Source organism: Syzygium oleosum, unplaced genomic scaffold (genome assembly GCF_021117445.2).
Source record: "Syzygium oleosum isolate NSW1041296 unplaced genomic scaffold, Sole_v2.1 Sole_v2.03, whole genome shotgun sequence".
Taxonomy (NCBI): Eukaryota; Viridiplantae; Streptophyta; class Magnoliopsida; order Myrtales; family Myrtaceae; genus Syzygium; species Syzygium oleosum.
The window spans coordinates 5,351,443-5,404,862 of record NW_026607487.1 but is presented as its reverse complement, the minus strand read 5'-3'; the positions used below and the strand labels follow the sequence as shown (position 1 = coordinate 5,404,862).

Sequence of the window (53,420 nt, the reverse complement as noted above, 5' to 3'; positions counted from 1 at the left end):
AAACGATTACGGTATTAAATCCACAACTAACCTAGACTAATCATGGACCGACCGGGATATACAAAAATAAATAAATTGCAAAGTGCATGAATAGAAAACTTACTTTATCAGGAACCATGGCAATCACAGAGACATGCGCATGAAAAGTGAGGTTCGATTTCTATTTAGACTGGTTCAGCAAAATGAAATTAAAAGGGTGCTTGACCGTCGCAGCCTTGCGTTAGTGTCAAGTCCTTTTAACCTCGGCCAAATCGAAAGAAATATCTTATAGTCACGCGAATAGCGGCTAAAGATATTTCTTTACGATTTTTTTAGAAATAAATGTCGGGGAAAAGAAAGGCAACCTCTACATCGCGGACTTGCGTTCGAGGTCGTATCTTTCTTAACACCATCCTAAATGCCCTATCGCGGCCCAGGTCCGGCAGCGTGGTTGTGTGTGCAACAGTGTGGTGCTAAATCATTAAAGCATGCACAATAATTTATAAACAATCAATTTGAACCTGCAAGAACAAATAACACCTTAATGTCAGTGTCATACCTGGAATCCTCGCTGCCAAGCAAAAATTATTTTTGAACAGGATAAATTTTTTTGGTTTAAGTCCACTTTTTTAAAAATTGCAAGTCGCCAGTGGAGTCGCCAGTCTGTCGCGACCGACCTCCCGCTTTTTTTAACAAAAGAGGGGGGTCTCGCCTGGTACGTGCTAAGTCTAGGTTCGGGACTTAACTCGGGCTCTCTCAAGCCCATACCATATCGCGACTTAGGGTTTAAGTTTTTAACATGTATGTGGTTTATATCAAGGAGTCGCCACTAATCGATTTGGGGTGGGTCGATTAGAAACCCAAATAGGGTGATGGGAGAATCACCCTATTCATACGAACCAGAGATTAACTGAATTCGGGGACTTGGTTACACTAGTTGGATAACTAATGCCCTTTTGGTACCTTTTTACCCTGTTCATTTCATGAAAACATTTGTCAGACAATTTAGATTGATTTTAGGACCTTTCTCCTAACATGTGAGGTGATCAAGCGAGTGCATAATCAGAAACGATTAGCAGTCAAAAACACAATAATTCATGCAGCCTAAGGTTCCAACTTTAACTAAGTCAGATGACATTCAAAAACACAACAGTTCATGCAATTGTATTAAAAATATGCATAACAATACAACGGTAATAAAAATAACATGCAAAATACTACCGCGCAATCCCAGGCTTGTCTAATTTAAATATGGCAATTTATACAATTATAACAACATGCATAATAATACAACAATAAATTAAAACACTTAAATATATCACAATAATTTTAAAAAAAGATCTTTTCTTTTTTTATTTAAAAAAATTAATTTTTCGAAAAAATATATATAATAATAAAAAAAATTGATAATAATACAGAAAAAGAAAAAAAATTTGAAAATTTTTTTGAAAATTTTTTAATAATTTTTTTTAAAAATAAAATAATAATATAATATTAAACCGGGTCGGGTCGGATCCGACCCAGGCGTTGACCCGGGTCGGGTCGGCTGAATCGGGTCAGACCGAACCCATGGGAGCAGCCGCCGGCGAAGCCGAAAATCAGCCTCTCGCCGGCGGACCCAGACCGGCGCCGCCCCCAATTCGGCCCCTGGAACTAAAACCAAACCTCTCCACCCACCGGGGTCACCGTCCGACCGCCGTTCGCCGGCCGGCGATCAAAACGAAAACTGGTTTCATTGAGGACTTTTGTCGAGCAGGTGGTGTGCGCTACCAAAAACAGCAAATTCTGACCTGTTCCGGCGAACCGGAGGATTGAGGCGACCCAACCTACCTTCGGTGAGGATACACGGACGGCGGGGGACGACGGTATGGGCCGGGATTCGCGCGAAACGGCCGTCGCGAGTCCTGGCCAAACCGAGCAGAAAAACAGAGCAGAACAGACGCGGTTCGGGCTGGCGGAGAGCTCACCGTCGACGGCGTGTCTGGGGCTTTCCGGTTGATCGGGGGGTGACGGCGACGCGGCTGGGAACCTGCAAGAACCAACTCTCCTCTCTTTCTCTCTCTATTTTCTCTCTTTCTCTCTTTGTTTCTCTTTGAAATTGGCCGACCGACTCCTCTCCTCTCTTTCTCTGGTCTTTTATGGTCGCGGTACGAGCACGGCGGTCGCCGGAAGAGCTCTCAGTCTCTCTCAATCTGTCTCTTTCTCTCCCGGCTTCTCTCTGCTCTGTTTCTTTCGTAAAACGGCCGACCGGGCCTCTCTCTCTCTCCGGCTTTTATAGGCGGCGACGACGCGTCTCACCTGCTCTCGCGTCTGCATGACGACGGCCTGCACCGGCCTACGCCACCCCACGACTTTCGTGGCCATGGCAGGCCAGTGCAGAGCAGAGCAGGGGGCCGGTTCAAAACAAACGCAGAGAGGAAGGAGGAGCGGATAAGGGAGCCGGGGAAACGGGGAGGACGGGACTGGCAATTAATGCCAGTCCCGTCGGCGTGCTCCTTCGGCCTTCCTCTGGCCGGACAGCGACGGCGAGAAGCGGCGCCGCCGTGCGTCACGCTTCCGTCGCGAACAGAGGCGAACAGGGGCAGTGAGAGCGACCGTGGACGGGGGAAGAAGGAAGGAGAAGGGCTGGGCCGGGCCAGGCCCAGCTCGCGCGGGTAGAAAAAGAAAAAGAAAAGTGGGCCGAGCCCACGCCGGGGGAAAGGAAGAAAAAAGAAAAGGGCCAGGTCGGCCCAGCCCCGATCCAGCCCGACTCGGTTTTTTTTTTTTTTTAAGGATTAATTAAGAAAATATGCTCAAATAGGCCCTATTAATGCAAATATACCTAATGCCTATATGCAATGCATTGAAATAGAAATATTTTTTGTTTTAGGAATTAAAGAAAATTAATTTCTAAATTTTGTGTAATTAATTTTTGGGCTAATTAAAATAGGTGTCAACAAGGAGCCATGATTATCTACATACACACGATAATAAATGAGTTGTAAGTGTTCTTGGAAGCAGAATCCTAGTAGAACTGTGTAATACACCGAATGGAATCAAGCACTCTTATTAATATAAAATCTCTAAGAACTAACCTTGCCAACTCATTCCCACTCCACCTCACTCGAAAATATTTCATTGAAATTTCGAATTCACTTCGGTAAGACCAGTGGTCAATGATGGAGTTCAAGTTCACATTGTACAATCCTTCGATCGGCAAAAGAAGGGTTATTTACGTGCCGAGAAGAGCAAGAACTCCTACCCGCCGAGGAGAGCAAGAACTCCGCGTAAATCTTGCGGTGGAATCACGAGCCTCTCTAACTACATCAAGAGGAAAAATCTTAGCCCTCGACAGTTAGAGGAGAGAACAGCGGCACTCAAGTACTCCAAAGACGACTCGTTTCTATTTTACAAAGATGGCGATTGTCGGTCTTTATCGAATGGTCGGGTTTCTATAAAGAAATTTGTCGTTCACGCAGAAGAAAGAAAGAATCCGGCGAGAGCTTAGGATTACAAAGGCCTTCAGCGTTGGCACACGGAGGCAAAGAAAAATCTTTCTTCATGCAAAGGATATAGAAAGTGATCTTGCTTTTGAAATTATATCAAGATGTACATTTTTAAAGTTTGAACCACATGATCATCGTCATGTTGCTGATTGATGTAGTTTTTTTAATAAATTCTTTTGAAATTATATATAGATTTGACCTGACTCTCTCTTACTCTCTCCCTCGCACATATGTATTGTAAACACTAGCATTTTACGCGTAAAAATACATGCAAAATTACGGGCATTTGCAACCTAGGTGTTGAGGGTCTAATTTATACTTGATACTTTTATTGTGCAAATTTCCAAAGATTATAGTATATGGAGAAAATTGTCCAGAAAGTCCTAAACCTATTGTACATTTGTCAATTCAGTCATAAATCTTTTAATTATGCCAATTTTTTTTGGTCGGAATTATGCCAATTGAGTCCTAAACATTTTAACGTTTTGCCAATTGAGTTCATCCGACCAATTTGGCCAAAAATCATTGATGTGGACATTAGGCGTCCTACATAGCACGGCTATCGTTGGCATGGACACTTTTTAAAAATATTTTAATATTCTTTTCGATTTTTTTGATTTTTTTTTTTGAAATTTTCTTTTCTTCCTTTTTTTCTTTTTTTTTTTTACTATTAAGGCCGGCAAGGGACTGCTAGCCACTAGCTGAGGTCCAACGACGCCCACTGGCTATTGGGCGAGGGCTCGCTGCCCTCACATGTGGCCAGCGAGGGCTGCGAGCCCTTCCTGGACAATGGGGGAGGGCTCACGGCCCTCGCTCACAATTGGGCAAGGGCAGCAAGCCCACACCAGCTACGGAGCAAGGGCCGCGAGCCTCGCTAGCTATCGGCGGGGGTCGTCGGGCCTTGGCCGGTGGCCAGTGGCCCAGTAAAAACAAAGTAAAGAAGGAAAAAGAGAAGGAAAAAAATGAAAAAGAAAAGAAAAGAATAAAAATTAAAAAAAAATTAGAAAAAAAATAGTAAAGATTGCCCACGTCAACATCGGCCGTGCCACGTAGGACGGCCAATATCCACGTCAGTAATTTCTGGCCAAAATTAATCGGATATACTCAATTGGCAAAACATGAAAATATTTATGACTCAACTGGCACAATTAAAATGTTTAAAACTGAATTAACAAGAGTGTAATAGGATTAAGACTTTTTGGACAATTTTTACAAATAATGCTGAGATGTTGGTGTGGAGTTTATTGTTTATGGTGCTTTTGGGTTTTATACTTGGAAAACTAGATGTTTGATTACTGGTGAAGTGGTGCTTTCATATTATACAGGTTACCGAATTTAGCACTTTAAAAAGTGCTTTTGCTCAGGTTTACCGAGAGTGTCCGACAATCTTGCCGCTTAAATGGTGCTCTTTGGCCGCAATTATAATTCTCTCGCGGCGATTCATACGTGCTTATTGCTGTAAGGGTTTGAATTGGTTGGTTTGCTTAAAGTAGTTGTGCATAGATTTTTGACCCAAATCTCATGGCTTAAAGTAGGCCTCGCCCGAGGCCGGAGAGGGTTGCTGGGCTTCGGGAAGGCCCAAGCGACCTTCGTCGGCCGTTCCTAGCAGCCACCGGCGAGGGTTGGCCACAGGCACTGGTTGTGGATCTGATTTTTTTTTTTTGTATCTTTTTTCTAATTTAATTGATATATTTTATCTTTTTTTGACGTGACGCTTGTTGGACGCCGCATCATCGCCACGGGTCTAAAAAAAGAAATAAAATAAAACACATCAGCTCCATGTCATCATTTTCCGTTAGTAAATTAGACGGTGTTAACTTTATGACTCGATTTAACAAATTTGATAAGTTTTAGGACTCGATTGCACTTTTTGTAAGTTTTAGGATTCAATTGTATTTTTGTGACAAGTTTTAGGACTTCTTGTGAATATATCCCATTAACTTTCTATTACTTTCCAAACACAGTAGTGAGATTTGATGTAACATCCCATACCCGGCTCAATTAAGTAGTCGGCTATTTTACGATTGACGATAGTATTTCTCTAATAAACAAATTATCTCACATGAACAATACAACAAGCCACCTCAAATTTGTGAACACCAACATTTTGTCAAATTTGTAAAAACAACCTACGGAGTGGGCAAAATATAAATTCGACAATATTTATAAGAGTAAGTTGTTGTGTAAATTCCAACAACTGTTCGAAGCCCAAGCAGGATTTAATAATTATGCATATTTACTAAGGGCCTGTTTGTTTAGGATTAAGTGAAAAGCAAAAGGCCGTCAAGATTAAAGCATTATCCGAATTCTAAAAAATCAATAAAAAGTATCGTGATACGATCATATACAACATGATATAACTAAAAACTTAGATGGCATGATTCTTATAGCAATTTAGACATTTCAGCATTCGTTTCGGGGTTCTCCCCGACGATTTCATTATTTCCTTTGATATTTATAACAAGTTTGCACTTTTGACTTGAAAAAGAGGGAATTTCCAGGGTCGTGGCACCAAACTTTTCTCAAATATACTAATCTCAACACCGTGCATAAAACACCTAAAGATTTCACTAGTCCTTGAGCAAAATTCTGTTTACTTGAATATTTACATTACGTAAGGGCAGCTCTTCATTCTAGCAAGCAAATAGTATCAGCCTCCACCTTCAAAAACCACCAAGTAGAAATGGTCTATCTCCAAAATCCATATAGTATACTCTATTAATGTTATCCCACACGACAAGATCTACCCTCGCATTCTGAATCTCTGTTGGTGAAACGTAAGGCCCCAAGAGAAATTATAAGCAACAATTTCATATGACAAATAGGAAAACTACTAATAAGTTCAATTATGCAAAATGGAGACAACCAGAATACTACTTGAAGTACGACGATTATTCAAATTGTACCATATCCTAAATTTTGAACCATCTTCGATCCAAAATGATTGAGGTTGGCAAAAGAAAAAAGCCACCTAAAAGAATCCCTAATTCAATATTCATGAAATAAGATAAAACCTAAAATTTAGAATAACTAAGTTGCACTTTCAATGTCCGCCGGTGGGCTCGGTGGTGAGGCCGAAACCAAATGGGAAGAGTGGATCGTAGTGAGGGTCGCCCACGTTCATGGGAAGCTGATCCACGGTCTTGAACCACGTCATCGGCGACTTCCCAGTGAATCCGTAGTCCCCGAACAAGACGTCGGCCACCCCTTCCCCCTCGCTCCCCGGCAGCCACGCGGCCACCAGCGCGTCCATCTGCGCCACGAGCGGTTCCATCGTGACTGGCCTTCCCGAAACCACAATCACCACGCACTTCACCGACGAGCACACGTTAGAGATGATGTCCTCGCCCTGCTCCGCCAGCATCAGGTTTGTGCTGTCTCCCGCCGTCTCCGCATGGGGAAGCTCCCCAACCGCCACGATGGCGTACGAGAAGTTGTGCGACTTGACGAAGTCGGCATCGGGATTCTTGCTGAAGACAACCTCTGTGTTGAGGTCCACGGCCTTAGTTATCGCGCCTAGGATGGTGGTCCCTATTGTCAAGTGCACAAAATCATGAATCAACTTTATCATAAACTCCCTACTTTGATTAAACATGTAAGCGTGAAAACTTCATGTCTTTGTCGCGACATTGTACATTCATTATAACTCACGACGGCAATATTATGGTTGATGCGGACACTTGCGTTTGCAGTGTACTAAAGAAGAAAGGAAAGAGAATGTACCAGTGGTTAGGTTGTTGCCACTTCCACCCTGCCAAGTGATGGTCCAACCACCACATTGATAGCCCAGATTGTTGGCATGGGTCCCGGCGACGAGTATCTTAGGGGCGTTCTTGGCAAGCGGCAACACTGGGGGATCCGCATTGTGCCCGTTCTTCAACAGAACCAGTGATTTTCTGACCGCCTCCCTTGCTAAATCCCTATGTTCCTACAATGACATAGAATTGAAATAAGACAATGCTTGTGTACACTTCATATATAGTCCATTCTCATAAGTATTGTGATCTTCCATCGTCTAATCTGGCTTCCAAGCTGGGAAAGATAAGTCTGATCGCCCATAGGGTTCTCAAATAGGCCCATCACAAACTTCACCCGCAAGATCCTCTCGACGGCGTCATCAATCCGGCTCATGGGAATCACATTGGCATTGACCAATTGGGTCAGGGTATCGATGAACACCGTATGATTGAAGGGAACCATGACCTAGGAGCGGAAAACGAAAAGAATAAAGCGCTCGCCCATTAAGATTAATTTGGTGATCCAATACTTGTGCATGACACAAAAAGGAGATAGCCATAGCCACTGACCATGTTGATCCCGGCTCCAATTCCCATATGAACAGAGTATGTGTAATTTGTGCCGGCCGGGGTGGTAATCTTATCGATTCCTTTCCAATCGGAAATTACAAAGCCCTACAAGAATTTAGAATTGATTAATTCAATTCAATCCATAGCCAGTATCAATCTCAAATGGCAAGACTGAGGAGAGACTAATAAGTGTTCCTTGAACTTCAAGGTGTTCTTAAGGAAGTCCGTGACGAGAAAGCGATTAGCATGCATCTTCACTCCGTTCAAGCTCGAATACGAGACCATGATCGTCGAGACGCCCTCGATTATGGCTTTGTAATAACCGGGCATGTGAATGCTCAACAGTCGATGCCAATCAACCACTGTGTTGTTCTCATTGGTGCCCCTTGCGGTGCCACCGTCTCCCACAAAGTGCTTTGCACAGGCCAAAACCTTGTCTCTGTCCAAAGTATGAGATAATAACAACATTTAACTTAGTCAAATAGTACGAGAGTCGCTCAAGACACTACCCAGCATTTCAAATTAAACACTCAAGCATTTTACATTGTCGGAAGACTTTAGGGTATTCGCTAATCTGACACCTTCGACAAAATGTGATACTAAGAGGGTGATTAACAAGCCTTTTCTTGGTGGGACAAAGCCAACTTAGGAATTAATCACCAGTTCAAACTAGTCTAATCAAAACAAAAGCTTACTTTCCGCCGAGATAAGGCACTCCCTTTCGCCTGCCGGCAGGAATTTGTCCTTGCAATCCGGGAATGATCGACGTCATGGCTTGAACAACGGACGGATCCTCGCTGTAGCTCTCATAGCACCTGCCCCATCTCGGATCTCTGCATACCTGATTCACGGTTTCGAGATTGAAAAAGAGAATCGTAAATGTGTTAAGAACATTCGAAATCGAATGTTTGTTGAAATTATCAGATTTAAATTGATACACACGGCAATGCATGACGCAAACACATAATTAATCCCTGTTGCCCTGACTTCGAGTGCGGTGGCAGCCCCGATTCTCTTCACCAGATCCGGATCCCTGAAAAGATGAACAATGACTTTTCCTTAAGTTATATAACTTAAACACTAGAAATTGTTGTGATATCATATAGAATCTACTCGAGATACATGATCAAGCAAAGATAATTGCATTGATAGCATTGCAATGGACACCCCAATCACTTAGTAACATAATGTGATTTGTTGTGATTTTGGCAGTAATCCTTGATCTAGCTATACTAACTTCTCAAGTGACTGTCACTGCTCAATATAATGGGCCGTTACGTAGAACAAAAAAGACATGTTAACAGATGTTGATGAATGTATGAATAGAATGCTCAAATATGCTTACCTCGTAGCCCCGAGGCCGACATTATGCGGGAATATAGTGGCTTGATACACGTTGTTGTTCCCGTGGACCGGGTCAATGCCGTAGATAATTGGGATCCCGAGGCGACTAGAGAGAGAACCGTTCTGGTATCTATTCACCATGTCCATCCAGTCTCGAGCCTTGGCATTGGGGAAACACGCTCCCTCCGCCGCTGAGCACGCTGCCAATGGAGTAGTTTCTCAGGGTTTCGGGGGTGACCACAGAGTACTCGACCTGGGTCATCTGGCCAATCTTTTCTTGAAGGGCCATCCTTTGCATGAGGTCTCTTATCCGCACGTTGACGGGTTGAGTGGGGTCCTTGTACTTCAGGTAGCCTTGATCGGCTGCCGCCATTCCCGCGATGGCCGAGCAACAACACATGAAGAGGATCATCCCCATTGAAACGAATGAAAGCTTTGCCATCTTTGTTTCGCTAATGTCAACGATCCTGCAGGATGAAGATGATGATCATCAACATGAAAGAGTGAAAACCCACAAGTTTGCTCGGTCTAAGAAAGAAAGACTCAAGAGAGAGACAGAGAGCACATCAGTATAATAGATATTATCAGTTTTGGTTCCCGAGCCTCTCGGGAGAGTCAATTTGCTGATCTGTTAACATAATTGTCTCATAAAATCTAAACTTACATTAAATCGTCGTCGTCCTAAGCAAATTTGCCAATTTGAGAGATCTAAGTAGTAAGTACTTCAAAAAAGTCAAAGCTATCTAATCTAGCAAAAGAAGAAGTCAAATCATTGACATTATGCATTCGATTGCAAATTTTATGGATTGACTGAAAAGAATTCAACAATTACATTGGATTAGTGAAGTAACCAAGTTTATTAATGCAATCGAAAATTTTCCGATTTTGCCGATCTTAAGTACTCCAAAAAAGTCGAGCCTCAAATCCAGCACAAGGAACGAAAAACTCGTTAATCTACTTTCCCACTAAACCCTTGAACAACTAATAAATCTGCCTCGCAAAAACAAATCATATACATAGGCAAAGTCAACACAATGAACAAAAGCAGATCTTTTTGTAATTACCTTCAGTGCTTCTTCAGCTTCAAGCTCTCGCCACTAAGAGAAGTGACAACAGACGACAAACTTTCAGGGACGGACAGCGAAACTCGTCACCAAAAGTCTGAATTGCTTTGACCGTGGATTACTCTCCCCCCTGCTAAATATATAGCCACACGCACTTACACAGCGACTCGGAGATATGGATGGATGATTACGTGATAATGTCTTCCGGCAGCAATCCTAGTCTGGATATGGAGTTGTCTGATCTCGAGCGCTGTGATTTGAGATTATTATCTCGATGAGGAAACAGCTGTGCTATCTATCTATGCTCTTGGATGGATAAAGATGAGCACCTAGTTAAAACTTGAATATGTGCAAATTAAGATCTAATTTTCTTTTCTCTAGTTGTTCTGATTCAATACCTTTCCTAGTATAAGGCAACAAATTAAAGATGCTTGAATTGGGTTTATCAAGTAGCGAAGAGAACGGTTCACAGACTTAGCGAAAAGTGAAGAGATTAAGATCGGACAATTCAACCATCTTTGTCCAAAAAATGGATATTTTTTTGTTCGCGTTAATAGATTTATAAAAGAATTAATAAATTTCGGAAAACTGTCTATAAAGAAAATTACCCTGACACCTGATTTCCTACTACGATATTATACGTGGGCAAATTGAAGTGTTCCACATCAGGGCAATAACGGGAGAGGTTCAAGCTCGAGATTGTACGTACCAAATACGTTGCCGATGTACGCTTAGGTGAATCTTGTCACATGACCTAACAGAATTAGGAAGTCGTGAGAGTAGTTGCTCTATTTTTTGCGCAATTGACTGAAATCAACTGTAAAATGTAGTTGCAGAGATACAAGAATACTGTCATGATTGCAGCAAACAATTGAAGAAAGGGTTGATGTTGAACACCCATTTTGATCTCACCGTTGAATATTTGAGTGTGATCTTATATCAATCGAAAAATATTAAAGATACTATTTCAATCTCCTTCCTGATGAGAGGAAGATAAATTATACAAATACATCAATTTTCGAGAATATGTAGGATTGCTCTCCTTGGTGCCTTTGGTCGTCAGGCCAAACCCAAACGGAAAGAGCGGGCCGTAATGCGGGTCCTCTATGTTCATCGGAAGCTGATCGACGCTCCTGAACCATGTCCTTGCAAGCTTGCCAATGAAATCGTAGTCGCCAAACAGGAGATCGGTGACTCCCTGGCCTTCGGTCCCCGGAAGCCAAGCGGCCACCAGGGCATCTACCTTCGAGACATAGGGCTCGATGACGAAGGGGCGGCCTGAGATGATGAACACCACGCACTTGACTGACCCACACACGTTGCTGATAGTGCTTGGCCCTGGCGCATAGAATGTCTCCGCATAAGGCGGCTCGCCTACGACGATAGGCTTGTGCAAAGTTGTTGGACTTCTTGAAGTTCGAATCGTGGTTCCCATTGTAGACGGCTTGGGAATCCGGATGGACCGTGCTCTTCACCGCATTGAGGATCATGGTAGTTGCGACAAGTTAAATATAAGAATTGCTGAAGAGAGAAATGTGAGAAATTGTATATATTTCGATATATTGAAAATAGTACATAGACAGCCTATTTATAGGCTTATATAGAGAAAATCAAATGAAATCACATATGATATGCATAATCAAAAGAAATATAGAAAATCAGAGGAAATATCCTAAATATTCCTGGAAGATTTCTAAATATCTTCAACATCCCCCCTCAAACTCATAGTGACTAAAGTCACCATGAGTTTAAATCATTGTCGAACAATGTCACGAAAACTTGTTTTTCCAACGACGTTGCATGGCATCGGGCTTGGTGAATTTGGTAGGGGGCGGTGAGTGAGGCAGCATCTGGCTCATCTGAAGTTGAGCGAGTCTGGCGGTGGTTTCGGCTTCTCGAAACAATGCGTGAAAGGTCAAGAATCATAGGGGAAACAGCAAGCGGCCGATACGGCTAGCTTGCAAAATAGTAACTAAGCGATGCGGCCTATACGGCTGGCGTCATAACATCAAGCGGCCTATATGGCTGACTTGGAAAAGAGTTACTGGGATGCGGCCTATGCGGCTAGTATCGAAAGAAAGCCACCTCCATGAAAAAGGCTCGATGGATGACGCAATCAATACGATTAGCATCGAAACACTATGCGGACTCGATTAAGTGCTTCGTCATATGAGACTTGTGGGCACCAAGTGAACACTGTTGAACAGCAATGATGGGGATGGGTTTATTTCTGCGCTAAGAATGATAAAGCGCAAAAATAGGATTGGGGAAATTTCTGGGGTGCGTGAGGTGCACTGGGTGCGAAGTGCACCCGATGCACTAAGTTGCCTGAGGAAAGGAGGCTCTTATACCAAGTTAAATATAATAATTGCGGAAGAGAGAAATGTGAAAAATTGTATTTCAATATATTAAAAAAAGTACATAGAGAGCCTATTTATAGGCTTAGATAGAGAAAATCAAATGAAATCAAATATGATATGTATAATCAAAAGAGATATAGAAAATCAGAGGAAATATCCTAAATATTCCTGAAAGATTTCTAAATATCTTCAACACGACATGTCAACAATATGCATCAATTACAAAGAAATATATTTTTCATTCAAACTTAATCCAACGGGAAATGCTCGGACCATACCGGTTGTGAGATCATTGCCATTCAAGCCTTGCCATGTAATTGTCCAACGTTCACATTGATAGCCCAAGTTGTCGGCATGACTTCCCGCGACAAGTATCTGCTGTCTTTCTTAGGAAGCAGAATCGATGGCTTGCCCATAGATTTATTGTTCTTCAGAAGCACTTGTGATTTTCTCACAGCTTCCCTTGCCAATTCTCTATGTTCCTGTTCAACATTGGGATTTTAATTTTAGCCAGAGAGACTTTGTTGAGGAATTAAGAAGATCGATTCTGTTTCTCGTTTAAGCCAATTGATCCGCAACAACATACCGGGCTTCCCACTTCGTTGATCCAACTCATTGGGATTACATTGTTCTACATCTTAGAAGTCAGGTTATCAAGGAACTCAGTAAAGTTGTAGGGCACCATGATCTGCGAGAGAAAAAGGAGTTGATGACAATATACACTTGATGGGTTCTGGAGTGCTTAGATTTAGTGTTTTCCCAGCTGAAGAGAAGATATTTGTGCCGATTGTTGGTATACTACTGTAGAGACAGAACTATTCATCATCCCGATCTCTTTTAGACATCTGTTGCGATCTTCTTCTGGGCCTTATATTTTGATATGCTATTCGAGAAAAAAATTGTCATTATCTCTATCGATTAGTCTTGCGTAGAACTGTTAGTTTGAAGAAGGATGAGTATTATTTGGTTGGAAAGCACATCACGTGAGTGTTGCTCATTGTTCGGGAATGCGTAACCCAAGTGCATTCACGTCTTAAACCTTATCTTCAGACTTGTGTGACTGAATTTTCGTGCTATGTTGACTGCAGGAAGACTTAAGTTATGAATTTACTGGAAAGTGCTGGGTTTTTCTTGCTCTAATCCTTACTATGTGGTGCAACAAGGAAAAGTATGCCTTTATAATTTTCTAAGTTTCTCCAAAATTCTCTTGAAAGAAATTGGTGGTACAAGAGTATATGAGGATATCGCCAAAATTTAGGTGTCAACACCAAGATGTGTCGTTATAGATAGTGTCATTGACTTTGATGAAAGACTCTGAGTGACTGGACTTGTTGAAAGAGATTGGTGATAGTAGAGTTAATGAGGAGAGACGTCCTGAGAGTAAGAAAATCATGCAGGAAAGTGGTAAGTCATCCAAGTGTATCCTTCATGCATGGTCTATTTATCATTTGTTGATCTTATTGCTTTCTTCTGAGTAGGTAAAAAGAGGAAGTAGATTATCCAAGTTGTTCAATATTTGGATGAGTAAAGGAACTGGATGAGCAGAAAGAGGAATTCAGAAAATATCAATAGCTTGACAAGCAGCGTAAATCCTTGGAATACACAATTTATGATAAGGAGATTCAAGATGCTAGAAAAAAGTTAGGAGGTGGTGCTTAAACCAAGAGAATTGCATTTGCTTATATTCCATTATTTTATCAGTAATTTTGTCACAACTCAAATCCAACAAGAATTGGGGAATGATATGAACATCATTAAGGAAGCAGCCTAAAAAATAAACGATAACTTGCTATCAACATATATATTTCCATTTATGTGTGTGTCTATATATGTATGTATGTATGTATATATCTAATAAACCAGCCCATTGGTTACAGCATCAGGGTTTCTATAATCTATCAAGAGTTTATATACATTTCCAACTCAACTAAACCCAACAAATGTCATTTCAGACATGTGTCAAGACTATCTCAACTCATACTCACAATTCAACTACTAAAATTCCCCGTCGATATTACTCGTCCTACTTGCTCCTAGTTGAAGGACCTAAAATAGATTCGGAATGAAAGGGGTGAGCAACCACAGTTCAGTGATTAGTGCAGATTTCTTCTAAACAGATCGATCATCTACTATGCATATTTATAAACCTATATTGTAACTCGTCAATCCCAAATCACATAACATTTTAAAAGTAAATGATTTCTTTCCAACAAAACTTCTTATATATAAGATCAATAATAGCAAATCAACCATCAATGATCTAATCTATTGATTAATCTCATCAAGTCAAATGTCAATGGTCGAGAGATTGAAGGATAATATATATTTGTCATATTGACCCTATGTACACATCATATCAACAAAAGATTATTATTCATTTTACTAGTGAGTGCGAGCATTTATTATATACATAATTATAACAACCGAGATACATCATTAAATTGCAAATATATTCAAATGTTCCACATTCTTTTTATTCTTTGCTATGGCCATGGAGATTATTAAAAAAATATCCTCGAAAAAAGATAATAAAGGAGAAAAGCACGCTTGAGTTTTATTTCAAGATGTACTGCTACTACTAATCGAGAACAATACAGGGTCACTCACTCCGTCGCTTCGAGAGAAACAAGGCTTAGGGTCTCCCACCGGCAAATCGTGTCAAAACGATCAGCCTCAGTCCAACACCTCGTGAATCTACCCTCGTTCACATCGTACAGATACAGGTCTCTCCACGAGGGAGAGAGGAGGATCAGCTTGTCGCCGCTGTATGCGCCCACCACGTCGGAGCCGACGGCGGGGAACGGAGGCTGGATCCTGTATTTCCTCGTCCACTCTCTCCTCGTGGGGTCCCTGAGCACCCACACGTCGGTGTGCGTCTCGGTCGGACTATGGACCAGCGCCAGCGATCCCCCCAGCTCGCACATTTGCGTCCACAAAAGGAAGTCGCGGCCGCCGCCGTCTTCGAAGAAGACGTCCGGGATCGGGATCAAGCTGAATTCCTCCTTGGTAAGGTCGAAAGAGAGCACCGCCCTCGCCAACAGGCCATCCGACGAAAGAAACCAGTTCAAAGCTCCAGAAGCAAAGACGAATTCACAATAAGGACCGGTGCCGGGAGAAAGTGGCGGCGGGGCTTTGCAGGCCCTCCACGATCGCTTGTCGAAATCGTAGATTCGAGCCCCCATCGCGCTGTTGCGAGTCTTCTCATCAAAGCCAATTGCATCGATTTGTACCATCTTGTACGTGTTGGTAGAGCCATCGAACCCCAACCCATAAACAGACATGTCTGGTGAAAGATCGGGTGCTCTCGACAGTCTCAGGATTTCTTTAGTAAGGGGATTAATCAGGACCTCACCATTATTCTTGGCATCGATGCTGTCCTTGAAAAAGAGCAAGCCATTGCAGGTGCCTCGGAGTTTGTGGCCTCTCGTTCCCGTGAAACTTACCTATCTCGATCATCCGCGTCGCCGCTTCCTCGTGTATCTTCAGGAGATGGATCTCCTCCTTGTCAAACTCTTGGTATAGAACCACTCGTTCTTTGGAGCAGTGCAATGAGTTGCGGAAGTAGGGATCATCGATGGCTTCTCGCCAGCGCTTGCAGACGCGTCGGTGTCGCAGCAGCGACTCGCCCGGGACTCTGGAGAGGATGTTGGAGAGGATGGCTAGTGGAAGTTCATCCATGGCCATGCTCATCAAGAGGGGAGCCACCGTCTGCTGAGGCTGTTCAGAGCCGTATATCCATTACAAGGAACGAGAAGGATTACTTATTAAGAGTTCATGAATTATATATTCTGTTTCCTTGTTCTATTCGGAAGAAGATTACCTTATGGAGATACACATATATCGATATCTTTCATCACCTTCCTCGTCATGGTTAAGCTCAGCATCACTATCTTTCCAAAATTGGGTTGGATTCTGCTACTTCGTTATTGGTTGTTCATATATATAGACTTGCAAACACAAACAAATCCGTTAAATTTACAATAATGATGAAAAAATCAAATACATATTTGTTTGCCAACATCTGTATTTTGCGAAAGTTTCTCATATTACGTCTTAACCTTTTGAAATTTGGATGTGTCGCGACCGAACTCCCGAGCCTCTTTTTTTTTTTTTTTAAAACAACAACATGCAAAAAAAGAAGGGGGGCTCGCCTGGTACGTGCTAAGTCTAGTTTCGGGACTTAACTCGGGCTCTCCCAAGCCCATACCATATCGCGACTTAGGGTTTAAGTGTTTAACATGCAAGTGGTTTATATCAAGGAGTCGCCACTAATCGATTTGGGGTGGGTCGATTAGAAACCCAAATAGGGTGATGGGAGAATCACCCTATTCCTACGAACCAGAGATTAAATGAGTTCGGGGACTTGGTTACACTAGTTGGATAACTAATGCCCTTTCGGTACCATTTTACCCTGTTCATTTCTGAAAACATTTGTCAGGCAATTTGGATTGATTTTAGGACATTTCTCCTAACATGTGAGGTGATCAAGCGAGTGCATAATCAGAAACGATTAGCAGTCAGGAACACAACAATTCATGCAGCCTAAGGTTCTAACCTTAACTAAGTCAGATGACATTCAAAAACACAACAGCTCATGCAATTGTATTAAAACATGCATAACAATACAACGGTAATAAAAACTAACATGCAAAATATTACCGCGCAATCCTAGGCTTATCTAATTTAAACATGGTAAATTATGCATAATAATGCTACAATAAATTAAACACTTAGATAAAAAAAAAAAAAAAATTTAATTAAAAAAATTTTTTCGAAAAAAAATAATAATAATAATAATACAGAAGAAGAAAAAAAAAATTTTAATAATTTTTTTTTTTTTAAAATTTTTTTTATTTTTTTTTTAAATTTTTAATTTTTTAAATAAAATAAAATAAAAATAAAAAAAATATAATATTAACCGGGTCGGATCCGAGGCCGGATCAACTGAATCCGAGCCGGGCGTTGACTCGGGTCGGATCTGGCGATCCGGTCGGTTAGGCAGGCCCGAGGAGTCAACGGATCAGGCCGGGCGTTGACTCGGGTCGGATCTGGCGATCCGGGTCGGTTGGAACCGACCCGAGTCAACGGATCCGACCCGGGCGTTGACCCGGGTCGAATCTGCTGATCCGGGTCGGTCGGAACCGACCCGAGTCAACGGATCCGACCCGGTCGTTGACCCGGGTCGGATCTACTGATTCGGGTCGAATCCGACCCGGATTCACAGACCCGCGGGGAGAGAAACGCCGGCGGAGCCAAAATTGGCCGTCCGCCGGCCGACCCAGACCAAATCCGCCGCGGTTTTCACCTCCTGGAACACCCACTAAGCTCCTTCAGTCACCCAACTCGCCGTCCGGCCACGCACTCGCCGGCCCGCGACCAAAATCAAACCTGTTTCACTGGGGCGTTTCGTCGAACACCTGGCGTGCGCAGAAAACAACGAAGGATTTCGACCTCTCCCGGCGACTCGGTCGGCTCCGACGGCCTTGGTTCGCCTCCAACGGTGAGCAGGGACCGGGACCGACGTCGGTATGGGCCGGGATTCGCACGAAACGGCCGGCGCGAGTCCCGGCCCAACCACGCCGGAAAACAGGGGAAAACAGAGGCGGTTCTCGGCCGGGAGAGACTCACCGGTCGACGGCGCGTCAGGGCGGCTTTCCGGTTGCTCCGTGGGCGACGGTGACACTGCTGGTTCTCCTTCTTGCTCTGGCGAGCTCTCGGTTCTCTCTCTCTCCCTGTTTTCTCTCGGTGCTCTTTTTCTCTCTCTCTGTTTTTCTCTCAAAAACCGCCCCTGGCTCGGCCGCCGGAGGTTACGCGCAACGGCGAGGCTGACTGAGGCTCCCTGTTCACTCTGTCTTCTCTCGAATTCGCTCAATTTCTCTGGGTCTCTCTCACGGCTTCTCTGTTCTCTCTCTGCTCAAATCGACCGAGAAAAAACCGCCCCTCTCTCTCCTCTCTCTGGTCTGTATATTCGACGACGACGACGCCATTCTCTGCTCCATTCAATGCTCTGCACCGGCCTCTGCTCCTACCAAGACTTTCGCGGCCATTAGGCCGGTGCAGAGGGGGGGGGCCGATTCTGTGAGGACGCAGAGAGAGAAGGAGAGAGAGAGAGAGGGAGCTCCGAGAGATAGGGAAGACGGGACCGGCCTTAATGGCCGGTCCACGTGGCGTGTTCCCCGGCCTCCTCGACCGGATGACGACGATGAGGAGCGGCGCCGCGTGCGTCACGCCCGGTCGCGCACGGGGAGAACGAGGGAGGAGAGAAGCGACCGGCGAGGGAGAAGGAAGAGAGGAAGGGGTTGGGCGGGCCGGGCCCGGTCCGCGCGGAGGAAAAAAAGGAAACGGGCTGGGCCCGCGCGGAAGGAAAGAGAAAAAAGAAAAAAGAAAAAGGAAGAAAAAGGGCCGGGTCGGCCCAGCCCCGACCCGGCCCGAATCGATTTCGAAATTTTTTTTTTTTTTTTTTTTTTTTTTTTTTTAAAATTTTAAGAAAATATGCTCTAATAGGCCTTATTAATGCACATATGCCTAATGTCTATATGCAATGCATTTAAATAGAAATATTTTTTTGTTTTAGGAATTAAAGAAAATTAATTCCTAAATTTTGTGTAATTAATTTTGGGCAAATTAAAAATAGGTGTCAACAGCTGCCCCTCTTTGAAGGTGAGCTCGCAGAGATTGAGCTCGCAGAGGTTACGTTTAAAGATAAAATGGCACCTAAATTTGGCCCATGCATGTTGAATGAATGTTATTTTTGGCGAGACCGGAGTCCCATTTTTATGATGCGATATAAAATGATGCATGCTAAAGCAAATAAAAATATACCTGGGGCTACTTACCTTGCCGAAGGGTAGAGTAATTCCAGATAGTTGATATTGTGTGTCGAGGACCCGAACCTGTCTTCGGTCGCCTTGACGGAAAAAATGGTTTGTCTAGGACCCGAACCTATCTTCGGTCGCCTTGACGGGGATTGTTTTTGTCTGTCTAGGACTCGAACCTTTCTTCGGTCGCCTTGACTGACTGGATTTTGTTTTGATAAAGTACCTGGGGGTCCTCGCCCGAGGATTTGATGGTTTGCCTGGTGGGTCCTCGCCAGCAGGTCTTGAAAAGGCTCAAACGATGAGCACCTGGGGGTCCTCGCCCGAGGATTTGATGGTTTGCCTGGTGGGTCCTCGCCAGCAGGTCTTGAAAAGCTCAAACGATGAGCACCTGGGGGTCCTCGCCCGAGGATTTGTTGGTTTGCCTGGTGGGTCCTCGCCAGCAGGTCTTGAAAAGGCTCAAACGATGAGCACCTGGGGGTCCTCGCCCGAGGATTTGATGTTTTGCCTGGTGGGTCCTCGCCAGCAGGTCTTGAAAAGCTCAAACGATGAGCACCTGGGGGTCCTCGCCCGAGGATTTGTTGGTTTGCCTGGTGGGTCCTCGCCAGCAGGTCTTGAAAAGGCTCAAACGATGAGCACCTGGGGGTCCTCGCCCGAGGATTTGATGTGAACATGGGGGTCAGTCCCATGCTCAGGAGGGTGAACAACGGGGTCAATCCGATGTTCAGAGGGTGAACAACGGGGTCAATCCGATGTTCAGAGGGTGAACAAAGGGGTCAATCCGATGTTCAGTTGGTGAACAACGGGGTCACTCCGATGTTCAGAGGGTGAACAACGGGGTGACTCCGATGTTCAAAGGGTACCATAACAATCGTAGGTACATGGATTTTTGGAATCAGGCATGGGTAAAATGTACTTACCTGGGCACGTTCCTGCCTCTTAAGGGCGTGTCTCCTGTCAGACAATTTTTTTTTTTTTTTTTTTTTTGTGCAAAGACATACGTATTCATCGGAGAAATAGACAACTGAGGCTATTCTTGAATATCGTATGAAATATCTTGACCAGCTGGTCAAGATGCTTTTCTTTTTCAAAGAAACACCCTGTTTACCTTCTGGGTAGTTTGAAAAGAAATCTGATGAAATACCTGGGATTTCTTACCCGGAGGTTTGATGTATCATCTGCTGAATACCCTACCTTTTTCAGGGCATCTCTTTTGTGATGATAATCAGGGCTTCTCCAGTGCCCGAATTTGCGTGTTCTATCACTGAGGATTAGAACTTTGAGCTGCAAAAGCATGCTGTGTCAATTCCACTTGGGGAACAGAAGAAATTTTTTGTGACATCTTTGGAGACGCTCCAAAGGTCATATGTTCTTTGAGTCTTTGAAAATATTTTACCTGTCAAAGAGAGTTAGCGCAAACATGCATGCATTCATCAAGGATAGACAAGCTATGCTATTCCAGAATGCGCATTTGAAAATTCATGCATGATGATTTCGCCATGTTTGCATCACCAAACATCCACTGAGGGTCAATCAAGACAATATTCACTCGGGAGGTGGACTTCTCAAGATGCTGAACGAGGGATTCTCAGTAAGAAAGAACTTTCCACTCGCTCTCGTTGAAAAGGGTTATTTGTCCCATCCATTAATGCGGGAACATCGAAAACACTCAATCTGACCGTTATCAGATCCGCAAGGGTCTGAGTTTTCTCGCAAGCGGTACGACGCTGCCAATATGAGAGGTCTTCTTCAGGGTCGTAATGCAGGCTTGGTCAATGGCTTAATGAAGGTGACTGTTCAAGTCAATGCCATGAAAGAAAATATTCTGCAATCATCTCCGGGTTTACAAGTCAAGAACCCTGCAAAACGAGATAGAAATAATCTTGCTCGCACTTCCTCGAGCGTTGTTTATAAACATTTGAAATTCCACGTTAATTCAAGTGTCCTAGTCAGAAGAGATTTCCTGAGGGACGTAACGTGGGCTCGGTTCACAGGTTGAGAAACGAAAGGATCGTTAGGCTCAAAAATGTGTGTAAGGGTGAGAGTTGGTGATCATCTTGGCATTGTCACCAGCCTTTTTCTCCACCGTCGGGACTCTTTTGGAAAACTCCCTGGGTAATCCCTTGTTTTAGCTTCTTTGACAACTTTTTCTTGAGAAGCTTCTGCGTCCAGCATTTTCCTGGATACCATTCTATCTCTCGTGACGGATCTTTGTCAAGACAGAGTTCCTAAAGTAGGAATTTGTATCGAAGAAGAACTCAAGTTTAACCCTTTGGGGTCGTCTTTTCATCGTTTTTCTTCTTCTCCTTTTTCTTTTCTTTGTTTTTTATTCATGGGCATTGGCCTTGCTTTTACCAGGCACACCTTTTTTTCATGCCCCTAGTTTTCAGCATTTTTTTTTCGCTCTTTTGGTATTGTCGGGACTAGCCTAAACAAGTTTGAGCGAACAATGTTATTAGGCTCTTGGAGTCTTCATCTTGATTCGGTACTTTAGACCACGATGCTCAAGCGTGGTGACTTTTGCCTTGCCCCGGTGTAGGGGATGATCACCAACCGGTTGGTACGAAATGAAATCGCCGGCTCAATTGGGCTAGCAAGGGATATAAGTGTATGGGATAGAAGAAGAACTGCTCTTCGTCATCCTAGGGCACTCAAATTATCGTGAGAATTCATCTGTAATAAAAACACTTCGAAGATTAATGCAAATGAGAGCAGGAAAATTTCTATACATCTTTTTCACCTTGTGAGAGCTGTTGCAGCTGATGATCATAGAAAATTTTAGATATTACAAACTCCTCATCCTTCTTGTCTTGCTTAGTGACAACATCACTGTTATCAATAAGATATTGGCATTTTGGACAGGTTTTAGTTTGCTGCTTCTCTCTTGACAAAGCCCTCTTAGCCTCGACTGTCCGGCCATCGATGGTGTGCTTGTCTTGGAAAACTCTGTCGAGGACCACCGGATCCGTGAAAACGACGAGGTCGAAGTCACAGGGGCGGTGATCGAAAGGGGGGGACGCTCTCCTTGCTCCCTCTGAATTTGAATTCTCCCTGTGATGCTGATTTACCTCAAGCTGCCCCAATGTGGGGTGGTTCTTGACATGGGTGATTTAAAAAGAACCTCCAAGTGTATGGGCTCAAATGGTCAAGCAAAGGATTAATGGTAGTGTATGAGGCAGAGAAATGAATTGCCTCTCGTCATTTTGGCTACCGTACCTTATGCGAGAAACCCCTTTACCTTGTAGAAGTGGAACCTTTTCGCTCATCTTACATGGGTTTGGTACTTGAGAATGTGTTTAGGCTAAAGATTGCCTCTCATCATCCTGAGACACCTCGTTCAATACATCGGAGCAGTTCGACACCATTTGTCGAATTGTCAAGATTTTCACAGGGAATTGGTGAATTAAACAGGTAAAATTACCATGCAAAATTCCTTTCCAAAAGATATGCAATGCACTTTGGGGAGGGTTAAGCATTTATTTGCTTTAATATGTTTCCTCTTTCTTTTGATTCTTTCAACTCTTAAAGTTTTAAGGGAAAGAAATACTTACCTATGCTGCAGCAGCGTCGAGGTAAACCTGTAAGGCAATAAGAAATACCGTGTTAATGAACGGCTCTTTGAGGGACAGGAATTGAGAACGATACAACATTACCCTTCGTGATTCCCTTCATTTGAAATTAAATTGACAACTCCTTGAGTTTTATCGGATGTTGATAATTCCCTTCTGACACAAGCAGGAGTTTATGTTAGAAATGAGAGGATTGAGGGTAAACTGAGAACGATACAAATTACCCTTCTTCCATTTTGCCTTCAAAGCTAGCAGAGTCTTTTCTCCTCTTTACTTTGTTCAGCCTTCTTTGTCTCAGCCTGCTCCTCCATACTCTTGGTCACGAAGCTCGAATGAAATCCTCTATAGTTAGAGGTGCTCCCGAATAGAGGGTTCTATTGTCAGCGCATGCTGTGTCAATGCGGTTCCAGCATGTTGAGGAGTTTCTTGTGGATGCTCTGATTCTAGACTGCAAGGCATGTGCAATTGCTTGCATGGAGAACTTCGCAGCAAAGCTAATCTCTGCTTTAAAGGTCTTTGACGAACATGGGCATGACTACCATCGATACTTCTGTGGTTGTCAGGATCTGCCTTGACGCCACTTTGTCATATGCGAAATCCTTTCCAGCTGCTTGTACCATGAGTGTTCTTTACTCAATTTTGTCCTATGTAAAAGGAAGAAATATGTCATTTCTATGCTAAAGTAGATGAACTTTAGGAACGAAATACACCCTTTTTGATGGACTGGGAGATCGCATGCCCCCTAGTCTACTCTTCCAATTAAGCACTTCTTCGTCATGTTTCATTCGAGAGGTCCCGGCATTGGTGCTCTATCCGGCTCGCTAGCACGTCAGAGTCTAGCATGTTCCCCAGTTCATTATCTGCAAAAGAAAAGGGATGGAATGTCATTTCCAAAATTTGTTAAGGAATAAGACATACCTTTTTCTTTCAAAAAGGGTAATCTTTTCTTGATCTGCCCCCGACTTTTGTACAAAATGATGTTCCGCTCATCATGGAGTCAAGGAATGCTTAGCATTCTCTTTGACTTTCTGGGGCTGATATCACCCACCGGTAGTAGTGAGATTTGCCCCATGTTTCATTTGAAGATTGGATGATCTTCGCTCGGACTGCCCCTATCAGATGAGTTGGTCCGCGATCATTACCAGGGGCTGAGGTGCTCTTCAGCTTGTGTCATTTTCAAATGTCCCCTTCGTAATAACAAATCAAAAAGGAGTATGCTCTGAGACACGAAGTGAGCGCGTTAGAAAAACAAACAGGGCTATGAGCACGCATGCTTTTCCACTATTCTTTTTTGTCCTTTTGAAAAATGATAAAACATTTGTTTTATTTTCAAAAGCTTAGAAACAAGGAAGCATGAGGAAGCCCGGGCCTCAGAACACTTTCCTTTACATTGCTGGATATCATCAACGGGCCGGTTTGGAGTACTTCCTCAGGCCCTCAAAACAAAACATTTGTAATTCTTTTGAATAATTCAGGCGAATTACATTTGTTGGAATGGAAATTGTAATACTAAAATTCCAAGCATAATTACAAATTCAGAAAACTGGGAATTCTAGAAAACAGCTGAGACTTTAGAAAGCAAGAAAAGCTCCCAAGTATGGGAGGATTCAAACTATTAAATATGCCTCTATTCTAAAGGAGGAAAATTGAGTCTTCAGTTTACTCAATGATGACATCCGTGCCTCCTGCTTGATTAGGTGGTGCGTTGCGGAATGAAAACATCTTTGCATCCAGCAATTTCTGGACCTTATTTTTCAAGACAGCACAGTCATTGACGGAATGTCCCGTTTCACCCAAATGATAGTCACATGTCTCGGAGGATCGTAGTTGGGGAAACGCTCGGGATTTTCACGCTTTGGCTCTTTAGCAAGCAACCTCTTTTCCGGGAGAATAGGCGGGATCGAGACATAGGCAAAGGGAGTGGCGTGAAGCTGCTTTTGTTATTTCGCCTTTGGGGCGGTTTGCGGCTGAGGCCGGTTCTTTGTTCACTTGCTCATCCGAATCATTGGGGAAGGACGAACGGTTTGGGTGTATGCAACATCCGCATCCGTCGGGGGTTCTTTCTCCTTCTTCATGCCGAGTTTCTTGCTTGTGGAAGTGGGGTCTGTAAACCACCCCTCCACGCAATCCCATTTCGATTCGTTCACCCACGGGAACAAGACGATTAAGGGATTCGGCGGTGGCACCTACCGGGCGGTGTACGTATTCATATGGAAGAGACTTTATGAACAACTTCACTTGTTCATGATCAGTGAGTTGTGGGGTAACCTGGGCGGCCAAGTTTCTCCATCTGGTGGCATACTCTTTGAAGGACTCACTCTTCTTCTTCTCAGCGCGTTCCAAATCGTCACGAGTAAAGGTGACGTCCAGGTTGAATTGATAATGCTTGAGGAATGCATCAGCGGCATCATCCCAAGACTTAAAAGTATCCACATCTTTCGACATATACCATGTCAGGGCTGGCCCCGTCAAACTCGCTTGGAAGGTCTGAATCATGAGGGGTTCATTATCAACGTACTGAGTCATCCGCACATGGTACATGTGCGAGATGATGTCGCGGGCATGAGGTGCCATCATATTTCTCGAATTCCGGCATCTTGAACTTTTCCGGTACTTTGACCCGTTTGTATATAGACAAGGTCAAGTGGGACAGATTCTCGCGGGCCTTGTAGTGCTTTTCAACATCTCCTCGACTTTTGCAAGGCGTTTGTCCTGTTCTGTCATTGGTACATTTTCAAGTTCAGGCTTCCTGACAGCAAGGGGAAGCGGATCGTCCTCCAGCAGAGGCATTTTACTGTCACTGGCGGAGGCTTCGTCTTTTCTAGTAGACGGTGGTGGTAACACCACTTCAACTGCTGCAGGCGTAGGTGTGAGCTTGCCATGAATGGATTCCACCTGCTTTGTGAGATTTTGGATCGCATTGATGACCATTTTCATCTCATCTTCCATGTTATTGAGACGGACGTTTTCTTCGGCCATTTTTAGTAGCTACCTGCGAAAACGCGTATATGAATGAGTATAATGCCCAATAAAGAATCATTCTATGACTTATTCATATTATTATTGCATATTTTCTTTATTTGCAAAGAAAAAATAAGCAAAAAAGGTTTTTATTAATATTAACATTACAAACGGCGTCCCCGGGGTTCGAACCCCGGTCGCCTCGGACCGCTTCGCTACATCCCCGGATACCACTGGGCCGAAGGCCGCGATGGTGTCATTAAGGGGCAAAAAATTTTATTTAAAGCATAAAAGATGGCCCGAGTTATATTAACATTAGTACAACCCAAAAACATTTTCACAGGAGATAACCAAAACCCCTGAACATAATTACTAGGAAATATAAAAGACAGAGGCTTTTAGCAAAAGGGTGTCTTTCCCGGATACTCATTTTATAAACGATGGGGAAATCACGGTCTCTCGGAGGCGCTTATTTTTACGGACAAGCTCCGCAATAAGCGTATCCCTGGTATATAGACTGCAATCAACGGGTGGCCTAACGGTAACAAATCAATTGAATAAGTAGGCCGTATATATATAAAAAAATGAGAAGGGATAGAATATATACCTTTCCTTGAATCATGGCAATCACAACGACATACACATGAGGAGTGAGGTTCGATTTCTATCTAGACTGGCTTAGCAACATGAAGTTAAAAGAGTGCCTGACCGTCGCAGTCTCGCGTTGGTGTCAAGTCCTTTTAATCTCGGCCAAATCGAAAGGAATATCTTATAGTCACGCGAATAGCGGCTAAAGATACTTCTTTACGATTTTTAGAAATAAATTTCGGGGAAAAGAAAGGCAACCTCTACATCGCGGGCTCGCGTTCGAGGTCGTATCTTTCTTAACACCATCCTAACATGCCCTATCGCGGCCCAGGTCCGGCAGCGTGGTTGTGTGTGCAACGGTGTAGTGCTAAATCATTAAAGCATACACAACAAATTATAAACAATCAATTCGAACCTGCAAGACAAATAACACCTTAATGTCAGGATCATACCTGGAGTCCTTGCTGCCAAACAAAAATCATTTTGAACAAGATAAAAAATTTTGGCCTAAGTCCACTTTAAAAAACGGAAGTCCCCAGCGGAGTCGCCAGTCTGTCGCGACCGAACTCCCGAGCCTCTTTTTTTTTTTTTTTTAAAACAACAACATGCAAAAAAAGAAGGGGGGCTCGCCTGGTACGTGCTAAGTCTAGTTTCGGGACTTAACTCGGGCTCTCCCAAGCCCATACCATATCGCGACTTAGGGTTTAAGTGTTTAACATGCAAGTGGTTTATATCAAGGAGTCGCCACTAATCGATTTGGGGTGGGTCGATTAGAAACCCAAATAGGGTGATGGGAGAATCACCCTATTCCTACGAACCAGAGATTAAATGAGTTCGGGGACTTGGTTACACTAGTTGGATAACTAATGCCCTTTCGGTACCATTTTACCCTGTTCATTTCTGAAAACATTTGTCAGGCAATTTGGATTGATTTTAGGACATTTCTCCTAACATGTGAGGTGATCAAGCGAGTGCATAATCAGAAACGATTAGCAGTCAGGAACACAACAATTCATGCAGCCTAAGGTTCTAACCTTAACTAAGTTAGATGACATTCAAAAACACAACAGCTCATGCAATTGTATTAAAACATGCATAACAATACAACGGTAATAAAAACTAACATGCAAAATATTACCGCGCAATCCTAGGCTTATCTAATTTAAACATGGTAAATTATGCATAATAATGCTACAATAAATTAAACACTTAGATAAAAAAAAAAAAAAAAATTTAATTAAAAAAATTTTTTCGAAAAAAAATAATAATAATAATAATACAGAAGAAGAAAAAAAAAATTTTAATAATTTTTTTTTTTTTTTTAAAAATTTTTTTAATTTTTTTTTAAATTTTTAATTTTTTAAATAAAATAAAATAAAAATAAAAAAAATATAATATTAACCGGGTCGGATCCGACCCGGGTCAACGGATCCGACCCGGGCGTTGACTCGGGTCGGATCTGCTGATCCGGGTCGGTTGGAACCGACCCGAGTCAACGGATCCGACCCGGGCGTTGACTCGGGTCGGATCTGCTGATCCGGGTCGGTTGGAACCGACCCGAGTCAACGGATCCGACCCGGGCGTTGACCCGGGTCGAATCTGCTGATCCGGGTCGGTCGGAACCGACCCGAGTCAACGGATCCGACCCGGTCGTTGACCCGGGTCGGATCTACTGATTCGGGTCGAATCCGACCCGGATTCACAGACCCGCGGGGAGAGAAACGCCGGCGGAGCCAAAATTGGCCGTCCGCCGGCCGACCCAGACCAAATCCGCCGCAGTTTTCACCTCCTGGAACACCCACTAAGCTCCTTCGGTCCACCCAACTCGCCGTCCGGCCACGCACTCGCGGCCGCGACCAAAATCAAACACGTTTCACCGGGCGTTTCGTCGAACACCTGGCGTGCGCGAAAACAACGAAGGATTTCGACCTCTCCCGGCGACTCGGTCGGCTCCGACGGCCTTGGTTCGCCTCCAACGGTGAGCAGGGACCGGGACCGACGTCGGTATGGGCCGGGATTCGCACGAAACGGCCGGCGCGAGTCCCGGCCCAACCACGCCGGAAAACAGGGGAAAACAGAGGCGGTTCTCGGCCGGGAGAGACTCACCGGTCGACGGCGCGTCAGGGCGGCTTTCCGGTTGCTCCGTGGGCGACGGTGACACTGCTGGTTCTCCTTCTTGCTCTGGCGAGCTCTCGGTTCTCTCTCTCTCCCTGTTTTCTCTCGGTGCTCTTTTTCTCTCTCTCTGTTTTTCTCTCAAAAACCGCCCCTGGCTCGGCCGCCGGAGGTTACGCGCAACGGCGAGGCTGACTGAGGCTCCCTGTTCACTCTGTCTTCTCTCGAATTCGCTCAATTTCTCTGGGTCTCTCTCACGGCTTCTCTGTTCTCTCTCTGCTCAAATCGACCGAGAAAAAACCGCCCCTCTCTCTCCTCTCTCTGGTCTGTATATTCGACGACGACGACGCCATTCTCTGCTCCATTCAATGCTCTGCACCGGCCTCTGCTCCTACCAAGACTTTCGCGGCCATTAGGCCGGTGCAGAGGGGGGGCCGATTCTGTGAGGACGCAGAGAGAGAAGGAGAGAGAGAGAGGGAGCTCCAGAGATAGGGAAGACGGGACTGGCCTTAATGGCCAGTCCCTGTGGCGTGTTCCCCCGGCCTCCTCTGACCGGATGACGACGATGAGGAGCGGCGCCGCCGTGCGTCACGCTTCGGTCGCGCACAGGGGAGAACAGGGGAGGAGAGAGCGACCGGCGAGGAGAAGGAAGAGAGGAAGGGGTTGGGCCGGGCCAGGCCCAGTCCGCGCGGAGAAAAAAAAGGAAACGGGCTGGGCCCGCGCAGAAGGAAAGAGAAAAAAGAAAAAAGAAAAAGGAAGAAAAAGGGCCGGGTCGGCCCAGCCCCGACCCGGCCCGAATCGATTTCGAAATTTTTTTTTTTTTTTTTTTTTAAAATTTTAAGAAAATATGCTCTAATAGGCCTTATTAATGCACATATGCCTAATGTCTATATGCAATGCATTTAAATAGAAATATTTTTTTGTTTTAGGAATTAAAGAAAATTAATTCCTAAATTTTGTGTAATTAATTTTGGGCAAATTAAAAATAGGTGTCAACAGGATGACGTATTTAAATTTTGATCAAAAAGCATTAAAAAAAAGTACATTTTATTTTTATCTGAACGTAAACAAAATAGAGCCCGTTTAAAATTAGAAATTTGGATTTAATGAAATTAAAAAAATTACATTTATATCCCATAATACTTACCTGCAAACAGAACTTTTCTTTCCTCGAGCAAGTATATCTTTAATTTAGCTCTGACACGGGCATGTAGGTTCACTTAAGGCAATCAATTTAACAAAAATCTTGTATCTTTGTATTAAGGACAGGCATCGACAAGGTCTTTCGAAAGCAATACTTGATCTCGCTCACTACGCCTATTGAGCCAGTTTATGAGGTGCCAGAAAAAAACTGAATAAATACATCTAGGATAGACCTGATCAATGGGCTGGCCGCCAAAAGGGAAACTAAACAAACCTAGACAAGCAATTAAATTATGGGCTTCCCAATAACAAGCATCTGGCTAGAAACTGCATACCTTTCGACATGTTTGAACGTCGTCAGATCCTGAGCCGTGCATGCTGCAGCGAATTTCCTATTTGAATATTGTAAAGTTAATTAAATGGTTGGAACAAGAAATCACCATGATAGTCACACTAGTTGATGCTAAGATTTGATTTCATTACTTATTCATTAGCACATGTTACATGGACTTGAAGAGCCTCAAAGGAAATTGCTAGGATCGCACATACAAATCCTAAATAGTCTACTAGAAAACCATCCTGTAAATGGTACAAAAACTCATGGTTTAATGCAAGCTTTCCGTCAATAACAAGATCAAGATAACTCCTTATCTCTCGAAGACGCGCATCCAACCCCTTCAATGCAGTAAGTTTTCTGGTAACCTTGAAAAGAAAAGTATTAAGTTTCAGTGCTATCGCGGTCTCAAAAGATTTTAGCATTGAAGATGAAAACTAACTAGATACTAAACAGCTCAGCATAATCAAGAGATGACACCTCTGTGGCAAGTGTGCTGAAGGTTGTATCCTTCACATCTTTTAGCAAGTGCTCAACACATGAGAAAGAGTGGTGGTCAGTAAGGTGAGTTAAGCAGTACATAGATGTTCAAGGGATACTACCAATATCAGATGAACAACAGAAAAGAATGCCTTCCCAATGCCATACCTATCTTTGAATGAAAAGCGAGAGGGAGTGGGACCCAGACGACGCGTAGCGCCACGTGTCGTCTGTTGAATGGCCGGCAGAGGGACCGTTCTCAAGCAATATTTTCGGGAAAATTACCAAAAAAGTCCTCAACCTTTTGCAGTTGTGCCAATTCAGTCCTAAACCTTTTTTTTGGCCAATTCAGTCCTAAACCTTTTGCAAACCAGCCAATTTAGTCCTTTTGGCCGGCCGGCGCTGACGTGGCCGCCGGCCGGCGTCCATGTGGCAATATTTTAATAACTTTTTTATTATTTTTGATTTTTTTTTCCTTTTCCTTCTCCCCCTGGCCTGTCCGGCCAGGGGGACGCTCGCCGGCGAGGGCCCAACTCCGGCGAGGCGAGCTGGGCCCTCGCCCTACCATGGCGAGCTCCGCCTCGCCAGATCTGGGCGAGGGCGGAGCTCGCCCAGCCATGGCGAGCTCCGCCTCGCCGGAGCTGGGCGAGCTCGCCATGGCTAGGCGAGCTCCGCCCTCGCTCAGATCTGGCTAGGCGAGCTCTGCCCTCGCCGGAGCTGGGCCCTCGCCGGCGAGCCTCCCCCCTGGTCGGATAGGCCAGGGGGGAGAAGGAAAAGGAAAAAAAAAATTCGAAAATAAAAAAAATATATTAAAATATTACCACATGGACGCCGGCCGGCGCCACGTCAGCCGGCCGGCGGCCACATCAGCGCCGGCCGGCCAGAAAGACTGAATTGGCTTGTTTGCAAAAGGTTTAGGACTGAATTGGCACAACTGCAAAAGGTTGAGGACTTTTTTGATAATTTTCCCCAATATTTTCTCACGTCTTAATCGCATCCGTTTTCGCTGAGCGAAAAGACCCAACAAGGCGATCCGATTCGAATTCCAAATCCACTTTCTGTTCCCGCCTTCTTTACTGCTTCTCCCGAGTGAATCAGAAAAACAGAACTGAAACAAGCAGAAGCTCCCGCGGATTGCTTGCTTCGTCTTCGAGCTTTTTGTTTGCTCGCTTCTTCGACCACTGATGGGTGGAACTCAATCGGGCCACAAACATGGGTCAGCCCAGATTTTGCGGCCCGACAACGTCAGAGAAGGGCAGAAGTTGGTAGCTATCGAATCGCAAAAACTAACCTCGATTCGCACCATGGGACTATTTTGTATGTTCTACGGAATTCGTCGCGACGTTGATGACTAGTTCGTCACCTCAATAGCTTATCTTATTATGATGATCAATCTTTGGTGCCATTTGATTAGATCTCCCATCGCCCTGATAATCATATAAAAGCACTGGAATGGCATGCACTTCAAGCGCATTAACTCTTGAAATTCTGACCCAGAAAATCAATATGATGTTCGATTAATCAAGCCAGCCAGAAGTTGGGAAAAGAATTTAAATTCATAGTAATTCCTCAAAGTTGCATATTTCATGGATAGGAGGAAATTTCAATACTCTAAAATTTATCAGATGCTTGACTTGATTCCCACCGCAGGAAAAAACTGAAAGTCTCTCTCTATGAAATACTTGAAAAAAGACTTACAATCACTTCCAAAAACAATTTCAGCAACCTAACGATGGTCACCTTACACCGACAAAACACGACTAGGGCAGATGAATTTCAATTCAGCTGCTTTAATTCCGGCACAAGAGTGGGTCCAAAAATGGTTTACAGGATCTGCGCCGCCGTGTTCAATTTTTCTGCTAAGCTGAGCTGTGTCCTCGTGATGCTCGAGAGGTAAAGCAATAGCAACTGGTCCTGGTAACATAATACGCAAACAAATGCATCGAGTCAGCTGAAGAGTGAAACCTATTGATCACAACCGCACCTAGCAAGACTGTTTTAACTGATCTGAGCAAAATAGACCAAATTGAAGGACCCGACATGGAAATTGAGAGCAGCTTTTGGTCATGACTGTAGCAAGAACGTTCAGCGCTAATAAAGTATACAAAATGAAGCAAAACAAAGCTAGTCCAAGCATTAACTGGCGATAGACGAGAAATCCTGGGAACAAGCCAAGCATTTCCTATTTTTTTCACAGATAAGTTGGTTTTGCCTGAATCTTGAACAGATTACCTGTATACTGTCGTTCACGAGCTTATCAAAGGCCAGCGGTGACATTTTCGGAATAGATGCTACTGAATCTGCTATAAATCTTCCGACACTGTTATCAGCAGGGGTGTGGCCTTCCTGGAAACAGCGAAGCAAAACAATTAACAGACTTGGACCAAGAGCAAGAAATGGAGACATGCTAAAGCCAGCTGTCACTTTCTCACCACAACATTGTCGACATATTTATAGACATCATCAATTAAAGCTAGCAGGCGTTCCATTGAGGCTTCCATTCCCTCCAAATCGCTTGGGATTTTATCAACTGATTGTTTCTTCAAGATATCAACTGACAGGACAAATTTGCTATGAGAAACCCAGCTAAATAATACAAAAATACCAGGAAAAGATAAATAATTAAACACATCCACATCAATCTAACCATCAGGACAACTAGTTAGACATCATCAAATCTAAAGTTGATTCTGTTTTACAGAATTGATCTATGATCCAGAGCCACACCTTCTGCCTATCTCTCCCTAAGACATTTATCAGAAACCACACCAAACATTTGATTAATATTAAAAACCCATAAAAATTAGGTCTAATAGGGAACACCCACAGGCACTGCATCATTATAGCTGAGCATTAGTTGAATAATTACATTGTATCCAAAGATGGAACACGATTTCTACAAGTACTTACATCCAACTCTCTCTGCTTCCACCATGCGCAGATCCAAAGAAATCTCTTGAAACTGGGCAGCAAGCTGTCGGTCCCCAAGAGACAAATTAGTAGAAACATAAGCTTTGATTGAAGCCTGGCCATTGCTAAATCCCGTATCGACGGTCAAGTGGACAGGGTTAGAAACTTCTCTGGAATAAAACTCATGGATCAATGCACTGCCACCAGTGACACCCTCGCCAGTTGAATACCTGCACATGCAACCAAAGTTCCAAAATAAAGCACATTCAAAAGCTCAAAGCGCCCTGTTAAAGAGGAGATGGGTTGTGAAAAAATATTACCAAAGGCAAGACCATTGAATTATTCATCATGACTAAGGTCTTGAAAGGAAAAAACAGTAGGGAAAATAAAGAAGAAGGAAAAAACCTAAAAGACTCGGAATCTGAATAAGTACAAGAAATCAACCATCCACATAGTTTAAGTAATTGCTTCGAAAATCAGATGGCCAAGCAAATTCATGCCGTCCCAACTCCAAACTAGAAAAGCAGCATTCTAGTCTCAGCCATATCCACCTAACAAATCTAGAATACTCATCCATTGCTTCCAAAGGCAACCTTAAGTAGACAAAGAGGTGATCAGGCACAGCAGCTTCAGGCAGGTTTGCACAACACAATGCATACACGAGAGAGGATGTGCAGTGCTAGTAGAGACGAGACTTCCACTAAAATAGTACTACTTATTTCACTGTCGGAAATATGATGGTTTAATATAACTGAATTAAAGACTCTAAATTGTCGCAAGCATCAGCACCAAACAAATCCAAGCAAAACTCAAATTCAGAAACAAAAACAACATATTGAAGAGAATTACCATCCAACAATGACTTCTTTCGGATTCACCTTTTGGTGAGATATCAGCATGTTATGATGATAATCAATATCCAGCGCAACCTGCAATCAACGCATATCTTAATAATCAGCTTCGGTGGGAACAGCAGTATCCATGATTCCTATGAATGGACAAACAATCCAGCTGATACAGATTCATAGAATTTTAAGACCATGATGGTAACAAATTCATAGACGACGCATGAAACTTGCGAACCAGTGATTTTTTAGTATACCGGGAGAATAAGAGGCAAATTAGGTTGGAGAATCACCAGCCTATCGCTACAATCAACATTTGAACAAACCATGTCCAGAACCCAATTGCTGAATCATGGTCTCATCTCTCTCGCACGCTCGCGCTAAAAGACATATCGGGTCGAGTAGTTCACAATGCGGCTAATAGGTCTACAGGCCTAGAACAATTAATTCAACTAAGGAAAAAAAAAAAAACAGCAGTAGAGCCCCGGCCGCTACGTTTTTTTTTTCAGTGGAACTGAGAATACAAATAGTTACGACTGACTCTGGAGCTCAACCTATTCAAGAAAAATATCCTCGCAAGAAACGTGAGAAAGGGCAACAATTCTCAACCCACTCCAATCAGTCAAGAGACACGTAATCACCAAAAGGAACGAAACAAAGGAACCAACTTTGACGCTCAATTCAAGCCCGTCTTGTATAGAACAATCACCACACAACCCAGAACGACGCAACCACGCCACTAGCACTAGCTGGATTTCTCGCCATATTCGCTTATTCTGGTTTCAACTCGAGCTAACATTCTACGGCGGCGAAACGTTATGAACAACCGCGCTCGCGAGCACGACGGAACGACGAGATACGAGCTGAGAAAGAAACAAAAAGGCGAACTTTTTTGGGGGCGGAGCAGGGAGAGGACTCGGACCTGGCCGGAGAACTCGTTGTGGGGGACGGCGTAGGAGTTGCGGATGTCGACGGTGCCGTCGGGCAAGACGGAGCCGAGGAGGGTGCCGATGACCCGGACGGCCTGGTCCGGCCGCCGGACGTAGCAATCGCAGATGTTGAAGATCACCAGCGGGTGGACCCTCGCGGACAGGCTCGTCGAAGGGGACGAGAAGTGCAGCGCCGTGGTCTCGCTCGCCGCCATCGCCGCGAATCTTCCTCCCCTCCTCCGATCTGGTTGCAGCTGATAGAGAGAGAAAGAGGGAGAGAGAATGGGAAGAGAATGCGTTCGTTAGGGTTTCTTCTCCGTCCCGGGAGCGACGGAGCAGAAGAGAGCGGAAGAGAGGGTTTTGATTGGGCTTTCTTTCGGTCCACCTGTCTGGAAGGCAAAGCCCATATCTCTATTTCATGGGCCGAAGCCCAAAGCGTAATCTGGGCCCAGATTGCATATGGGATTCTCCTCGATTTTTTGGGAAAAAGCCACCAAGAATCCTAAAGTCTATCCCACCACGACACATTTATCTTAAATTTTTTTTTTCTGTAAGATAAAAAAACCCCAAACTTGTACTCGTATAATACATTTACCCTCCACTAAAGTTCTGTTAATGAGAAACCATTAAAAATCCGCCTATATAGATGCTAGAAAGCAATTGGTTTGATATGGCGCCCGTGTGACTCAAGTGAATTAAAAAAGACGTTTTAGCTGAAAAATTATCTAACGGAACTTTGGCAGAAGGTAGATATGTCACATAAGTACAAGTTTTAGGGTTTTTTATACCAGAAGAAAAAGTTTCGGATAAATGTGTCACAGCGGGCATAGTTTGAATTTCTTGATGTCACAAAAGAAAGTTCAGGATAAATGAGTTATAGTAGACATGGCTTTATCATGGAAATTTATCGTGCCTCTTATCTTATTTCAAGCGTAAGAAAAGGTTATCATCCATTCTTTTAAATCAAGAGCCATGATTACCTTCATACGCACGAAATTAAATGAGCTCTGATTCGACCAAACAAAAAACATGAGTTCTAATTGTTTACGGAAGCAGAATCGTAGTAGATCTTAGTGTGATTCACCGAATAGAATTAGGAAACAGCTCTTATTGATACAAAATCTCTAAAGCATCACGCTCGCAACTTATTCCCACTTCACCTTACTAAACATATTTCATTGAAATTGCGAAATTCGCTTTGGTAAAGATTAAGTGATCGAAGATGGAGTTCAAGTTCATATTGTACAATCCTTCGATAGGCAAAAGAAGGGTTATTTGCGTGCCGAAAAGAGCAAGAACCCCGCGTAAATCTCGCGGTGGGATCCTGAGTCTCTCTAGCTACATCAAGATGAAGAATCTTAGCCCTCAACAGCTAGAGGAGAGAATAGCAACACTTAAGTACTCCAGGGACTACTCTTTTCTATTTCACAAAGATGGCGATGGTCGGGCTTCGTCAAACGGTCCGGTTTCTCTAAAGAAATTCATCGGTCACGCGGAAGAAAGAAAGAATGCGACGAGAGCTTAGGATTGCGAAGGTCCTTCAGCGTAGGCTAGCAGAGGCAAAGAAAGTTCTTTCTTCATGGAAAGGATATAGAATGTGATGTTGCTTTTGAAAATTATTTATAGATTTACAATTTTAAAGTTTAAGCCACATAATCATCGTCAGTTACTAATCGATGTAGTTCTTTAATAAATTCTATTGAAATTATATATGGATTTTTCCGGACTCTCTCTTCTCTCTGCCTCGCATATATGTATTATAAACACTAGAATTTTGCACGTAAAAATACGTGCAAAATTACGGGTATTTGCAACCTAGGTGTTGAAGGGTCTAATTTAAAATTGATTACATTTATTGCAAATTTTTCCGTAAATTGTACTATACGGGTCAAAAATGTATTATGATAAAAGAGAATGAAGAAAAAGTGATGATATCAGCATCAAGCATGCGCATATGTGATTTTCCTCTTCTTAAAACTTTTTAATCCCATGGTATGTTTATGTCTACACAAATACTTTATATTATAAATAGGAAGTGAGGAATATTTTAGGACAAGAAAAGGAAAGTTGGGCTTCTCTTCATGCGATTGAATAGACAAATGCGTGTTCTCATGGTCCATCAAAATTAGGGTTTTGAAGGAACTCTATAGGTGTGATCTAATTTATGCTCTTTATTTGTATTTCTACCACAAATTTCTTGAGTAGATGTTTCGTGATTCGTAAAAATGGCATTTTTAGGTACGATTGAATTTTTTTTTCTCGTCGCGGCGTGATAAATTAAGGGTCAAATTTGGAGGAGAGGGGATGCAATCGAAGCTATGACATCTTGGCATAATAAGAAGCATTACAGAAATTTTGTTCATTGGATAAAAAGATAACCGGATATACCATCAACATCAAACTAACAAGCAATATCTGTTTAAGGGTAATTATTAGTTGTAATATCTAATTTACAGATCATACAAACTTGATGAACCAAACCAAATATAAATCCGCTTTTAGGGCTATGAGTCTTAGCCTTTTGGGCTTCTCAGGGTCCGAAAGAGATGCTGATTGAAAATCTTGAAAAAGGTAATAATAAATATAATAAAATAAAAACCTTACCAAAAAAAAAAATATAATAAAATAAACTGTGATTTAGAAGTTTTTGTATATGAATAAATGTGGGGATTTGTAAATTACTCATTACTTGGCATTCTTTTTATACAAGTTTCAACATGCCTTGCTTATTATTTGGATAATTCATCATTGGGGGAGGGGGGTTTAGCGGTTACCAATTTAACGGTAAATGTGTAAATTTTTGTGACACTGACAGTGGACCTAACAATAATCTTTCTCTTGGAGTATCATTTCATAATATTCTCCATGTAAACTCGAGCTAGGTTAGAGGCAGCATGACCATCCATGCTAGCTATCGTAGTCTTGAGTCACTGGTCTATCAAGCCAATTAGATGGTCTCCGTACCATCGTGGCACATGCTCTTGAATCACTTATAATGATCTAATCTTGAGATACATGTGCCAAATCCCAAAAGAAGTACACATCAGACGGCATATTGAGAGGCCAGTATGTGGCATTATACACATAATTGTACAAACATTTGAACTTGGATTCTATTACTGTGCACCAAGGAGTTTTCTTGCTCTACGTAAGTGGGCATGGAATCAAGAAGGCATGCACATAAATAATTATTCTAAGATAATATCTCAATCAAAATTTGCACAATCAAAGGGAGACATACGTGCAATATATATGCAATCTTCAGAGATACGGATAATCAACATAAATATCATAATTATCTCTAACATAGAAAAATTATCCTAGAGAAATCACTAATTATCTATAACATTGAGAAAGAACAGGAGGACCTTTTATTAGACCTAAAGGATATCACGAAGAAGACATGTGATCTAAGTGTGTGCTTAATGTTACTCTGCTTGCAATTTGTGCTCTTATAGGATATCTAGTAGTAAATAACTATTAGTACCTACAATAGGTTATGGAGCTACTTCCCCATTCATGTAATTTTCATGATGCTTGTGTCACAATCAAGAGGTTTTCCATGCACGAAGAACCGAGGACAATCGAAGAAGATCAGGCAAGTCTCCTAGGGTTTATTGAGTTCTCTAGAATATTTCTGAAGGCAGACAATAAGGGAAATGTACATTCTTGTCATTAATGCAGGTAGTTGGTGATGGGGAGATGGAACCTCCACCATTAAATTGAGGAGAGATTTACGGTTGTAATAAGAGGAGTACTTGTATATATAGGGTCTCTTCCCACTCATTTATATCATCTCACAAGTAATAAAAAATCCAAAACTTCTATGTTTTTCTCTCTACGATCCTCGTGAGTGGGTATTTCAATTCTATATGATTCTACCATATCAATGAATTTGTGAAACGTGCTCGAGCTGCTAAGGATTTTCTAAATGTAGAGCACTTTAGGAAGATATTAAGTGGTTACAACATAGATAAATTTGAGAAACTAAAGCCAAAAATGATATAAACTGTGGATGATATGCTGGGTTATTACATGCCAGATCTCTTGAAGCATTTTGGATTTGCTGATTGATGCTCATGCAGTTGCTAACCATTGCTCGAGATGTATTATTCGTCATATATAGAAGTAATTCTTACTAGGTGGATGGGCATAGGAATCAACACGTGCGCAATTGATGACAATATTCTTTAATGCCACGTGTCCAGTCGTCGAAATACGATAACTGACGATTCATAACCACCAATATGGGTTGTTACATCCAAATACTATGCTTCTAACGTACGTTTTGAGCGATTGTTCACATTTATGGACTTAGGTATAAAAATTTATTTTGGCCACGTAATTTGTACACAAACTAATATGGTCAGAAGCAGATATGGAAAAGCAAACTTCTTTCACTAGATAGAAAGATAAGAAATGCAGCAGCAAGCAAATGTCACTATCCACGTAATCAATATTCATATGAGACTTTTGCACACAGGATGGATTTATTTTACTATGGAGTGCATCAGGTGCGATGTGCATCCGGTGCACTAGGGTTGCCTCAAGAAAGAGGCTATGATGCCAAGTTAAGAATAATAATGCAAAAGAGAGAAAATGTAGAATTTGTGTATATTTCGATGTACTTATTAGCGAAGAATACCTTAGCCAATTTATAGGCTTTATTAGATAACTATTTTAAGATAATATCTCAAGATATGCACAATCAAAGGAAGACATATATGCAATATAAGTACAATCTTAAAAAATACGGATAATCAACATAAATATCATAATTATCTCTAACATACAAAAATTATCCTAAAGAAATCCCTAATTAACAGGAGCACCTTCTATCATACCTAAAGGATATCCAAAGTAGACATGTGATTGTTGGGTAAGTTTATGCTTAATGTCGAGCTGCTAAGATTCATGCATACATACTCGTAAAAAGGAGATGCTTGCTATGATGGGCAAAGCTAAGGTCCAACAAAGACTCATTGATAATTTGGAAAACGAATTTGCCATGGTTTCTCTCTTCCCCGATGTGCACACATTCTCAATTCGGGTTTTCACTTGTTCATTGCATGTGTGGGGTTGTAGGTTCAGAGAGAGTTACATCTACTTCTAGGGAATTTTTTGAAGCGGAGCATTTTAGGGAGACACTAAGTGGCTACAATATAGATAAATTGGAAAAGCTAAAGCCAAAAAAGGTATAAGCTATGGATGATATGTTGGGTTATGACATCCCAGATCTCTTGAAGCATTTTAGAAATCTTATTACAACCAAGTATTGTGCTTTTAACGTACATTTTGAGCAATTAATTACATTTATGGGTATTTGCAACCTAGGTGTTGAAGGGTCTAATTTAAAATCGATTACATTTATTGTGAAATTTTTCGTAAATTTTACTGTACAAATTCTACATGTATTATGATAAAGGAGAATGAAGGGAAGTGATGATATGAGCATCAAGCATCTGCATATTTGATTTTCCTCTTCTTAAACTTTTTAATCCATGGAAAAATAGGAAGTGGGTAAAGAAAATCAGAGGAATTAAGAAGATAATGATTCAAAGGTAAACTTTCCAAGAGAAGAATGTTCTTCACTGAAAGCCATAACACTTCATCTGTTTCTTCTACAGTACATACTGCTATTTATATTAAGAAGACAACCAGATGAAAAACTCGTGTGAGAAACCAAGCCTCTTCTTGAATTGCTAATAACTTCTTTAAATTTGGACATTTCTCTTCTTCTGCACTAGCCTCCCTCAAACTGGGATTAGGTAGAAAACCTAGTCCCAATTTGTATCGTAACCAACAATGATCAGAGCGTGGTAAAGCTTTTGTAAATATGTCAACAATTTGATGAGTAGCAGGAACATAGCGGACTTCAAGTGACTTGAGAGCGACTTTCTCGCGAACGAAATGAAAATCGATCTCGTCGTGCTTTGTCCTTGCATGAAGGACTGGATTCACTGTCAATGAAATGGCCGAGCGGTTATCACTATAAAGCGAAGTCGGACTCGTGAGTGGAATACCCAAATCTCTCAATACAAAAGAAATCCATGTAAGATTGGTCGTGGCAGAAGCTAAGGCCCGATATTAGCCTCCGTCGATGACCTTGCCACTGTCACTTGCTATTTTGCGGACCATGAAATGATATTCGATCCCAAGAAAGTGCAAAACCCGGTCATTGACCTCCGAGTCTCAGAACAGCCAGCTCAATCAGAGTCCGCATACCCATATAAATTCAGTGTGCTATTAGAGTGAAGATAAAGCCCTAGTTGCTGAGTTCCTTTCACATACCACAACACCCGTTTTAACAGTTTGAAATCGCCGTTCGTAGGAGAATGCATTTTCTGACAGATTTGATTTACTGAATAAGAGATGTCCGTTCTTGTGATCGTTAGATATTGTAATCCACCCGCAAAACTTCGAAAGGAGTGAGGATCATGAAAAGGTTCCATGTCTTGTACCGTTGGATGAGTTTTGATAGGCAATGGGGTCTCAATCGCCTTACTGTCTTGCATTTATGCTTTCTGCAACAAATCACCAGCATATTTAGATTGTGTTAGAAATAGGTCCGAACCCGTAAACTTGGCTTCAATGCCGAGAAAATAGTGAAGTTGTCCGAGATCTTTCATAGAAAAATTTCTGCTTAAAGCTTCTATTAATTCCCGAAGTAGAGATGATGAGCTGCCCGTCAAAATAATGCCATCGACGTATAATAATAATACCAAGGTGTGCTGACCCATGTGAAGAACAAACAACGACGGATCGGTAGAGCTACAATGAAATCTCCGTTCTAGAAAAAAGTTGCTGAATTTTTCAAACCAAGCTTGCGAAGCTTGTTTTAAACCATATAATGTCTTCTTGAGTAAACAAATCGAGTTAGGCATCGTAGAACTCACAAAACCCGGTAGTTGTTCCATAAATACCGTCTCATTCAATGACCTGTGAAGAAATGCGTTCTTCACATCCAGTTGATGGATAAACCATCCTTTAACAATTGCCACGGAGAGGATAATTCTCACGGTTGCCGGTTTAACCACAGGACTGAAAGTTTCGGCGAAATCAATGCCTTCCTCTTGATGGTACTCTTTCGCCACTAATCGTGCTTTCAGTTTATCAGGGTTTCCTTCCGCTTACATCCGACGATATTCATTTATGAAGATCTTGGTACTAGCTCCCATGTTTGATTTAATTCAAGAGCCTCCAATTCTTCTATCATAGCTTTCCTCCAACCCGGGTGACTTAGTGCTCCTTTAACTATTTTCGGCTCTTTTGGGATCTCACGGGCTATAGAGAGAACATACTTTAGATTGGGCTTCCTTATTCCCGATTTCAACCTTGTTTGCATTGGGTGAGTAGATTGTTGTTGAGTGGATGGAACTGGTAAATCACTTGAGGCAGAGCTATTGCTTCTTCATGTGTTTCACAGTCTGTGCATGGTTCTTGTGAACTCAACTGTGATTGTTGCACATTTGTCTTATTAGGCAGCTCATAATTTTATTGTCCAGAGTTGTTATCATCAAATAGAAATCCCATGCTCGTGTGTCGTGATGTTTGCCCTTCACTCACTGTTGTTTCAGATTGTCTAGTAAAGAATTCCACCCCTTGTAACCAAGTTCGATACAACTGTGAATACCCAGGAAAAACAGTTCCCAATTTATCAGAAAATGGGAATCTCGTCTCATCAAATATCATGTGACGACTTACATACACCCTTCCTGTAGGCGGATAAAGACATCGATAACCTTTATCTCTCTGACTGTACCCAAGAAAAACACAGGGTAATGAGCGTGGATCGAACTTTGTTGCACCATACGGTCTAAGGTGAGGATAGCACTACACTCGAAGACTCGAAGAAACCCATAGTCAAGCTCTTTACCAAAGAGCTTACCAAACAGACTACTCATTCCCAACACTGGTGATGGCAGCAAATTGATGAGAAATGTGGTAGTCAGAAGCGCATCGACCCAATAAATCAACGGTACTCGTGCATGGTAGAGCATAGAAAGACCCAACTCAACGATGTGCCGATGTTTCCTTTTAGCATTTGCATTCTATTATGGCGTATATGGGCAGGAGACCAACATTTTAATTCCTTTCTCATTCAAATGATTAACAAACTGTCTGCTATTGAATTCCCCTCCACCGTCGCATTGGAAAGATTTAATTCCACTTTCAAATTGGTTCTCAACAAGATTTTGGAACATGACAAAGATGAAAAAGACCTCAGACTTTCTCTTCATTGGATACACCCACGAGAACCGTGAAAAACTGTCTATGAAGACTACATAGAATTTAAACCGTTGAAAAGATTCTACCGGGGCAGGCCCCCGCACATCACAATAGATTTTTTCAAGTGGTTTACTAGCTAGGGATTCCGAGATATTGAAGGGCAGCTTACTACTTTTTCCAACCTGGCAGCTTCCACATATTCTCTTTGTCACCTTTGTAGATTTGATCTTATTGTCGTTCTCCATAAACTTTATTATTTGAAAGTTTGAGTGCCCAAGCCAAAGGTGTTAGACTTCACTACTAGCGGTCCATTGTCTTTGAGAGTACCACGCCTCTGTTTGTGCTTGATTTACCTTGTAAAGACCCCCATATTTCTTTTCCAGATTGATTACCGAATCTGTCATATGGTCCTTAATAGATACACCAAGTTCATCAAAGATTAGTGAGCAAGGGTAATTGTCAGTCAACTTAGACACTGAAATCAAGTTTTTCTTAATCTATGGGACAACCAAAACTTCATTTAAAGGAAATGAATGCAGTTTACTAGATAAAGATGTTGAGCCAATATATGTAATGGGCAAACAAACTCCATTCCCCACCATTACCGTATCTGAACCGTAGTAAGGAGAGAAAGAATTGAGGTTACCAGTCAATGATGTGATATGGGCTGTTGCCCTAGAATCCGGGAACCAATCTCCTCCGTGATCATCCTCCAAGTGAAGAGCAGTTAAGGCATTTGGTATCAGCTCGCTTTGATAAGAATTATCAAAGCGGTACTAGCAACGTAGAGCGTCATGTCCCAGCCTCTTGCATATCTGACATTCAAGCTTCATATTGTCCACACAAAACTGTCTGTCCGAAGCAGAATTACCATCCACAGGCGTTTGAATCAGCAACCTTAGTCGGAGTGTTTGTATAAGGTCGGGAGCCTTGATTCTGAGAAGGTGAATTTGGTTTGTAATTTCCACCATATTGATAACCACCAGATGAATCACCAAAAGTTCCCGAGAGTCCATAGTTTTGGAATCTGGGATAATTTCCGAACCTCCTTCCACGAAATCCAGAGCCTCTTCCCCTATTGTCAAACCTGCCATTCCTACAAAACCTCTGTTAAAATTTTTTTGGCCAGCAAAAACAAATGTTGAATCAAATGAACTCGAATCATCCTCACTGCTCAGTTTAGACTAATCAATCTTTTCACCAGTAAATGCCAAAGTAGGGTTTATTTGATTCAACAAATAATTATGATGTCGCACTTGATATCTCTTGAGCTGAGCAATAACGTCTTCGTAGCCCAGCTCTGGTTTAAGAGAATACATAGTTGTCTTAAACGTCTCCTAGTCACTTCCGAGACCCTCTAAAACACCGAAGACCTTTGTGATTTCATCGACCGGTTTTCCGATCGCGTTTAACTGGTCACAAATCAATTTGAACTCACGCAAATACTCGGTTAAGGGCCTATTACGCTTTTGACAGGATTGAAGCTTACCCCTTAATTCGAATTCTTTGACCACAGATCTCTGAGTAAAACGATTACACAATGTATTCTATACCTCAGCCTCTTCTTGAATTGCTGATAACTTCTTTAAATCTGGACATTTCTCTTCTTCTACACCTTCCGATGGTTCACCAATATTATTAATCTTATCAATGGGGGATATTTGAGGATGAGGAAAGAAAAGTTGCGCTTCAATGCGTGTTCTCATGGTCTATCAAAATTAAGGTTTTGAAGGAACTATATAGGTGTGATCTAATTTTTGCTCTTTATTTGTATCTCTACCACAAATTTCTTGAGTAGATGTTTTCGTGGTTCATAAAAATCGCATTTTTAGTAAGGATTGCATTTTTTTTTTCGTCGCGACATGATAAATTAAGGGTCGAACTTGGAAGAGAGGAGATGGTAATTGAAGCTATGACATCTTGGCATATTAGGGAACATTTCATAAATTTTTTTCATCATATAAATAGAAAATCTTTAACCAGATATACCATCATCATCAAACTAACAAGCAATAGCTGTTTAATGGTAATCAATACTTGTAATATCTAATTTACAGATCATATAAATTTGATGAACCCTACGAGTCTTAGAATCTTGAAAAAAAGTAATAACAAATATAATGAAATTAATTGTGATTTAGAAATTTAGTATGTGAATAAATGTGGGGTATTTGTGAACGGGTTTTAACGTGACTCAGACTCCAGTCTACTTATTATTGTAGCTTTTAAGGATGAGCACTTTAAGTATTTTGCCTATTTGACCTTGTGCAATGCCCTTTAGTAGTTTTTTTTTAATGCCCTTTAGTAGTTAAACAAGTGGAAATTTATCACCATATGACACTTATGGCTCCAGCAGCTAATAAAGGATAAATTGTTGATGGCTTTTGATAAGGCATAACGTAGATAAAACCCATTATGCATCAAGTCCAAAATCATTGACATATGGAAGAATTCGATTATACAATTAAGTTTAAATACGCATGTCACCCATTCAACAGTAAATGTGTAATTTGCAACATTGACAGTGGACCTAATTATAATGTTTTGCTTGTAGTATCACTTCATAGTATTCTCTATGTATGACGCGAGCTAGGTTCGAGGCGACACGACCACCCATACCAGCTATCTTAGTCTCGAGTCACTGGTCTATCAAGCCGATTAGATTGCCGCCATACCATCACGGCCATGTTCTTGAATCACTTATAACGATCTAACCTTGACATACACGTGCCAAATCCCAAAAGAAGTACACCTCAGACGGCATATTAGAGGCCAGTATGTGAGATTAGACACATTGAATCGTACAAGAAGCGCTCGAACTTGGATTCTATTACTGTACACCAACGGAGTTTTCTTTCTCTACAAAAGCGGGATCGGAATCTAAGAAGGCATGCACATAATAAACACTTGAAGGGGAACCAACATATGGTTCCAACTCAAGGCCGCTTGTGCAAAGAAAAAACTTCACGGGTTAATATTTCATATGAAGAAAGAATCCTTTGAACATACTGCATAAACAATGATCCTTAAACGTGGAAGTGTACAAGAGGTTTGTCTGTCACTGTCAGTACACAAATTCAACTCCTAAAAGAATGTTGGCGTGCTACAAATACAGCTATTTCTATATATACATGGGATGTTGAAGAATGGTTGTAACAATTTTTCACCGAGTATGGACAAAATGAAAGAATAATCATCCCCCGAGGTACGTAAGCACCGAGAGATGCGGCAACAAATAGCTAGAAAGCTAAGCTACAATCTTCCTGTGAACTGCCAATTCTGGCACGTGTGAGCCACTCCGAGCAATGCTTCAATGGCATCGTCTTCCTTTTCCTTTCTTCCTTTCCATCAGACCTCGCTAGCTACACGCGTCTTGATCGGCTTGAGCTTTATCCCCAGACTCTCAGGTGACAAAAGCTCCGGCACTATGCAAGAACGGCTTGAGGGGCTAGTGGGACTTGATTCATTCTTCAGAGAACATACAAAATGTGGTGGTCTATAGTGGCCGAGTCCCATAAGAAAGACCTCGATCGGGATCAACATTGCATATGGATGCTCTTCTGTCACCAAGGAACCACAAGCCTGAACCTGCCAAATGAAATGACAATCTTCAGAGCGAGTTGGTGAGCAAAAGGAAAATACAATTAAACACAAGTTCATATCTTTTGGTTCCTGCTTACGTAAGAGGACGAAACTCATTAAACCGGCTGGGCTAAAAACAAAGTAAGCTAAAAAATCAACCACTAGTATAAAGAAAGATGATCCAAGCATCAGAAGAATAAGGCCAAGAGTTCCGAGTCAGCTCCTCTCAGCTGGTCTCACTTTTGTGCTTCATTAAGACATGGTATGATCACTTTCCAACTTTCTAAAACCTTTGAACATATCTAAAAGTCCACAGTTAACCTTTGATAACAACAAAGAGAATATTATTTAGCAAAAAAAAACAACAAAGAGAATATTAAAGAAGCAATGACGAGAGAAGACTACCTCAACAAGAGCACAGACTTTCCTGTCCATTTTGGCACTCATGTACATTGATTCAGCATGGAATGGACTGCTCTGACCCACAAAGATGAGCGTCTTGCAGTGCAAATTCTTCAGGCTGTCTGTTAGATCATGCCTCCTGAAAACAAACATGGGGATCAGAGATGATGGGTCTCACTGAAAAAGAATATTTTCTTGATCTAGAAATGCTCCATGCAATCACAACTCCACATTTACAAAGATACATTGCAACCACAGATCGATCAATCTGCCTAAGTTATCCAGACAGCAGGCTTGTTATAACTCATAGCATGGGGACAAAGATGGGGAATGTAAATTGAGTCTGATTGCTGAACATGGCGACTAGGTTATAGCTCATCTTTCATTTCACATTGTCCTGTGTCTTCAAGCATTTATCCAGATTATGCACTATACGGTGCTTTGGGTCAACAGACAAGGTGCAAACTCAAAGATACAGATTGCCAAAGAAGCAAATATTATCATAACAAGAAGATTAACCATCATGATTAGAAGCAACGCGTTATATAGTCCTAATGATTTGTTCTAGGCAGTTTCGTGTCATTAGAGATTCTAGATCAATCACCAGTTCTACGTCTAAACACAGGATCTGATTCAAACAATGACATTGTCATAAGCTACCAGTTTGACAAGAAACTTCTAATATAAAGTGCATTTAATTTTGGTCACATGCACTATAAGTACAGCTACTTGAAACTCAAAAATACAGTAGTCCTATATAGATCATGTTTAGATGCATTGACCACTGGTTTACTATTCCGCCACTTACCTATTCATGGCCTCAAGAAAGCGCATGACATTCAAACTTTGTCTTTCATCCAGCAACTGCAGGCACATGATAAGATTGAGCACATCTCAGTCGTGCATCAATATCTAAGCATTGAAATGACAACCCAATATAAACTGAGAGTCAGCCAAATAAATCCCGCTTTAAAATAAGCTGACAATAATGAGTTCCTAATCCCAAAAGAACTTCATGCTTTCGATAAATAAGATCTGTATTCATCAACAAACTGAACACATGGGGACTAAGCCTGTTACAAGTCCGAGTTACAACTCCCACGGGATCCACTCAAGAAACAAAACCTACACCCGGAGATTCACATAAGGGTCTGGAGAATAAGGATGGCTGCACAACAAACTTTGCAGGCATTTAGCTTCATTCCAACAAATTCTTCAATATCCTTTGCCACATACCCAGATTCAAAACTCAAACTGTGATAATGCAAAATCTGATCTATCTCAGGATTTCGTTTTCATAAGTATGAATTTTATTAATCAACAAATTGGCAGAAAAGGTAATTTTGCAACAAGGACAGAGATGGACTGATCAGTTCCCAAGAACAAGCATCTGGCTGGAGACTACATACCTTCCGACATGTTTGAACTACATCAGATTCTGAACCGTGCATGCTGCAGCGAATTTCCTATTTGAGTATTGTAAAATTACTTAAATGGTTGAAAAGAATAGCAGGGCAGCTATCCATTGCTTCACACACTAACAATGTGTAAAAATACCTTACTAAAGTACCGCTGAAGAAGAAACTCCTTCAATAAACCACACATGCCATAGAAGTACAAGAGGTTCAGCAATACCTACAAAAAAATAACGTCTTCAATAACTCTTTCAAAGCCCCAATTTCTTTCGGCGGAAGAGTAAATTATTTCCAACGCAGCCACCGCAGAGGATGTGATAAGAGTTGCTTGTCAATTACTTTTTCAGGGAACAAACGCGATTGCTCCGTGAAAAGGACGAACTGACATTTGACAGCTACTTCTTTTCCAAGTAGCATATGAAGAATTAAATAATAATCCACCTAACAGATTGGAATATATAGAACTAGATCTGCACAATGGACAAATAAGATAAAAAGTCCTAGATTATATTACAAATTGTTGGATACAAAAACCTCTTTTGTTCAAAACTTCCGGTAATAATCTTTTAATGTTCATCCTAACTGCAGTGACAGTGTATATTATATCATTCAGACGCAAAAGACTTGGTGATTGAGGCTGAAACCTTGTTATAAAGCCATTCAGTCCACGAAGGTGCCTTGCAAATTGGCGAAACAAGAATCAGACCAAGAACCCTCTCTTTATACTTGACCTGGCAAGTCCAGGAGATAATAATATTAATGTACCAATAACCTATGGGAGGAACAAAAACAAGACAGAAAAGTGGCTGTGGTATGTTACTACTTACCGCAAAAAGAGTCAGGATGTAAGCACCGGCCGTTACACCTAAGCACAGAACTTCCTTCAGCCTGAAATAAAACTCAGAGTCGAGCAAAATAGAAATTTCAAATGGTAGTAGAGAGGTCGAAAAGTTCCTTTACACAAACCAATTTCAGAATCTAATATTAAGCTACTTTTCGAGGAAACTTGACAGAAATCATGCTGTTGACTTTCGACCTAATTGAACTTAGACATGCTCGGGGTCCAGCCAGCAACTAAACAATGTTAAATAATGACATCATATAAGGATAAAGTCGAAAACATCATCTTTTTCAAGCAAGTATAGGTATGGAATAGCTATCCATAGGAAGAATCTTATCATGCAATCTTATGGGTAGGTTTTGACTTAGAGGAAATCAGCATGTCCACTATCCATCCGCTCTCATACATGCATAAGGAGAGTAAGTAAAAAGCTAAGAGAAATTCAAATGTCATCGTACCCAAAGAAGTCAAGCACTTCAACGACCTGGTCTGCGAGGTCGTCGACACTGAGAATTGGAATGTCCGAAGAAATCACATCAGCACCCAACTGCAATACCTCTTCATCCAATGGCAATGGCCGACAGAGACTCTATTAGAACCACCAGCAAGCGTACAGAAACTCAACGCGAATCATAGAAACACACACACGGGACCATACTTGCACATATGCGATAACAACACTAACCTCATGCCCAGGAGCATCGATGTGGTAAATGCAGAAGTTATGCAACAGCAGAGAAGCAGCATCCGGGCAACAGAACAGACCTTGGAAACACGATGCATCTGCACATGACACGGCAGATCAGAAACTGCATTACTCTCCACATCGATCAACGGCTAGAAAGAATTGCTCCGATAAATCGAGTCGATCATAGTTCACACTAAAACCCCTCATCACACAAAGGTAATTTTGTCTTTTCGACAACGATTAGCCCCGCCCATCGAGTCGGGTCGACAAAACGCAACTCGAACTAATACAATTCACAATGGGAATCAAATTCTGGGCACAGGGTAAGAACCCACAACAACAATGGGATTAAGGAATTCAAACTGAACGGCTAGAAAGAATTGTTCCTATAAATCGAGTCAATCAAATTTCACACCAAAACCCCTCATCGCACAAAGGGTAATATGTCTTTTACGACAACGATTAAAGCCCCGCCCATCGAGTCGGGTCGACAAAACCCAACTCGAACTAATACTATCTACAATGGGAATCAAATTCTGGGCACAGGGGTAAGAACCCACAACAACAAATGGGATTAAGGAGTTCAAACCGAACGCAGATTCCGCCAATGAAACCAACGGACTCTATCTGGGTCTTTACTTAATTCCGTGCATTAAGAGCCAATAAGCAACAAACAGCTCAAAGCCGCCCACAATGCGCAAAAACATACAGTTAAGAGCGACGTCGGGGTACGTTATCAGAGCAGGCTTCTCCTGATCGCCACACACGAACACGGAGACCGATCCTTTGCTCGTCTTCACCGCATGCTCCTGAAATCCCAACAAAAAAAAAAAGAAAAAAAAGTTAACTAATCACAGCGAACACAATGCCCGGAGCTCGAAGCTGCTTCTTCACTAATGGACGGGAACTCGGGCTGCTCGAGCTTGAGCTTCCACCTAACCTTCCCCTCGAAAGGTACGGCGTCGACGTCGACGGACACTGAGTCGCTCGACTCGGCCATGACTCGGCTCGACAACTCGGAGAACGAAGCTTCAAAATCCGAAATTCTCTCTTTCTCTCTCTCTCTGTCTCTCTCTCTCTCTAGAAAGTTGCTTGCTCTCTCTCACTCTCTCTCCTCCACTGTCTGGTGTTTTTCTCAGCTTCTCCTCCTTCGCGATGGACGGAGGAGGGAGGGGGCGATATGACGGTACTGCCCTCGCGCGGACGGAGGAATGACGGGGAGGGGGGGATCGCCTCGTTCTGGGTGCGGAATTACGGTTCTGTCCTCCGGCCGAGGTCGGTGACCGCCGCCTTGGTGTTGTGTGCCCGTTTCGGATTTCAAAGCAGAAGTGACCGTTGGGGGCCGAACGAACGGTCGGTCCGGGGGTTAGTTTGGGGCGAGCGGTCGCCGTCCCTCGCGGGGGTAAATTGCTGATTAGGACCGCCGTGGGAAAAATGAAGAGAAAAATGCGGCTCGAAGAAATTGAGTTCATTATAATCGAGAAAATTCAAATGGTTAGGTTAATGTCATGAAAAATCTCAAATTTCGTGGTACTAATCCTAAAAATTTAAAATATTATAATTATAATTCACTGATTGCCTCACATAGACTCTATAGCCGATACATATCATATTTTAAGTAATAGAGACACTATTCATTATTGAACTTTTTGCAAAGTATTAAAATCAAATCTCCGACTTTTTATTTTGTCTAATTCGATTCTTCGGAGTATCTCTTTTTTTCGCGTCGTTTCTCGGCATAAACCTATTGCGAATGTGAACTGCCACTTGTGCTGACTTCACAATTTCCCAACCCCCATCCGAGCCTTGCCTTGGGTTTTTCCCTCCACGCCTCCCAAAAATATTTTTTAAAAATATATATAATTTATACTTTTTAAGGTACCACTCGTGACTCCTCCTGCATAGCAACTTGGTGGAAAATATAATGGCCACGTTTCCTTTTTGTTTATTTCTTTGGAAAATAAGTATAATACAAGGACTCCAAAGAAAAAAAAATTAAGGCTGCGCATGGCAATTTGCCAAATAGTGTTTGATTCTGTTCTTTTATTCCCAAAATCAGTTTGAGAATAGAAATCCGTTTGTTTAATTTTTTGATTCTGGGCACAAATTTTGCAAATTTGTGCCCAGAATCAGTTTTGGAGCAGAATCAAAAATAAAAAAAAAGTAGCTTCTTAATTCTGGGAACAAAAATGAGAATCAGTTTTTTTTTCTTCTTCTTTTTGTTGATTTTTAATATAGCTTCTAATGTCCGGCGCGAGGGCCACCCTCGCCATATCTGGTGAGATTAAAATATTTTAATAAAAAAAATATTATTAATAAAAAAATTTTACGGGCCATGGCCAGCAACCAGGCCATGGCAAAAAAAATAAAAAATATTATTAATAAAAAAAAATTACCGGCCATGGCCAGCAACTAGGCCATGGCGAAAAAAATAAAAAAAAATATTATTAATAAAAAAAAATTACCGGCCATGGCCAGCAACCAGGCCATGGCGAAAAAAATAAAAAAAAATATTATTAATAAAAAAAAATTACCGGCCATGGCCAGCAACCAGGCCATGGCGAAAAAAATAAAAAAAATATTATTAATAAAAAAAAATTACCGGCCATGGCCAGCAACCAGGCCATGGCGAAAAAAATAAAAAAAATATTTTCATATTAAAATATTATTAATAAAAAAATATTTTACCAGCCATGGCCAGCGACCAGGCCATGGCAAAAAAATAAAAAATAATAATTTCAATAAAAATATTTTTTATTGAAATATTATTAATAAAAAAATATTTATGAAAAAAATATTTTACCGGCTATGGCCAGCGACCAGGCTATGGTGAAAAAAAAAGAAAAAAATATTTCAATAAAAGTATTATTAAATAAAAAATATTTTACCGGCCATGGCCAAGAAGGAGGAGAAGAAAAAAAGAAAAGAAAGAAATATTAAAATATTTAAAATATTATTAAAATATTATTAATAAAAAGAAATTTTATGCCGTTATCAAACGCATTTCTGCTCTTTTACTATTTCAGGAATAGAAATTT

General features: G+C 42.0%; 3 protein-coding genes and 2 pseudogenes across 4 annotated transcripts; all 5 read right to left on the bottom strand.

Annotated features, from left to right (window-relative positions):
- Positions 1-6,355: 6,355 nt before the first annotated feature.
- Positions 6,356-9,569, bottom strand: LOC115681026 (uncharacterized; annotated as a pseudogene).
- Positions 9,570-11,111: 1,542 nt separating this feature from the next.
- On the bottom strand, positions 11,112-13,155 carry LOC115680948 (uncharacterized; annotated as a pseudogene).
- A 1,987-nt stretch (positions 13,156-15,142) lies between these two features.
- LOC115680947 (putative F-box protein At1g67450) lies at positions 15,143-16,223 on the bottom strand. The gene is made up of 2 exons (XM_030604798.1): positions 15,983-16,223; positions 15,143-15,861 (listed from the first exon to the last, which is right to left on the bottom strand). Exons 1-2 carry the CDS (start codon positions 16,221-16,223, stop codon positions 15,143-15,145), a joined length of 960 nt encoding a protein of 319 aa, XP_030460658.1.
- Positions 16,224-32,078: 15,855 nt separating this feature from the next.
- On the bottom strand, positions 32,079-35,533 carry LOC115681048 (eukaryotic translation initiation factor 3 subunit F). The gene is made up of 6 exons (XM_030604909.2): positions 35,219-35,533; positions 34,301-34,380; positions 33,452-33,681; positions 32,974-33,095; positions 32,774-32,887; positions 32,079-32,455 (listed from the first exon to the last, which is right to left on the bottom strand). Exons 1-6 carry the CDS (start codon positions 35,438-35,440, stop codon positions 32,366-32,368), a joined length of 858 nt encoding a protein of 285 aa, XP_030460769.1. The 5' UTR covers positions 35,441-35,533; the 3' UTR covers positions 32,079-32,365.
- Positions 35,534-46,460: 10,927 nt separating this feature from the next.
- Positions 46,461-51,530, bottom strand: LOC115681041 (protein NDL1-like). 2 transcript variants are annotated; one of them, XM_030604898.2, is made up of 11 exons: positions 51,323-51,530; positions 51,092-51,191; positions 50,380-50,477; positions 50,153-50,283; positions 49,681-49,741; positions 49,498-49,584; positions 48,996-49,073; positions 48,848-48,904; positions 48,247-48,302; positions 47,442-47,577; positions 46,461-47,042 (listed from the first exon to the last, which is right to left on the bottom strand). In XM_030604898.2, the coding sequence occupies exons 1-11, from the start codon at positions 51,380-51,382 to the stop codon at positions 46,803-46,805; spliced, it is 1,104 nt and encodes a 367-aa protein (XP_030460758.1). In that variant the 5' UTR covers positions 51,383-51,530; the 3' UTR covers positions 46,461-46,802. The 2 variants fall into 2 exon arrangements, with proteins under 2 accessions (XP_030460758.1, XP_030460761.1); XM_030604901.2 differs by having other exon boundaries at positions 50,153-50,241; positions 51,323-51,526.
- Positions 51,531-53,420: the final 1,890 nt, after the last annotated feature.

Bases quoted from the DNA above. Each gene is read 5' to 3' on its own strand.
- LOC115681048 (XM_030604909.2), bottom strand. From the start codon at position 35,440: ATGGCGGCGAGCGAGACCACGGCGCTGCACTTCTCGTCCCCTTCGACG. The intron at 33,096-33,451 runs GTAAGTACTTGT...TTGTCCTGTCAG, and splicing joins GGAAGCAGAGAGAGTTGGAT to TTGATATCTTGAAGAAACAA. The intron at 32,456-32,773 runs GTAATCTGTTCA...TTATGTTACCAG, and splicing joins TCGTGAACGACAGTATACAG to GACCAGTTGCTATTGCTTTA.
- LOC115681041 (XM_030604898.2), bottom strand. From the start codon at position 51,382: ATGGCCGAGTCGAGCGACTCAGTGTCCGTCGACGTCGACGCCGTACCT. The intron at 49,585-49,680 runs GTAAGTAGTAAC...TGGACTTGCCAG, and splicing joins ACATCCTGACTCTTTTTGCG to GTCAAGTATAAAGAGAGGGT. The intron at 47,578-48,246 runs GTAAGTGGCGGA...GTTTGTTTTCAG, and splicing joins TTTCTTGAGGCCATGAATAG to GAGGCATGATCTAACAGACA.
- LOC115680947 (XM_030604798.1), bottom strand. From the start codon at position 16,223: ATGGCCATGGATGAACTTCCACTAGCCATCCTCTCCAACATCCTCTCC. The intron at 15,862-15,982 runs GTAAGTTTCACG...CCCTTACTAAAG, and splicing joins GACGCGGATGATCGAGATAG to AAATCCTGAGACTGTCGAGA.